The 70,845-nt window shown below is 38.4% G+C and overlaps 3 protein-coding genes across 4 annotated transcripts; 2 read left to right on the top strand and 1 right to left on the bottom strand.

The window, feature by feature from the left end:
* The first annotated feature begins 11,558 nt into the window (after positions 1–11,558).
* Positions 11,559–27,104, top strand: LOC135708008 (neuropeptide Y receptor type 2-like). 2 transcript variants are annotated; one of them, XM_065229944.1, is made up of 6 exons: positions 11,559–11,736; positions 25,489–25,584; positions 25,652–25,955; positions 26,020–26,519; positions 26,610–26,881; positions 26,947–27,104. In XM_065229944.1, the coding sequence occupies exons 2-6, from the start codon at positions 25,498–25,500 to the stop codon at positions 27,080–27,082; spliced, it is 1,299 nt and encodes a 432-aa protein (XP_065086016.1). In that variant the 5' UTR covers positions 11,559–11,736; positions 25,489–25,497; the 3' UTR covers positions 27,083–27,104. The 2 variants fall into 2 exon arrangements, with proteins under 2 accessions (XP_065086016.1, XP_065086015.1); XM_065229943.1 differs by having other exon boundaries at positions 26,944–27,104.
* Positions 27,105–27,494: 390 nt separating this feature from the next.
* Positions 27,495–47,169, top strand: LOC135708006 (neuropeptide FF receptor 2-like). The gene is made up of 5 exons (XM_065229942.1): positions 27,495–27,549; positions 45,624–45,729; positions 45,798–46,101; positions 46,164–46,828; positions 46,885–47,169. The coding sequence occupies exons 2-5, from the start codon at positions 45,652–45,654 to the stop codon at positions 47,167–47,169; spliced, it is 1,332 nt and encodes a 443-aa protein (XP_065086014.1). The 5' UTR covers positions 27,495–27,549; positions 45,624–45,651.
* On the bottom strand, positions 47,133–58,733 carry LOC135707975 (uncharacterized). Its single transcript, XM_065229885.1, has 6 exons — positions 58,647–58,733; positions 57,543–58,237; positions 57,234–57,482; positions 47,786–48,271; positions 47,524–47,724; positions 47,133–47,465 (listed from the first exon to the last, which is right to left on the bottom strand). Exons 2-6 carry the CDS (start codon positions 58,215–58,217, stop codon positions 47,208–47,210), a joined length of 1,869 nt encoding a protein of 622 aa, XP_065085957.1. The 5' UTR covers positions 58,218–58,237; positions 58,647–58,733; the 3' UTR covers positions 47,133–47,207.
* Between the last annotated feature and the right edge of the window lie 12,112 nt (positions 58,734–70,845).

Below are 70,845 nucleotides of genomic sequence, written 5' to 3'. Positions count from 1 at the left end.
AAGAGGCAGGCATTGCCAAAATAGATTCCAGAATTAACGAAATTAAGACTAAATTTGCACAAAAATGTAATTTATCAGAACATGCTTTGATAAGCAATTTGTATATAGTTGGTTAGGTGTACATAGTAGTTGTAGGTTAGTTGTAGTTGTAAATAGTAGTTATAAGTAGTCTTCTTTTTCAAATTTTCAAACAAACTAATCCCACCAAGGTGGTCATTCTCTAAAACAGGCCTGATAGGACTAGGAACTGTAATTAATAATAATTGAAATTTCACAGGAACTAAAGTTGAAAAGACGCATCTGTGTCACTTGATAAGTTATACATGTAAACCACACAAATTCAAGAAATATAGATCATTTAAGTCAAAAGGGGTCCGGTCGACGGTGTCCGCAGCAGCAGCATCAGTAGCAGCAGTGCTTTCGGCGTGTGGCGTTGAACATCGTTATCCAGTACACCACGAAAGCATCCTGAAAGCAGCGAGCATCCATAGAAGGAAGAAGAAGCCGCACCGCGTTCGAAATCAGTTTGCTCGTGAGAAGCTGTGGGTCATCAATGCCTAGCGCGTCAACCTTGCTCCAAACAATTAACAGATCGCCAGCCTCATCCGTGTTGAACACCCTAATAGCTCAGCATTACTCAACCATCACGACTAAACGGTCCTTTTCAGGACCACCACAAAATTGTTAAAGAGTATTATTTGGACATTTGTCAAGGTCATCAGTTCCCGCAACCAGCTAGCTATCAAGACTCAACCTGTCTATAGAAGGTGTGGAATTGTAGGCCTGATTGTATTGGTGAGATTAATCATATCGTCTGACCATTTTCCAGAGACGGAGCTGTTCCGCTGGTAGGAAATGATAAAAATCCACATATAGAATTTGAAAGAAGTGAGAATAATTCGCTTTAGGTGCATATGCAGGTAAAAAAGTGAACGACAAGTTAAATTTATTAGTCAGTGACAATCATTTGTTTTCCCGGAAAATACTGTTTAATAGAAATGATTTTTCTTCATACAGTTTTACCTGCTTTACTACCAATCCCCAGAAAGCCAAAAAATATTAAAATTTGTGAGAAAATTAGCTCTCACGAGCTCAGTTTCTCAATTGGGTTCTTTAAGGGTATTGAGGTAAATGCATATTCGTAATCTGCATTAAAAATGGAACCCAATCCCAAAATTTCATCAATTTTGGCACACTGGAACTATTTTAAATAAGTACGATTACATTTGCAAAAATCACCTAATTAGCGCCCCTCGGTGTCACTTTGTATGGGAACGAGCTGTCAGTTTGTCAGCTTAGTGTCAAACAGTGAAGTTATTATTTTGCTTTAAATCGAGATGAAAGTGCGTGGGGTTGAAAAAAATATCGCTGTGCTCAGAAAACGAAGCTCTTTCAGATGATATATAAAAACAGATATAGTTTTCAAAATTAAAGAACCCAATTGCCATGTTTTTTATGGCACCCAATTTGTGATTTCCTTTCATAGATTACAAAATAGAGTAGGGTAGAAAACTACTTCGGTCTAATCGCCGATTTTGGGCCTATCGAGTAGAAAACTTCAAATAAAATAATCCATGATTTCAGAGTTAACAAGTCAATTAGGCGTTTGGTACGATACTTTAGTTAATAAGCTACCGAATAAAGTCAATGAAAACGCGTGATATGAAGGTTTGCACCCAAAATTCCCACAAACAAAAGAAGTTCTCCGACCGAATCAATTTTTTCTTTATCAGATAGGTCGAAGTGAATTCATTGGCGTTTCAATGCGTAAGGCCGAGTTTAGAATCCGTAGGCCGTGTTTGGCGTCAGAAGCAGTGTTGGACTTATAACAATATCTATATCAAATTTTACGGTACGTACATAAAGGTAAATAAATTTGGAAGCCATCAGTAATAATAACAATCCGTTTGGTGCTAAACTGCGCTAGATTAAGAAATACTAAGTGCGGGTTGTGCTTAATAAGCCGGAAATGGGGTAGTGAACCCTATATGACAGTACAAAACATGTCTGGTACCGCATTTAGATTAACATTCTAAGTCCCTCTTTTTTTACATATTCTGCTCAAACGCTACTTTCTGCCCCGCCCCATTCATACAATTCGGAAGGAAATCCTGAGAGGGGTGAGCTATTTTGAGTGGAGAATGTGTAAAGAAGGAGGGACTTCAGTTGTTAATCTAAATGCATATATAGAGGTACCAGACATGTTTTGCACTGCACTGTCCTCTGTGAACAGTTATTGGAAAACAAATTAAGTGTAGTTTCCGATCGATGCCACCGCCAACAACAGCAGTGACATCTGATGGAACATGAAAGCAGAAGCTTGACAAAATGATTAATCCGTTTTTCCCTCAGCTTTCATTCCGCATTGCACGGTTCGTTTTTTACTCAATCAACCTTGTAGTGACGTCAAAATGTTTGTTTCAATCGGCGCTTACATAGGAAATTTAATATGGATTATATAATTTTTTGTAGGGGAATTGGCTCTAATGTTGGCCTAAGATTGGGCCCATCGCTAAAAATCTGCGATCAATTTTATCCAGATGAACGCGTCATTGGGACGGTACTAATGGATATTTTTGGTTGCTTTTGAAAATTTAGTTGATTGCTGAATTTATGTATGAGCCAAAATTAGGGGCATAATGTGGAGGTAATTAATTAATTATTGAATTAGCACTCTATATACCATGAGAAAAGCAGCCTGTTTGTGAGTTTTTGCCTGTTTTCAAGTAAGGAGTTATCATAAAAAAAAAACAATTCGCCAGCAATACAATCAAACAAAATCATCATGCAGAACTAGGATTTGTTTCACTTCATCGTTCACAAAATTGCTTTCGAGTGTTATGACATTGTCTCTCGCAAAGTTTACATTTTGACATAGGATTACGTCTCTCGGCAACATATTGGGGATGCAATTAAAAAAAACAAAATCGACCATGTTACCAAAAGTGGTCAGGTTTTGACCACTTATAACTCTGTCAATAGCGGATGGATTTTAATACTAAACAAGCCAATCGATTGGTAATTTTTCTTCAAAGCTGCTAAATTGAATACTTCATCAATTTTCAATAGGTCACTATTGAAAATTACACAAATGTCCAACTGTTGAAATGGTTATCAAAATTATCATCGATTGCCTGCAAAAAGTGGTTTCCCTAACATAGTCGCCAAATATTGATACCGAGCACGTAATCCTACGTCAGATCTACGGTCGAGTCTTGGATACAACCTCTTACTTTTTTTTTGAAAACATAGTATCTCAAAACATAGGACCTCACATCTCTCTGGCTTCTCGCGGAAAACGTGGTGAGTGAATGAATCCTGCATGTGTACTCTTTATCAATTAGCAATCGTAAAATTTGGAACTCTGTGAAAGAGATCTTAATCGATCCATCTGAAAGGGATCGCTCAGGAGCTGCTACAACACAGGCTGTTGTCGAGCTAACAAATGAACTGAGGGCAGCAGACGGAAATCATCTGGAGGCACATAGCATGGCGTGGTCGTTCTGGTCGAATTCGATCCGAAATTCTCCAGCTCATCAAAAAAATCAGTTAAAGACCATCCACCACAGCATATGGCTGATCTGTTTCGGGCGAAAGAAGGGCCTCATGACAATGCTATTCACAGAGAGCTTCCGGTGGCCCATACTCTTAATCATAGTTAGGGGCTCGGTTAGGGGCGATCAATTTATTATGTCACTTATATTGAGGAAAAATTAACCCCCCTCCCCCTTTCGTAACGTTTTCCCTATACCTATACCATTGCTTGCACGCTAGCTTCTGATTACTCACCAGGTGAGTCGATCGTACTCACTTTCGTCCGATGTATCGAGTTGTCAAAAATTGAGTAAACGAGAAATGTCAAACTGAGTAAAAGCCACTCAGTCAGCAAAATTCTGGACTCGGAAAAAATGCCAGTCATGTCGGAGGAAACCTCATAGGAAATGTTACTCAAACCCGACTGAAATGCCTTCAGGTAAGTACGAATTGCTTAGAAAACGGTGTTGAACCATTTTCTGCTCCGGTAGAATGAATCCGGAGCAGGCAATTTTCATTTCCTCGAATAAAAATCAAAACAAAAACCGTCCCCGCAACTGAAAATACCGCCGAGTGGATTTGACTCAGTCTACGTTAGAACGTCGTTTACTCAAAAGTGAGTCAACATAAAGTTACTTAATTTTTAGTAGCCATACTTGCCGCTGAGATTAGTACATTCGACTCAATTTTGAGTTGACCAGAATAAGCGTGTGTCACAAAATCATAACCCAGCCTCCCCCCCACCCCCTTAGAGCGTGATATAATATGTGCATCACCCCTTACCATGAAGATGTAGTTGTTCTAAGTCAAGTTTTTAACGTGTTTAAGTCGAGCATGGAGAGCTTGATTGCATCAATGAACACATTTAAGATTAGCCTTGAGGCCTTAGAGTTGAGGGACAAAGTAAGTGAATCGATGATCAGTGCTATGGAAACTTCGGTTTGGGTACAGAAAGATCAATTTGGGCAACAATTGAAAGAACAAGTAACAGACGTTGAGGATATGGACCACATGTAAATGGTGCTATTTTTAAGATTATTGTTAATGATTATTTTATTGATTTACAAGTCACATGTTATGTTCTATAAAGCGAATAAAATGACCAGATGATTGAATAACCTTCATTTTTGTTTTTGTTTGTTTTCATCGAATCCCAGATCTATTATGTCATCCGAAGAGGCAGCAGTGGGATCAATTTTTTCTCCACCAATAAATCCACATTTTCGAAACAATCGATCCATTTTGTAAGATTGAAAGGATATCATGATTTTGGCGACGAACTGCTTCACGTCACGAGTATTACTTTCGTTGTAGCTTTATTGTATCCTTTTCTTTACAATCCCAAAAACGATTTCGATTGGATTGTAGAACAGGGTATAAGCTGGAAAGAAAATGGGGTAGATTACAAGTGATCGAAGATAAGAAATTATGTTTGCATTGCAATGAATGCGGGTATGTTTCTACTTTACCACTTTGTAGGACATGCAAATACTGTCGAATATGTTGGAAGAAGTTAAGTCGAGTGAACGTTCTTTCTGTGTAGCAACATTCCACCAACCCAGTTTGGCCTATCATTCATAGACAAGAAACTCGTGGCTTGCGAAAAAATTCCCCGCGACAAATTAGTCTTTTACCCTTTTCTTCATATCTCCGGTTTAGTATACGCATTCCGTGGTTATCAAATGATACCTCATCCAAAAACAGAAGATTGGGGTAAACCCATGCTACTAAACTTAATCCCATGAAAAATCTTTAAATATCATCTTGTCTAACTTGCATTGCGCGTCTTTCTAAACACTTCCACGAAGGCCTTCGGTATGTAGTATATGACAGATAGACGATGCTGTTGTCATCCGGAAATGATCATTAAGCAGTTTCACAGCTTCCTCGAGGTATAGAAGTGAGTTTCGTTTATAAATTTTTATCAATTTTTTCAACGGGCCAACCCCTTGATTTGTGTCATTAGGTGAGAAAACGACTCTATGAAAATTTCAGGTTATTCGGATGTAACACGAGCTGGCGCTTTTGATTTAAAATTTATATGGAAATATTGGTTGGAGAAATACAATTCTTACACTATTTCGTACATAGAACTCGTTGAGCAAACTCGATTAACCTCAGAATTTCAGCACACGTAGCCACGCTATGTCTGAAGGCACTTTTTTTGCAACTTTCATGTACCTCAGTTTTTTCTTCACAGGAGGTTAGTATTGATTTTAACAATCAAATCTGTGATGGTTTTAAAATATTTCATCTTGGAATTTTTGAGAAAAAGTGTTTTGAAGTTTACTTAGCTTTACAAAGGCGTATACGGACTATTGATGATACAAAACTGTCAAGGATCGAAACAAATTCAGCTGAGAATGATTCAAGAGGGAATTGAAGTTGTCAAAATACTAAGTTTCAATGGTATAGTAAGATTCCCTCGTCAGTACCGTCATATATCGTAACTTTGTCATGATCTCATAATGTTTAAATTAATAAAATAATTAAGCAATGGTTTAGTCCTAAATTTACTAATATTAAGACATTCCATTGCAAAGTGGTTCTTAGTATTTGGTAAAAAATTGTAGTTTTGTTCGTTATCGCAAAATATTTTCTTTATTTGTCAGTAGGGTGACCATTTCAACGTTAGGGTAGTCCAAAAAACCGTTTATTTTTTTTTATTGTTTTCAAAATGATTTTTTTCGACAAATTATAACTTTTGAACCACTGGGCTCATTTCAAAGACCAAAATATCAAATAAAAGGTAATTAATTTAAAAAATGGATTTTGTATTGAAAAACATTGATTGCATTTAATAAATGATTTTCATAGTTTGTAGACAGAGGGCGCAATGTGTTTTTATATTATTCTTTAAAAATTTAGGCTTTTTTACACAACATATAAAAAAACAGCGATGCGTTGTTTTTCATTAGCTGATGATCAAAATTTCATCCTTCAAAAACTGCGTCACATTTTCGGCAGCCACCATATTGGGTTATTGAGATCATTCTTGGCCGCGTTGTCTTTCTTCATAGCTGAGTTGAGGCCGGGCTGTATGGTATGATAGTTTGACGGCCGGTATGTAATAAAAAGATAACTGTTACATACCGACCTTATTAGAACTCAGATTAAGATCTTTCTTTAAGCTGAGTAAATCTTCGTGAGAAATCTTAGATTATTTCCTGACTGTTTTGGGCTTCCTTCGACGTTTGAAAAACTAACCTAGGCTAGTTTTTGCCTGCTAACTCTCTAATGCTTTTGGCAACAAAGTGATGCTTACTTTCATCTGCCAATTTGAAGAGATTCTGAAGTTTCTTGTGTTCACTACATGCATGACGTTTCCCAGGAGGAACCTGCGTCAGACATAATTTGGAATTTTTTATGAATTTTTTTTCTGCTGTTTATATCTACACACCCGCACAACTTTGACTGTCGACTTTGGTTTAAACTTATTGTTAACATCTTTCTTGCGGATATTTTTAAACCTTAATTTTCATAAACTGCTCCCTTTTTACCCTTCTTACAAAGAAGGGTATAGATATCACTTGAAAAACCGACTATCGATCCGAGGCCGAGTGTCATATACCATTCGACTCAGCTCGACGAGATCGGAACATGTCTGTGTGTGTGTGTACGTGTGTATGTGTGTATGTGTGTGTGTATGTAACCAAATGAATGCGCTCACGTTTCTCAGCAACCACTCAACCGATTTGGACAAACTCGGCACCAAATGATAGGTCTTGGGGTCTCATTGAACGCTATTGAACGGTTTTGGAATCGGTGAACGGGTTCCGGAGATATGGCCGGAATAAGATCCGGTGAATATGGGCCTTCACGCTGGATTTAACGGAAAACGTATCAAAACCATCATGCGACACATCAAATTACTACATAATTAAAAAATGTTAAGTGTTCCAGACCACATTGGACACACTTGGACATGTTCCGGGTACCTCGGGGAAGTTGCTTGAATATGAATTGAATTAAAACCCATTAAATCACATTAAAATACGATGATAAGGTGATTGGTAGCCTCACCAAATAGACTCCGGGTACCCCCAGGCAGTGTCGTATCATCACTGGATGACACGGGGGTGGGGGGCTTGGTCACTGATAATGACAATAAAATAAATAAACTTGAATAAGTAAGAAGGGTCTGATCACACCATAGGTGGATAAATTCGGGTTTTTATATTGGTAAACGGCAATGTAACATGTGTTAGCCGTAGTCAAGATATATTTTTAGGTGGCAAATTCTCATTTTTACGCCCTTCCCTGCTCATACCCTCGATCACATTTAATAAAGGAAGCAGAAAAAAGAGAAAGAGATATCGCAACAAATTCTCACTATTAAACCTGTTTTCTAAGACATTGTTGCACCACCAACAACCCGATGAGACAGCTTATAGAAGTTACATTCAAATTCAAATCCCTGTTCATAAATTTTTCCTTGATTTCGTTGAACTTCGATGAAATTCTTCTAACTTTCCTAATGTTCTCTGAACATTTCTGAGTTTGGCATTTTTTTCCCGAAATTCTCAGTTATTTTTTAAAGTTCACAGTACTTTCCTAATGTTATTAAATTTTCACAGACCATCCTAAAGTTTGCAAAAATTTCCTCACGTTTAATGAACTTTTTGCAGAGCATCATTGAAATTCATATAATGTTGGTATAGTTCACAGAACTCTTTACGATTCTTTTGGAAATTTGTATGGACCGTAGACATTTGCCGTACTCTAACGGAACTATCAACTCTATGCTTTCATCTACTCCATCTATCGTATAAAAATTACCACTACAGTCTGTTATTTGAAATTAGCATCTTCAACTATGTAAATCGTTGACTTCACGTAGAAGTAATACTAAAACATATAGTCAAAGTACATAACTCTGGATGGGAGCACACCAAACTTTCGGTTCCTATTATCTCCTTTATTGAACTCCGGTAAAAATCTTTCAACAATCGTCGCTACTAAAGTGGCTTGATTTTTTTACAGAGTCGCTTTTTCAAAGCACAACAAGCGAACTCTCTATTTTCTTCATAAGGTTTTTTTTTTTAATTTTTCCAGATTTTCTACACGATACCTCCAATAAAAAAAAAAAACACTCGATACACGACAAAAATCAATGCCTACTATGATTACGTAGCTGTCTTGGACTGTCCTGCTCGTTTCTTTTTCTTATACTCTTATGAGGGAAGAGAAATTAAATAAGAAGTTGTTCTAGCAACAAATATTAATTGATTTTGCGCAAAGTCGACTTAATCAATACGGATCTTACTTGAGAGTCAGAGAGAACTCCTTCATGCCATTTGGATTAATTCAATCAACTTTTGAACCTTGTTTAACTGCATTTGTTCAATTCTTAATAGTTTTGTATCGTCAATAGTCCATGTACGCCTTCATAATCGGTTTTGTAAACTTCAAAACACTTTTTCTCAAAAAACCCAAGGTGAAATATTTTAAAACCATCACAGATTTGATTGTAAGGATCAATACTAACATCCGGTGAAGAAAAATCTGAGGTACATGAATGTTGCAAAAAAAGTTCCTTCAGACATAGCGTGCGTAGTTTAAACTATAAAGAACAACTTTGCTGAAGACAGCATCATGATTCATGAAAATATTAATTAATTATGTATTATGGAAATATTAATTAATTCAGTTCATTTTACTCGTATATTGCAACAAAATACAGGCAGATTATGCAACGTATCAACTATAAAAATAAAAGTTCATATTTTCCACAGGCTAACATCCAGGCTCGTGTCTTTTGGTGCGATAACCACTATCTGAATGTTTCAGCTCATTTTGACGTTAAGGTTGATGCATATATTATGTCACGCTATAAGGGGGGAGGGGGGCTCTAAGATTTTGTGACAAGCAATGCATTAGGTATAGGAAAAACGTCACGATAGGGGGGAAGGGGTAGTTTTTTGCTCGATTTAGCGTGGCATAATTAATGCATGGGCCCTTACACGGGCTGGCGCTTTATGTTTAATGTTCATATAGCAGATTTCTTTGAAATTATCAACTATACAAAATACTCATATACACACATAGATTTTTTGCCGAGATAGGCACCACCCAGACAACCAGAATGTACGTATATTTAAAGTTGTTTCTGTGAAATACAAACATATCTTCTTTTTTCTTTCTTTTATTTCACGTCGGTCTCTGTTCCGCAATCTAGTGCCAATCACCGACGGACATCGATTGCCATCCATTGACGGCAATCGAATGTGCAGGAAGGCAGCTTCCACACCTGCGTAGGATATCGCACCCATTCACAACACACATGGGCCGGGACCAACGCTTTACGAAGACGTGATCAGAGATTTTTATGCCTCAGAAAAATCCCACCGACCTCGGCTGTGATTGAACCCAGAACCATTGGAGTGTTAGAAAGCAGTCACGTTTACCACTACACCACCGAGGCGGCATACAAACATATATACAAACAAACAAATCGTATAGAATGCAAAAAAAAGGGCCTATACCTACAAAAGTGGAGGCCATATACGTGCAAATTTTAATTTCTTTCTAAACGAGTTGATTTTACATTATATACGATTCAATCTGTAATAAAAAAATCAATTTGAAAAACCTTGCGATGTAATCGGATTTAATTTGTGATACAGTACGATTGTACTGTACATTGTTATACGACTGTACATTGTTATACGACTTCTGGTTGTCTGGGCACCGAGCAGCTCGGTATTAAAAACTTACCGAGATTCAGCTAACAAACGGGAATGTTGCCGAGATCTTAGCTAACAAACAACAATTTTACTGAATCTCCGCAAGTTTTTCTCTGAGATTCAGCAAAATAAAATGCCGATCTGCTCGGTGGAGCCCATCTCGGCAAAAAAAAATCCAAGTGTGTACATTTAAAAGCGAATATCTCAATAAAACTGACTGGATTCATGATGCAATCTTCAACAAAGTTGTTACTCATTAATTGATCTACTAGTTTTGAAAATCTGAATCAAATCGAGAATAAGGAAACTTTCTATGATCGATAAAGTGTAAGTGTGTCATTTTTTTTCACCTAATGGCACAAATCTAGGGGTTGGCCCGCGGAAAATTAGAATTTTTATTTTTGTGGGTCAGTCTATTCGTTTATACAGGATTGCCAGCTAGCGGCGTTTCTCTGCTTCAAATTTTCTGCATTCTGCCTCCTGCCTCCTGCCAAAAGTTCCATCCCGTTCGTAGATAGTAATCCAGTTGCTTATAGTTGTCCTGTGTATGCCATACATAAGTGCAAGTTTGGCCCTCGAAAGACCCAGAAAATAAATCAAACACACTCACTTTTTTCCACCGAACTCGGTATATTTTTTGACGAGATTTCTCAGTACCGATGCACCGGCTTCCAAAAAGATAAACTAGAGACAATGAAAACGTGCCGTGCACTTAAATTTACGGCGCTGTGAAAACGGCGAAAACCAAATGATTGTAATTATGGATCAGCATGGTAGTTCTCTCCGTGCGATAAGTGCATACTGATGACCAGGCTTTGCCCTGTACAAACGAAGCTCGTATAAAACAAATGTTTACAAACATAACTTGTTTTCCAACGGTATTTACTACACACATTGTACCATATCAGATACTTTTAATTACGTTACGCATTTCCGCGGAACAGTATATTTAACCAGTGAAAAACGTGATGCTATCACTTTTTCGTTTTTCCGGGAAACTTTCAGACCGTAGAATAATCATGTACTATAGAAAAATCCATTGGCCAAAGTATAAAACGATGCTGATTCACTGTACAATTCCGCCTCGGTTAAACAGGAACTGGACAGAAACAATCCGGCGATAGAAAAGAAAAACAGACTACGATTGGAGTATTTTATTATTCAGTGAATGTTCTATAAATAAAAATGTCGGTATTTACGCGGTTGCAATTTATATACTCCAAAATCGGTTCAAGCGACGAGTGGTCAGATTTTTGCCAGTTCACTTTCAGATACTCGGTTGGCAGGGTCGCGTTATCCGTGGAGTAAAATCCCACACGTGGCCATCTTTTAGTGAATTGTTGTCCATCGATAATATCGTGTCTACTGGTGAGAAACGTGTGATAAGCAATAAATCCAAACCAAACAAGCTAGTAGGGCTGTGACCTGCGGTAAATATTAACTAAAAGCTTGCTTATCAGGCTACAAATTATAACAAATTGATTGCTAATCGTTCATCCGTAGTTGCAGTTAAGAGGTAATCGAAAACATATAATAAAATCATATGGTAAATTACTAGTGTGGATATAAAATAAATCATTGAAGCTCCCGAAGAATCGATAGAAACAGAATATGGGGTATATGATAGATTAGACTAAGATAAATCGCTTCTGATTAAATTTGTGTACTTATTTATTACCTCCAAACAAGGTCAAATCTAAGAGGTATACACACTTATGAAGATGCAATTTATCCTATCTGCTGAATTTCCATCATACCGCGATGCGATGGAAATAGGTTTTTGTTGTTGTTTCTGGCAGCTCAAACTAAGGCATAATGTTTTACGATCGCTTGTGGTTTCGATTAAGTATTCTGTGTTGAAGGATGGTTCTTGTAACAGAGTGCAATGATGTCATTTTTTATATTAAAAAGCACTCATCGTGTTTACGTGGGCATTAATGAACATTATTTTCCCATTTTTCTCAACCTTTCTCTGACCTTTTTTTTACCTAAGTATAGCCGCATATCTATTATGGAGAATAGTTTGAAATATTTAAATAAAAATTAAATGAACAATCTAGAAATTTTAACCTTCGTTTTTTGCCATCAATGGACCAAATGCTTCGCCACTAGCCTTTAGAGCGGCGCACAATACTTGATCCGTTGTGGTAAATCTGACAGCAATAAATCTAGCTGTCACTTTGCCGCTACGTATCAAATCCGTTTGTACAACCCGCGTTTTACATTTCTTTTTTGAATGGATGTGTACGTACCTAACAATGGAATGTTTCTACTAAAGATGACTTCTAATACATTTACCTTTAAATGTATACCATGTGGTTTGATAGAACGTCACCAATTGTTTACATTTGATTTAAAATATGATAGCGCTTTTGAAATAGACGATCGTTCCAAACGTCCCAACTAACATTTTCAGCTTTATAAGCCAACTTTTCCAGCATGGTGCTGTGAAGTAGCTGAAAAAAGCTGCAGATAAAGCTAAAAGCAGAAGTTAGCAAAATAGTTTTGGAGAGTGTTTACTCAACTTTTTCACAACCATTATTCAATTTGTCAGTCACACTGAATAACAGCAGCCAATAAACACTAATGTCACTTCTACACAACCAACCACTCTTGCTGAATAACATAAATATCAAAAGTGCTTTTTAAACAACTAAATAACATTTACTCAACTAATAAACTGTGTTGGCGCTACTTTGGGAGCTATTTAACAGTCAACTAGGTTTATTTTTAGACTTGTGCAGTTTTACAGCTTTTACTCTGGTTCTTTACAAAGCTGAAGTAACTAGTCGAGAAAAGTGATTCATGTGCACTATTATAAAGCCTCTACTCAACGATATTATTGTAGAAGGGCATGTATATTTGTTTACGTCAGTTCAAAGTGTTGGCGTAGCGGAGTTGGTAGTGTCAAGGTTTGCCAATACGGTAGTCTCGAGTTCGATTCCAGGTTCCGGTGCAGGTTAAATAATTTGGTGGTGTGCTTATAACTGATTTCGATTAATTTGATTCTCAAAGCAAAATAGACTAAATCAATTCCTCCAACAAAAAAATCGTAAACAATATTTAACCCGGCTTCAACAGAAAGCTGTGTAGTGATTATTGGATAACCGGAAAAAGGTTGAATTAAGGTTCAATTTACTTTGATGCTTTTTGGAAAATTTCAAAAGCAGTTTTTTTCGACGTCTTATTTTAGATTGCAAAAAGCTCGCGTCATTTTGTGTAAAATATCAAAAGGAATCGAATAGTGCGAGATTTTTGCAATCTGAAATAATGCGTCGGAAAAAAACTGCTTTTGAAATTTTCCAAAGAGCATCAAAGTAAATTGAACCTTAAGCGCCTTTCAAGTTCGCACACAACTAAACAGCAGGATAACAGCTGTTTAGAAGCGTAAATGGAAATGCAATAAGAGCTTGATCCAACCGTCCCAACAGCCATAAGTAGCTGACTAAGTTCGCCAAATTTGCTTGTAAAGAGGTTGAGTAAAGGTTTCCTCATATCGTATAACATATGAATACAGCTTGAGGCTGTATTAATGAAATGAGTAAAGCGTTTACATTGCGAAAATTGTTAGTTGGGGTATTATTGATTCGTTCATTCATTCGGTGAATTCATACATACTCTATATCGTAAGGTGGGGTAAACGTTCAAGTATTGGAAAAGTTCGTTTTGAGGTTTTTGGCACTTGTCTGGAAGGTCTTTTAGAGTCAGACATTCTCACACAAAAATCACAAAAAATAATGGTGTTTTCGAAGAATTATAGGCAAAAGTGTGTTTCGTTATGATATATATTAACATTTGTACCAATTTTGGGAGCATAAGAAGAATTCAATAGTGAAGGAGTGACATGATTGCATTTTTCTTGAACATTACGTTTTAAGGTACCGTAAAACGGGGTATCTTTGATAATGCGGGTAACTTTTTTGACGTAGGACTACGTCTGTGATTTCTATATGGAGGTACACTTTGTTAACCGAAAATGGAACATGTAACAAAATTATGAAAGATTTTGAACGTTAATAACTCAGCGACCCCTGGACCAATTTCAATAATTTTATCACCAATCGATCAGATATATTTCTACGCATCTGTTAAATTTAAGAATTTATAATTTCTCAAACATCACTATTGAAAATGGCACAAATGTAAGAAGTGACTGTAACCTTAAGTGAATTGATACAGTACTTTCCGAAGTTTTGTGAAGTTGTTCATTTCTTTCTGGAATTATTTAGTTTTTACGGAAGCGATTACAAACTTTCTGAAAAGATTAAGTATTTTCCAAAGGGATTCAGAAATTTTCTTAAGTCATTGAATACTATCCGAAGAATTTCAAAGCTTTTCTGATGTGATTCATTACTTTCAGAATTGATTTCAAACTGTTAAAAAGTGATTCAATTCTTTCTGAAGCGATTCAGTATTCCCAAAGTGATTTCGAACGTTACTGAAGTGATTCAGGGCATTCCTCACTGATTCAATTATTTTCGAAGTGATTCCGTTCGTCTGGAAATGATTTAAAACTTTCTGGTATGATTCAGTACATTCCAATATGAATCCGAAATTTTCTGAAGTAATTCCGAGCTTAAAGTGATTCTATACTTTCAGAAGTGATTCAGTGCTTTCTGAATAATTCAGGAAGGGATCATGAACTTTTCCAAAGTGATTCCAAACATACCTGAAGTGATTCAGTGCATTCCTAAGTGGAACAATTATTTTCATTTTTTTTTGCTATTCAAGTGCGGGAAATAACAATCTGTCTCTGGGTGAACAGCGGGTTAGCAAATTTGGAAGCGTGATAGCAATCGACTGAAAATCACTTGCAATGATGATATATGAATGAGTTTGAATCTGGGACCGAAATGCCCAGGGACAGCGAGGTAGTCCTCCGAAACATCCGTAAAAGTGTTCAATTCGTAAAAAATAATCTATATTAAAATGGATCTTCAAGATAAAGTTATGTAGAATATGTTGAACCCAAGAAGCATTGCAATTTCAAAGCGAAAACATAGTAATTATCAAACTAGAAGCAGGTTACAATTTTTGAATATCCAGAGAACTTTGAGATTAGGGCATAATTGATTTTGTAAACAAACACGACAATCGCCGATTTCTCGCCAATTAGAGATCAATCTAAAAAAATTAACGGCGCAAACAGGTAGAGAAATGATTTCTCTATCATCTGGTATGGTTTTTTCACGAGGTGGAGTTTCAATGTAGGAGAAATCGGTGATATATGTGTTTTTTCAAAAGCAATTACGCCCAAATCTCAAAGTTCTCCGGATATGAACACTGAAGTCTTTTTTATACGCGTTTTTTTTTTACACGGTTAGTGCCGCTGAGTCGCAATTTACGCGGTACGTTTTTAATGATTTCTCGACAACGATGCAACCTATCGACTTGATTCCAATCACATTATCCGTTTCAAGCTATAGGTAATCGAGTGACATACTTTAAAAAACAAATCACAATTTTTGGTGTAAATACAGAAATTTTTAAAATATGTCTATATGGACCATAGCATGCTATAATTACGAATGGCATCAAAATCCGAGTTATAAAATAATATTTAAGCATGTGTTAATTCAAAAGCTCGGTAGTTTTTTTTTACGCGGCACGTACACACAGAGTTTACATTACCGAAGTCGGTGAAATTTTACTGGGTTTTTAAGCAGCTGAGTTTTCAGTTATCAACCCAGTAGTTTTTGCTTTTACTGAAAACTCCTTTAATCGCAGAATCTCTGAACTGTCAAAAATTACCGTGTTAGTCAGTACTAGCCACAATCAATACGAAACTAACAATTTTACATTGGCTCACTACTTGACTAGTCTATTGGTCCCAAGCAAACGATTAACGTACCCTATTCTAGTTGAAATTCTATTACTACACTATGTTTGTTTTGATTCGCTATGAAAGTTTGACAGATAACATCAGGGGTGTGTGGATTCATGCAGAACATGCAGGGGTGAGTGAAATAGCTTGGGACTGCTTGGGACCGTTGTTCTGGTACTGAGTGAGCCAAAAATAATAATGATTTTCTTCGGGACCCAGTGGTCTTAGAGTTACCTCTATGTTATAACTCTGTAGTCTGAACGTACTATAAGTCTGGAGCTTTATAACAGGAAATTTTAGTGAAATTTCTTTCTTCAAACTAACTTGAACATCTGAAAGTCAATGCAGGAGTGCAGAAACTGATAAATTTCGTGGTAGTTTATGCACTCTTGTGTTGACTTCCAGATGTTTCACTGATTTTCCCAATGGTTTCCTGTTTTCACGAGAAGATTTCCGATGTCAAGTGCGTGAGGTTGAATGAAGGAGGATGACATAAGAAATTTGCTTTACTGTCAGTATCAGCAATGTTGGAATTTCGTTTGATGACTGCTCCATTAAAACATAACGAATACAAAAAACTAGAGTACTGAGTTTTAGTCATTATCCGTAAAGCTGTTATTTTACGATAAGTTCAGTTCTTACTCTTACCGTATTCATTAGTTTGTGGCAAGAGCTACTGATCGTCAGTTGTTTTATTGAGAATAGCTGTATGTTCGGTAATTTTTGTGATTTACAGTTCGAAAACTGTAAAAAAAAATTACCGAGCAGGGAAGCCGTGATTAAGTGTGTATCCCCCGCGTAAAAAGCGAATCCAGTGTATTTATGTTTGAAACATATTTTTGTTGATGTTTGACCAGCCCAGTGGCAGGCGCGTAGGCAACATGTTATACCGTGACAGCGGGCCCAGCACAGCAAAATAAACGATTTGAGCCCGGGACATGCTGCCTACTGTCAAACGCTGTTGATATAGGCCTTGTCACTGGCCTGTGTTCGACACTATAGATACTACACGAAACGAAAATCAATTATTTTATTCATGTGTTTCACTTATACATTTTTGCCAAAGCATCAGCCTTATACATTCCATAAGACAAACCACATAGGTCCTATTAGAATGCATAAAAGGTATGTGTGGCCGCTTATACATTTCATTTGACACATGATCTTTATTAACTTTTTGCAAGGCGTCTGCTTATTAGTTGACTTATACATTTTATGAATAATCAGCAATGGAAATTTGCCAAAAGGTATAAGGAGATTTCTATCCGTGTATAGATTCCATAGATAAGCGGAGGCACAAAAAGTTGTTTTGGCAACCATGAAAAATAAATGATTTTACTGGCATCCGTGAAAAAAGTTCATGCCATCATAGAGCTCTTCGTTGGGCAGTTTTGCTTTGTTTCGTGCGTAAAAGTTCAAAATGAAGTGCTCGTTTGGCTACACTAACTGACAGTTCGTTTGACTACATTATACTTTGCCTCCGCTTATCTATGGAATCTATAGTATCTATATTTGACACTTCCTCGGGACCAACATGCTTCTACTGCTGTCGGATAATCGAAGTAGGCTGCGCTGCGAAAATGAGGACGCGAAAATTTGTCAGTTGTCATATTTTTCGTCTATGTTTTTTCGATTTTTGGTTGAAGGCGCTTGATATGATTTTTCTAGAAAGTGCGTGAGTATAAAAATTGAAGGCTATTTCCATAAGTATTTTTAACGGAACTCTGGTCGTGTGAGCTGTGATTCGGGTTTTCCGTTATTTACGGTTCCGTCGTGAGATTTGTAATTTATAGTGCGCGATTCAAGAGTAAAATTCACGGGTTGCGAAGCGTAGTGGTGCTTTTACGATTTTAATTACCTCTGATATATTGGAGCTGCTGAATGCTGAAGATTCGGAAACCAGCAGTAGTTCCGGTGTATTTATGTTTCCGAGCTTTAAAAAAAAGGAAGAAGAAGACGGCTAGCGGCACATCTATCGCTAGAAGCGTTGCTGCTCTTCTGTTTCTGCTGCTTACAAAACAAAAACTCTGCGATTGGGAACCATGTCATTTTTGAGAGATCGGTGAGATCATTCCATATTTTATATTATTTTGCGAACGATTGCAATTTATGTATGGCAACAAGTTGTGTGTTGCTGGCGTTAATGAAAATCGATCGATAATGCAGACTTGATTTTTTCCTTATTTCCACTATTGAACTCTGGTCAGCTAGCGTGAAGATACTAACTCACACACACAGATATCCAGTTAAGGGAAAGTTCACGGCTCCGAAAAAATAATTACGTTTTGATTTTTGTAAAGGTATTGGAGAGAGATAACAGAAATCGAAAGACATCACATTTTTTTTTCTGATTTTTTAATGAGGATTCATGTGCAAAAACATTTTCTAGTCATCATGGCATAAAGCTTGACTCAAAAAAAAAAAAAACATCCGAAACAGCGACCTTTCGGATTTGCTGAGTGTCTAATTTTATAAATGATGAGACGGAAAACATGTTTTTGCATGTGAATTTTCTCAGGAATCTGAGGAGGGAACTGATTTTCTTGGATTTTTAATATTTTTCCCCGGTATTTTTGGGAAAATAAAAACGCACCGAAAAAGAAATTTAATTTTAGGTTCGGTGAACTTCTTCTTAAAGATGCCCACAAAACTAGCTTCTTTCCACTTTTTTTTTATTTCCTTCATCTCTTTTCAGAAAGCGAGTAATGGCGCTATACCCATAGGCCATATAGGGCTAGGACAAGAGTTAGTGCTCATGTCCGGACCACTTAAGGAAGATGGAGCATCCCTTAACATATTTTGACTAGATGCTCCCAACGACCAATCATTTATCAATTACAATACAACGGAACGTACGGTACGAGATGTCCACGTTCATCCATTTATTGGATGCTGAAGCATTGACTTAAACAAGCCCGATGTTTCTGAATCATCTTTCCCCTTAAATGCTGCACAGTAGGCCTACCGGCTTTGATATATTCTGCGCATCTCTGCAACATATATCAAATAGACAAGAAAAATGATGGAGGTATATTTATCATATTCCAGGAAAAAATAATCTAGAGCTCCGCAAAGGTGGTTAATTCGTGCAAAAGATCCTAGAGCTCAGCGACAAGAAAAATGATGGAGGTATATTTATCATTTTCCAGGAAAAAAATTATCTAGAGTTTCGCAAAGGTGGTTAATTCGTGCAAAAGATCCTAAAGCTCAGCGATTGTTTCGAAATCACTTATTATGATACTACATTAATAAATTTGAATTTGGGACCAGTATGCGCACTCTGCTGGCAACGGACTAGTCTTCCTGGAAATACGGACCATCCGTAAAAGCTGTCAATTCGTAAAAAAATAGGAACCATCCATAAATGACGTAGCATATTTATCACCTATATTAGACCGCTTCCTCCTTTGATTGCATTCGAAAGCTTCTTCCAACACCCCTCAGAAGACTCATCAAACTTCATTTGGAAGTTTCTTTTGGCTTCCTCCTCTATGGTGTCTCCTTCGGTGTCTTCCGTCTTCACCGGATTTGTTTTTCCTATTTTCCTTCTGTATTGCCTGACTATTACTTTAAAAATCACTGTAATTTCACAGAAAACCATTGATTCGTCAATATTGAAAACATTTCACCATAATTTTTAAAATACATTATTCAAATTCATTGACACTTATGTTAAAGAAAAATGCCACTTTTAAGTTAATGACAACAATCGTTGCAACCCTATGACCGTTTGTTTGAATACTATTCAACGTCATAGCATTGAAATTTATGCAGAAAAATCTACTTTTATGTTATGAAAACTCGTCAAAGTAATCATTGCAGTCTCATGATTTTCTCCCGAATCAAGGAAACCACCATGACAAGCCTGTACAGATCTAGGATATTTATCAATTAATTACCACTTTTAAGGATGTTCAGGATTTTCCGGAGGACCACCCTTGGACGCTAGGGCACACATTTTGGTCTTCGATCCTAATTCATTCATGTAGCACAGACAAACAGACGTAACTCTTAGAAACAGTTTTTCTTGCAAACATAGTATGTCAAAACATAGGACCTCAGTAACGACATCTCTCGGGCTTCTCGCGGAAAACAAGCTTGCTCGCCAACTCGCAAACAATATTGCATAAAAGTTCTATAGAATGTATAGAAACGTCAAAGTGATCCGATGCCAGCGCTGCGGCGAGTAGTTCGCGGAACTTATAATATTCAAATCAACCGTTAAATGCGTGAACGAAGATACACAATGAGGTGTTACGTCTGTTTGTCTGTGCATGTAGTATCACAACAATGAATCGATCAGTATTACCAGATCCTTGATAGTCGATTCACGTTTCAAAGTTATGCCTGTCAGGGTGTAGTCATGGTGAAGACGATTGCGGCAAAAGGAAATTACAGAGCATGCGACAGCACTCAGCGAAGACTTCCAATTGTTGCTGAAAGAAAATGGCATCACTAGGTTCTTTTATCACAAAGTAGAGTTTTAAGTCGTCCGTATACGATAGTTTAAGGCATTTCAGGGTGGTATTGACGTCATTCATGTACAACATACACAGAAATTGCCCAAGATGGCTACTTGGGGAACGCCGGATGTCACGGGGAAGAATGGAGAAACATAGTCTCCAATCTTGACAGACATGTATCGACCAGACAGGTAGGAGTAGAACCAAGTAAGCAGATCATCGTGAACACCTATCCTGTCGTATTTAGCCAACGCAATGTCATGGTTCATTTTGTCAAATGCTGCGGAGAGGTCTGTGTATATGGCATCTACTTGATGGCCACGTTCTACTTCATGAATGATGAACGAAGTGAACGTAACTAAATTGGTCATCGTGGAACGCTTAGGCATGAAGTCATGCTGATCCGTCGAGATACAGTGTGGAAAACTTTGAACCAATTTTTCGAGTATAATCAACTCAAAAAGTTTGGAGGTAGTACTTCACGAAGCTATTCCCCGGTAGTTTGAAACAGTCCTTTTGCAGCCTTTCTTGTGGATTGAGAACACGAAAGAATCATTCCAGCAAGCTGGGAAAACCCCAGACATCAAGGAGAGATTGAAAATGTTGGCTAGAGGTGTCGCGAGAACAGTCAGGCAGCGTTTTAGGACTAACGACGGTACGCCATCTGGACCGGAACCCATTGAAGTTTTTAGTTGCTTCCCGGATGAAATAACCATTTCGCTAGTGATAGAAAATGGATGGCTGGAGAAGGTTGTGGGAGAGACGTTACTTGACGCAGCATTACAGTGATGGGCAACTGAACCAACCGGTGCGCACCGTGTGCTGGTTCGTGTTCAAAAAATACTCCTGTGTTTATGTAAGCGTGTACCCTGGTTCGGTTGAGTTTTAGTGTACCAGTGTGTTCTAAATCAAAACCGTGTGCCGGTTTTCGAGTTGATGTTCAGAACCGCAGCTTGAAAACCGAAAACCGGTGTGCTAGAATTTTGGTTTTGGTACACGAGATATAAACCGTGTGCAGGGTTCAATTATATGTTACCAAAACCGGGTATACCATTCTTGGTTCGGAACATTGGCAAGAATTAAATAGCAGTGCTCCCAAAAAGGTGAGTAAAATATTTGTACCAAGCGACAGTTATTAATTCAATTGCCAAATATTTTGATAGACAATATTGGTAGCGAAGGAACTAGAAATCATTTTGAAGTCTGACAATTACCCTTCGATATGGGTATTTTTGGAGTCCGCGTGACGCCAATAGCCTGGAAATCGATAACCGATACCTTCTTGAAATTCAGAAGGCGGCATCCTGTTGCAGATAAACTGAGAAATCCTGTCAAATACCCTTCGATATGGGTATTTCTGGAATCGGGGTGACGTATAAATACCGGAAATCAATGTTTGACGCCATTTTGAAATCCAAGATGGCGGCTTACGGTTGTAGGAAAACTGGAAAATACTAACAAATACGCTTCAATATGGGTAATTTCCGGATTGGGGATGACCAATTTAGACCGGATATCAATGTCAGACACCATCTTGAAATCCAATATGGCAACTTCCGGTTATAGGAAAACTGAGAAATAGTAGCAAATACCCTTCAATATGGGTATTTTTGGAATCAGGATGAGGTTTATAGACCGGATATCAATGTCAGACACCATCTTGAAATACAAGATGGCGGCTTCCGGTTATAGAAAAACTGGGAAATAATGTCAAATATCTTTCAATATGGGTATTTTTGGAATCGGGGTGATGTCTAGAGAGTGGAAATCAATGTCAGACGCGATTTTGAAATCCAATATGGTGGCTTCCGGTTTTAGAAAAACTGGGGAGTAATGCCAAATATCCTTCACTATGGGTATTTTTGGAATCAGGATGACGTATACATACCCGAAATCAATGTCTGATGGCATTTTGTAATCCAAGATGGCGGCTTCCGGTTATAGAAAAACTGGAAAATAATGTCAAATATCCTTCAATATGGGTATTTTTGGAATCAGGATGACGTATAAAGACCGAAAATCAATGTCTGGCGCCATCTTGAAATCCAATATGGCGGCTTCCGGTTGTATAAAAACTGGGCAATAATGTCAAATATCCTTCAATATGAGTATTTTTGTTATCGAGATGACGTATAAAGACCGAAAATCAATGTCTGACGCCATATTGAAATACAATATGGCGGCTTCTGGTTATATAAAAACTGGGAAATAATGTCAAATATCCTTCATCCATCAATATCCTTCAATATTTCCCAGTTTTAATATAACCAGAAGCCGCCATCTTGGATTTCAAAATGGCGTCAGACATTGATTTCCGGTCTCAAGACGTCATCCTGATTCCAAAAATACCCATATTGAAGGATATTTGGCATTATATCCCAGTTTTTCTATAAAGGGAAGCCGCCATCTTGGATTTTAAAATGGCGTCAGAACTTGATTTCCGGTATTTATACGTCATCCAGATTCCAAAAATACCCATATTGAAGGATATTTGGCATTATTTCCCAGTTTTTATCTAACCAGAAGCCGCCATCTTGGATTTCAAAATGGCGGCAGACATTGATTTCCGGTCTCAAGACGTCACCCTGATTCCGGAAATACCCATTTTGAAAGGTATTTGACAGGTGTTTAAAGGTGTTTAAATTTTTTCTATAACCGGAAGCCGCTATCTTGGATTTCAAGGTGGCGTTGGTTGACGATTTACGATCTCCACGTCACACCGATTCTGGAAATACCCACATTGCGTAATACATCATTTGAATTCACAGTTTTTCTGTATTCAAAAACCGCTATTTCGACTTGACACTGCATAATATTATTCATCAAATACAATTTCTGTTTAGTTATCTGCCATCACTGGCAATTCTGAATAATGCGCACCACGCACATAAACACACAACAGTACCGGATCGGTTCTTGAATTCAAAACATCATCCTTGTGAACACAGAACACCGGTGCTGGAAAATCAGAACCGCACCGTGTGCAGCGAACTGGTGAACACGGTGCGGTGTTACTTGCAACTACCAAACCGAACCGACAGCAGCACCATACACTCGGTACAACAGATAAGCACATTGGTTATGCTTTAGAAAACCGTACCGGTGCTGTACCGGTGTTTTGCCCATCACTGCGCAGCAATTACATCCTGAGTGCTGAGTCGTTCGTCGTTGAAAACACTGCTGAATTGTGTGCGAAACAACTCGGCAATACCCACGATAGAGTCCACTTCCACTACGCCGTTCGTCATACTTGAGGGTCCCAGCATATTGGTATCTTCCGGCATACTGGTCCCAGATTCAAATTGAATCATGAAGCATCACAACAACCACTTATATGGATATTCCGGATCATCCGAAGGACCGTTACATGGCCTGCAGAGTGCACAAGCTTGTTTCAAATCCAAATTTAATAGCTTCACAGCAAGTGATGTAAAACAATCGCGGAGGTCTACAATATTTTTTACGAATTGACAACTTTATCGAATGTCCCAGATCTTCCATAGGACTGTTCCGTAGCCAGATTCAATTTCATTAATGTAGCATCAATATAAGTTATTTAAACAAATCACTGAGCTACAGGAACTTTTTACGAATTGACCACCTTTACGGATGTGTTGGATCTTCAATCTTCAATCTTCATGATTAGGAATATCAATGCCATCGAAAAAAAAAAATAATCACGAAGCTCTGCGATCAGTTTCAGCTCGAAACTCGTTGACAGGTTTAGCAACTATCGGTGCGAAAGTCAAAAACTTAAATAACCGGTGAGAAATCTGGTTGCTGACTAAAATAGCAACTACTAAAGTTGTCTAACTAGCACCCTGGATAGCAATGCACCGGTGCGGGTGGTCTAAGAAGGAGTGTTGCATACTGAGAAACTTTTCTGAAGATACTCAACTGCTATATTACACTCAGAATAATTTTCACGTAAATGCTACGTGAAAACATACGTAGATTTTTTCCATCGTACTTTTCACATAAGATCTACGTGATTCTCATCTAGGGGCACTCATTTCATGAAGGTTAAACGTCACAGGATTATCAGAACGAAGTTGCGTGATATGGTCAGTGACATTCATTGGAGGATTCTTGTATCAATATTGGGACACTGTTTATACAAATATTTCCTTTATATGTAGATACAATCTTTACAATCTAAATACACCACATCAGATTTGTTTTACATATTCGATACGCAGCATAAATAATCTGTAGGATCATGGTGATGAGCAGAGCTACTTTTTTTTCCTTAGAGGAAGAAACTTATGGACAGCTTGACATCATTCTGGGGAGTAAGATGAAACAGACAGTTTATTTTTGTTAAAGAAAATAAAATAATCCATAATGTTATACTTACATCATGCCACAACCAAATACCGAACAAAAGTACATCATGATGCCACCTTGATTTGCAGCGCTCTGAGTGTACGTCCACTCTTTTTTTAGATGTGGAAATCACATAAGCTTTACGTGAAACGCTTATAGACTCAGTGTTATGGGAAAATCACGTACATTTCATTGATTATGTAGGTGTGTTAAAAAGGAACTCCATGTGAAATTCAATAGACATCACACACATTCTACGTGAGTCAAGTAAAACTGAGAGGAGAGGAAAAATTGAGAGCTTACGTGATTTTACACGTAGCTTCAAAGTGTAGATTATTTTAAGTGTAAACCATTTCAGATTTATTAAAAAAAAACTCATGTTTTGATATATTTGGCACCAATCGATATTTTTAACCATCTTAATAATTGTAGAATCGTATTGCACTTGTAGTAGTGACTATTGCAAGAGTTGCCGTAACACACAATTTTCCCTTGTTTTATTTATTTTTTTGTTATGAAGATAAAGTAGTAGGTAGGTACGATGAAAATGATACAATACGTTATGCCCAGTGATACATGCATGAACATAAACAGCTTTTAGCTTACCATGCGTCTCCACTAATTCAGCAAACAATTATCGTTTGTATGATTTCAGATAACGATAATGAAAACCGGATTTAGTTTACAACCAGACGATACATCCCTGAAGATGGTTCCAGTTCGTAGATTCTTTTGGGCCATGCCTGTTGCGGTGCGTTACAAATAATCAGGTTGCCTTTTATTTATTTATCTCAATTTCGCTGCATTTTCAACCACAGATCAACACGTCAGAGTATAACTATCCTTTTGAGGTGTGGGACCAGATCCCTGACAAAGATATCATCATAAAACTAACCATCTTGATACCGATCGTATTGTTTGGAATCCTCGGAAACGTATCACTGCTGGAGATCATATTCTCAAACAGAGCTCTGCGTACACCAACCCATCTGCTGATAGCGAATCTGGCTCTAATCGATTTGGTGACCCTAGTGCTGTGCCCGACGTTCTTCATACTGCACGATATTCATCAGAGTTACGTCCTGGGACCGATTGGATGTAAGTTGGAGGGTTTCGTTGAAGGTAATCTACACACATTTTCTTGATATCTTTAGATACCTATTATTTGTTTGGACATCTTTTCCAGGTGGCCTTCTAATCACTTCCGTTTTGGCTCTTTGCGTCGTAAGCTACGATCGTTTAGCGGCTATTGTGCTATCCAGGAAGGCAAGGTTTAAACTCATGAGCGTTATAATCGCCTCAATTCTTTGCTGGATTCTCGGATTTGCAGCTGCTCTTCCGTTGGCCATCTACCGGAACTACAAAGAACGGGACTGGAGTAATTTTCATGAAACATATTGCTCCGAAGATAAGCAGGTGATGCCACTGTATTGGGACTATGTGATAGTTCTGTTGGTCTGGCTTCCGTTGGGTGTCATGATGGTCACCTACAGTACGATTCTTTGCAAATTGGACCAGTATGAAAGGAAAGCAATGAATAGGGAGCACCCGATGGTGGTTCGATACAAAAGTCGGGTGGCGAAGACTTTGTTCATCGTGCTGATTACATTCGTAGTGGTGAGGATACCGTTCACCGTGATGATACTGATCTTCTACAAAAATGTGGATAGTACAAATAGATTTGCGGTAAGTGGATAACATAATTCACGATTAGGAAGCCACGCCATTTTCTCAATTTAATCTTTTAACAATTTCATGCAATGTTTTGTTCAACAGATAAGTGAAAACTTTGTTCTTATATGGTGGTTCAGCAAAGTGGCTTTCATCTTTTTGTATTCAGCTTTGAATCCGGTCATTTACGGGTTAACCAATCGAACATTTAGAAGGGCATTCCGGAGCTCGATAATTCTTGGAGTAATTTTACGTCTCAGTGAAGATAAAGATGATGATGATGATCAAGTTGCTAAAAAGCTTCAAATGCCACGGATAATGACATTTTCACGCAAACCAGGTGAAAAAGGAATACCTCCATATAGAACCAAAAATAGGTATAATTTCTGAACATTTGCATGTTTTTTTTTATATTTATGTAGAATAAAATCTATTTCAGAAGATCGGTTGCTAATTGGTTGAACTCTACAATAAGAAGGAAAGACAGAAATCTTAGTGTGAATCAACCTGAAACTAAGAGCCCGGAAGCAAATGGAACGAAATCGTCAGAAACGGCACAGAACGGATCGCATGAGTAGAACAAATAAACTGCCTATAGCAACCGTAATAGCGCCTGTTACCAGCGCAATAAATTGACAGTGTTTGCTGTTTTTATCAATCGTAATTAATATCCTTTATGCCTATATCCAAGTTGAATAGATTTCCAACCGGTCTCTAAACGCTGGGGGTTCAAATCAGTGAAAGAGGGGTCATGTCGACATCGCCGCTTATCAGACTATTAACAAGCACATGGGATCATCATTGTTTTCCTTATATATCAAGTTGGCTAAAAGCTTATAGACGCTTGAACGCGCGCTTTATAATCTCTGTAGCGTCATTCCAGTGTCGATTGCCATCATAGACAGACCATCGAAAGTATTTGATCGTTGAGATTTAGAGTAAAAGGAGAACGAAGCTAGCGTTTAAAATAGCTACAGTGTTGTGAACCTACGTAGTTGAAGGCATGTCCACTCGGTGACATACGGGATTTGAACTGATAAATAAGGTAGGATAAAATGGTTATCTATAACTCACTTAATAGATATTGATTAGTTGGTGATAGTTTCTACAGATTGGTGAGAGTGATGGCAGTCTTTGTCGGGTGGTTGAGTCTAATAGATCGTTTTTGGATTGTTTTTTGTGTGTTCACTCTTTGTACGTGTGGTTTATTGAAGATTGTTATACATTTTGTAAATTTACAACGTTCTAGATTTATGTCCCAAAATAATCCCTCAGATTTTTCCCGCATAGGTCAGCACAAATCTTGGATACAGTCGACTTTGCATATGAATTTGCTATTACATGTTTCAGCAAATGTGAGATAGCAATTACTTCATTTTAGGTTTTGTGGAAGCTGATATAATTGCTCTTGAAGATTCAAAGTGAAAATGAGATTCTTTAGTCAAAATGTTTCGAAAAAGTTTCACGTTTAAACTAGAAATCCTCAAAGGAAGAGATGGGTGGAGAAATCAAAATACAATTCGGCAGCAGAGTTTTGTAGGGGAAATGTCGGCTTCCGCAATACCTTATTCTATTATCGTCAAAGTACAAAGTTCAAGAGCACTCAAATTTGGCCAATAGATGCTCTGAAACACAATGTATTCACATGTTGGGTTCTCAAGGACGTTGTTTACTGGCGAAGAAATCAATTAAAATAATGTGATTCGCTGTAATAGAATTTTCTTAGAAGCTTGTGCCATCAGCCACTAGATGGGCTAGTATTTTTGTTTTGATTTGAACATAGTTGATTTTGTGTGCAATATGATCATTGACAGTGTGCAAAGAGTGCATCATTTTGTCATTTTTTTTTATGCATTTCGGTTTAGAGTAGAGTGAAAGAGATCGAACCAAAACATTCTAGTACATTTAGTGTTGCCATGTGGCACAATCCAGTAGTAGTGGTGTTGCCATGTGGTACACTGAAAAATTGCATTAGCAGGTGCGTCACCAAAGTTTTCGAGCCACTCCGTCTGTCACTTCGTTTGTGATAATAGGTTAAGGTATTTCCGAAGCCGACAGTCCCTCTATGTCAAATATATTGCAACCGTTGCCAGAGATTACGTTTCACATAACTTTTTATTTTCGTGCAAAATAATAATTTAATATATGTTTATGAATATGTTGCACATTCCTTGGGGCCGATTTGCCCATATTGTTATTTTTTTTTCTTAATTTAGAGCTAAGTGATTTCAATTTCATACTAATGATACATTTTAAGCGCGAGTGGAGACAATTAATTTCAGCTGAATCTAAAGCAAGCTGTGAATAAATATAAAATTTTCCAGAAAATTCGGGAATCCTGGGAATCGGAAATTCCGAGATCTCATTTCTCGGGAAATCGTTCCCAGGAATGCAAACAGTAGGATCGAGTATTGTTTACTCGAAGATCAAATTGATGCCGTCTGACGAATTGATTTGATTTTTTCCTCTCCGAGTTCCATGAAACTTCGCAAAATTGTTCACTAATTGTTGCCTAATTTTCAAAATGACAAATTTGAAAATGAAATGAATATTCAACAAAAAAAAAATTTCTATAACTTCTATAAGAAGATTATCGCGATTTTTTAAATTATGTTAAATTATTAAAAAAACTACTTTTCTGATATGGGATACAATGACCCATTTAAATTGACCAAAATAGTGAAACATAATTTTTATTGCAAAGATTTGCTTTTTTTATTGTTTTTTTTTGCAATATACTTTTTTTTTTTGTTCAGAAAATCATTTCCTATGCACAAATTACATAAATGATGATTACAAACAACGTTGGTCCCATTGAAAAGTTTGAAAGATATTATCGAAGTGGAATGACACAGTGTCGCAGTGTTTTGAAGTTAACGGGGTTAAAGTGATTCCTTGTAGAGTCCACAAATGGCTACCACGTAGGCTATACATGCAATTCCACTTCGAATTTTCAACTACACACATCTCGTAAATTAATGTCCGATTTCACCTGAAATTGCTACTTCATGTATGCTGCCCCGAAAAAAAATAACAACAAAAATACAATAAAAAACAATGTAACAATAAGACGAAAATTATTGTCTTAACAATGATTTATATTGTTACGTCTACAATAAATTTACCTTGATTTATGTTGTACAAAACAGTAAATTTCATGGTAAATGGAAAATTTACAATAAAAAAGGGGGGTTGTTAAGTATCTTAACAATGAAATTTTCGTGATTTCCCCATACAATTTTTTTTCAAAAACATTATATATTATTGTTATTTTACTGTTGGTTGGCGAATTTATTGATTAAAAAAATAACAGTGTACTTTAGAGTGTATGTGTTGGCTTGACAGATCTACTTTATCGACTTTAAAAATAAATCGAAAAAATAAAACATCGCCCCGGGAAGTGAAGGGGGGTGGTATGTATGTTACGGGTGATTCCTTTTTTTACTGGTTATGGATTGAGATTCGATCCGGAACTTGTGAGAAATGGAAGCCAACTCCCCTGCACTCGATCTCTCTAGGTCACGTCTCCTTGGTGGTTGAGGGTCGTTGATAAGTTAATGCATTCAACTGGAGAGAATCGCCCATGAAATATGCTTCCACCTGAGAGTTATTTCATGACATCTTCAAGTGGTGGATTTTTCTATTATTATTGTATGATTATTGACTGCACGGAAAAGGTCTGCATTTAGCGGGATTTAGATGATACAGGAGAGTTGAGTTCAACTCAAACCGATCTGGTCGTAGGCGTTCAATTGACTTGGCAACGAATAGAGCCAAACGAACTGTCAAAGCAAGAGCCATATGAGCAGCGCCTATCTTGATTACATTGGCAGTGTTGCTGACCCTCTCATAGTCTGCATGCTTCAATCAGATTTATTTTTATTGTTCGTGAAGTAACCCACAATGAAAACACACCAATATTTAATGTAACAACAATTTTTATTGTAATAGAGTTGTTCATTATTGTTCGTGATCGAATCATGTTAACAATAAAATAAATGAAAAATAAAATAAAAATCATTGTAACAACATTTTATTATGTACATTCATTGTACAGATAGGTAGCAGTTTTGCCGTTTTCGGAAGGGTACAACATTATAACAATCATTTTTATTGTCGACAATAAATATTAATGTCAGAGCATTGTTTCCACTGAAAATTTCACTGTAATTTTTTTTTCGGGGCAGTACAGCAAACGTAGAGTAACAGTTTCATTGTGGTACGTATCGTAGAAGCTGATATTTGTGCACTTGAAGTTTCGAAGTGGTTACGAGAATGAGGATCTCACAGCGAAACACCTTAATGTTGTCCAATATTCCGTTTAGTTTACTTTTCAAATCTGCCAATTCCTTCTCGATGATCGTTGTATCTTGCGAACCATTATCCTCATTCTGCTCACTCAGTGGGAATTTTTGAAATTGCACTAAAATGTTGTCACAAAGCCTTATAAAATGTTGCGGTAGAACCACAAACGAAGTGACATACGACTAACTGGCGAAGAAATCAATTAAAATAATGTGGTTCGCTGTAATAGAATTTTCTTAGAAGCTTGTGCCATCATCCACCAGATCGGATAGTATTTTTGTTTTGGTTTTGCACAAAGCTTATTTTGTGTACAATGATTCTTTGACAGTGTACATTTACAAACACTCTAGTACATTTGGTGAAAATGCTAGTTCAATCCAGTAGTAGTGTTGCCATGTGGTACAATCCAGTAGTAGTGGTGTTGCCATGTGGTACACTGAACAATTGCATTAGCAGGTTAGTCACCAAAGTTTTCGAGCCGCTCCGTCTGTCACTTCGTTTGTGGTAGAACTTTCAACGTATCCTCTTCAAGCCCAACGTATTTCACATGGAATCTTCTTGCACAGCTTCTATGGCACTACACACAGCACTACTACACATTTCGGTCACTTTATGTTACAGATACACCAACATTTGTTCAAACCATACGTATTTGGCAGATAGCATACTGTTACTTTTAATCCTTTTAATTGATTCCTGCGGTGAACTGTGGGCACACTACACGCTAACTTGAAAGTACTCATTAATGAGTAAAAAAAGACCCATTTTGAAGAAAAGTGGCTTAACTCATTAATGATTAAACAATTTTACCCATTAATGAGTATCTGTTACCCATTAATGATTAACAATTACTCATTAATGGGTAACAGATACTCATTAATGGGTAAAAAATTTACTCATTTAATGAGTTAAGCCACTTTTCTTCAAAATGGGTCTTTTTCAACCATTAATGGGTACTTTCAAGTTAGCGTGTAGAGCCATCTGAGTGACAATAGAAGAAATCTAGATAGAGCTAGAATTAGGACGTAACAGCTTTTTGTAAACAATGACTTCTTTCGATGATTTCTAGAAAGTTAATGCTCGCCAACAAAAATCAACAACACCATTTGGTAGGGGAAAACTTCGCCTACCCGACGGTTATGTTGGTTTGCGTGGCTTGAATTCCTAGAAATCATCGATAGAAGTCATTGTTCACAAAGGTTGTTACGCCCTAATTCCAGCTCTTTCTAGAAATATGCTTGTTCACTTTGCGCGGGAAATCTTTCCTATGCATATGATGTGGCGGCTATCTTCAGCTGTGCGTTATGGTGGCCACCATACTCTAATTTAAATGTGTTGTTACTTCGTACTTGAAGTTCATGATTTTCATAGTTGGGAGGAAATGCTATACTTGTACATAGAGCTGGAATTAGGGCGAAACAGCTTTTGTAAACAATGACTTTTCTCGATGATTTATAGGAATTCAAGGCACACCCACGCAAACCAACGTAACCTTCGCGTAGAGGAAGTCTTCCTTTACCCGATGGTGATGTTGATTTGCGTTGACTAGCATTGACTGTCTAGAAATCATCGAAAGAAGTAATTGTTTACAAAAGCTGTTACGCCCTAATTCCAGCTCTATCAAGTCTTATATCAACATGAAGTTTTAGCTCTATGGTTTTAGTGCGATAATTTATTAGCTAGAGAAAGCTCTGAAGAGGATTGATAGATTGATAGTTCCGCTAGAGTACGGCAGTGTGAAGATTAAACAGAAGATGAAATTTAACGAAGGGGCATTAATCCGACAATACAAATCAAACGCACGCTCCTTTACCTATAGCTAGGGTTACCATTTAAAAAAATTGAAAAGGAGGACATTTCATTTCAATTTTAGAGGAAAAGGAGGACAATGTATGTAGATATTCTTTATCATCAATAGAGGAGGCCCGACTAACACATTTCCGTCACAATAAGTTGCAGCATCTTGTTTATGACTGATATTAGTTGTATAGAAGTTGCCACAACCGATTTGTGACAAGCGTCCAAGCGTGCTACAAGGGGGACAACGAGTTTTTATCAAACGTTTTGAAAACATATGCACTAACTCAAAATTTATTATTTTCAGTGTAGTGTAGTGTAGTCGTCATCAATTCGGTAAAAATCATCATTCTTTTAAGGGAAAAGGGACGTCATTAATTTTTGGAAATTCAAAAGCAGTTTTTTTTTAATAAAACCGAAATTCTGTCAATGATTAAGTATTCACTGTGTTCCAGTAGCCAAGTAGAATCCAATGAACAAATTTTCGTTTACGTTATTTTGGTTTTGAACGAAAAAACTGATTTTGAATATTTGAAAATTAATGACTTTCCCTTTTAGTAATTGGCAGTTTGTCTATTGGGTTACGTGATATTAAAAAGCAATAATCCTTTCTAAAGGATGCAACTACCTAGCCTTCAAAATTAATTATACAGTACCGGTAAAATAAGGGTACTAATGCTGGATTTATTGTCCTTCTAAACAAGTTATATAGACTGCAACTTTTTAATATGAGTATTGAAAATTCTGAAATTCTTACTGCAGGTTGGCTAAATAATAAAAAAATAACGGAATTATTGTAAGCTTAAACAGATGAATCAGCTTAAACTTCCAATGATTTTAGTAAAACGAATCTTATTTGGCTACCATTTTTCAAATTGTTCGCTCGTCAAGCAGAATAAACTACTACTATTTTTTTCTAGTCGAAACATTATTTTATTAGAAAACATCAGAATTTATGGTCAACGAATAGTATCATTTCTGAATCCGTGATGGTGACTTTCATGTTTTAAAATTGCTTAAAATACACTACGCTATGAGTATTTTGAGATCAGAGAAGAAGAGACTATAAAAAAAAAAGTATGATTGATTTGATTGATTGTGCTTCAAGAAATTACAATTTTAAAAACGGTTTTCAAACAAAAAGCGTTTTACCACTTTACCGAAATAATTCATCCTTCATGCAGAGTCAACTTATCATCGCCCTAAAAATACCGGTAAATTTTGAATATTTAATCAACCAGCAGCCCAAATTTCAGCAATTTAATGTAATACTCTAAGGAAGCCTTAGTGTGAAACTTTAAAGGCACAAATGTCAGCTTCCACAAAACATACAAAATTGAAATTGCTACTCTCTGTTTGTAGTAGCACAGCAAACAAGGAGTAGCAATTTCAAATTTGTATGTTTTGTGGAAGCTGACATTTGTGCTTTTAAAGTTTCACGCTAAGGCTTCCTTAGAGTATAACATTTAGCATGCATTTACATACTAAAAAATTACAGCTCTTTGATATTTTTTTGGAGCGCCAAACACTTCACAATTATATGACTTATATGACTTAAGAGAGGAGTAAATTCAAAACAAACTGCCTTGACAACCTCTACCTGGTATGCAATCCAGATCTAAGAGGAAGAGGAGACAACTGGCTTCTTACTTTTTTATCTCTATCTCTTTCTCTCTCTTACGGACTTCAAATCGGCCAATCACGAGCTGGTTCGCGTTTGACAGAAAAGGCTCTGGCATTGACAGTTCCTTTTGGCTCAAAACCAGCCAGTCCGCTCCTCTCTTATACTAGACCCTTTATAATATGACCGGTTCTGTACATACTTGAAAATGAACCAGTGAACTGTTTTGCACGAAAACGTCAGTTTAATAACTTCAAAGCCTTGGATGAGGTTGAGTCAAAATAAAATGGAAAATTTATTTATTAATATTTTGCTTGAAAATATTCATGGATTAAAAAGGAGGATATTTTGAGACAAAAGGAGGACATGAAAAAACATTCGAAAAAGGAGGACATGTCCTCCTTTAGGATACCATATGGTAACCCTACCTATAGCTCATCCCGAGTAGCACATATCCGTTAAGAAAAGTTGCAGCAACTTGTTCATGACTGAAATAAGTCGTAAAGAAGTTTCTACAACCGATATGTGACAAGCGTGCTACTAGGGATACATTAATGGATGAGGGGATTTGAGGTATGATCTCAAATCCACAGGCAAAAGAGTGCACGTTTGACTTGCATGTATACTGTTTGCGGCTGTGTTCTAGCGACGTTTATCACTACCCAAAGCCCCACGTTGCCGAAAGCATTTCCAGTCGATGGTGTGTTATAATGCAATTCGACAGTGAGAATGCATAAGGGCGTAAACGATGATTTTCTCTTTTGTTAATAAGTCGCTAGATTTAACGTTTCTCGGTGCGTTTACAAGCATGGGAAAATTATTCATTGACTCGCGCGAGTGCCACAGAATCAAAATAGCCATCCTCACCTACAAACAGATTGCCGAACGAGTGTAAATTCTTCCAACACTCAAAAAATTTCACACGTTTGATCGAAGTGTTTAAACACTTGATTTTTTAAATGCAGAATCACATTTACTTTAAATGTATATCACCTTGGTTCGATGTGTTAGAGTGTTAATTTAGAGTGTTTCAAACTTTGAAATGTTGGAAATTTTCACTTTCTATTCAAGTGTATTGAATCACGCTACTGTTCAAAACAGATGTATTTAAAGTGTTTTGCATTTCAATACGATGTGAATTGCTTGCTCAGAAAGGTAAACATCGAAAACAAGAGTTGTGACTTTATCCCATTAACCCGCCTCATATATGAGAACAACCCTGGCACCAGTGAGATAGAACCGAGGGGGGCGACACATCTAAATCTCTATTTTAGATGTTCAAAAAATCTCACACTAGCGAATCAATCTTCGAAAAATCTTCTTGCATTTCTCGCATCTGCTTGCATCGAGCATCATCTTTTTGCAAGAAATCTTCAGAATCGTCATCAATCTTCTTTCTATCTACTCAGCGTGCGAGCAGCTAGCCACAGCACAACACAATCTTTCCTGCAGCGTAGATAGAGTCGTCCCCCTCGGATAGAACGAAGACTCCGGCAGCAGCTTACCCCAACAGTCCATGATCGAATCCCAAATCAGACCCATTAAAAAGATATGTGAAAGCTCTGGCCTCTGGCAGTTTTGTCATATTAGTCGTTTCAATTTTTAGAGTCGGTAAAGTAGAAGTCGATAAAGTAGAATATTGTAGAATATTGAACTATGGTGTGCAAAGCTATTGATATCACCATATGAGACACATAGAATCCAAGTGTGTCACAATTCAAATCCATAGTGTTCAGGCATGGTTCATAGCATAAGATTCACACATGAAATGGATGTGTTTCACAATAAGCGCAAAATTAAGTGTGAGACACATGATGATGGCATGTGGAATTTGTTGAGTGAACCAAGTGACTCAGCAGGTCGATTCAGAACTGACAGCAGTAGAAGGAAAGAAAGATAAACTGAAAGGCAAGAAATTTTCTCTACCGACGGAGAACCAGATTGAATGCGCAAGATTTAAATAGCCGAGTCAGATCGTTTTTGGCTCACTGATTTAAATCAGTTGAATTGACCACAGCAGTTTTACGGTATTTTCTTGATGCTTATGTTTATGTGTTATAGTATAACCGTTTTCTCCATATTAACAGCAACTCAAATATGTCAATGTATGTTTAAAGCTAGAAAATAAAAAGTGATTCTTTCTGCAAAATTCTCATTCAGCTCACTCAGCAGAATGCAATCGTAAAAGGCTCAGCATGGCAAAAATAATAAAAGAGAAATCATCCACACTATTACACTCAGAATCATTCATGTTACGTTCAGCTGTCTGTTTTGCTCAATTCAAGCTGAACATTGGATTAGGTCCTAAGTAACATTGACAGATTCTCTTCGTCGACTTTCTCTTTGCATCCCCACGGTCATGTAAAAACATTACCAGGTATTCTCAGCACACAGATCGATAAAAGAAGCTTTTATCTAGCATCTAATACGACAAACACATCAAGAAACGGTTATGTGCTCAAGTTATTAACGAAAGAGAAAGTCGACGAAGAGAATCGATCAATGTTACTTAGGCCCTAATGCAAATGTTCAGCTTGAATTCTGCGTTCATCGAAGAAAATAGAAGCAATGCGAATACGAACGTGTGCGGCTCGCACAAGCTGCTGTTCGTTTCTGATGTTATATATGTGTGAGTGAGTTGTAAATGCAAAATTAATCGATTTTTCCTATGCTTGTGCGTTTTCTGTTGCTTTTGATAGCCAATACAACCTGTTACAACTCTGCATTGAACAAAATTTGCTTAATGCCCAACAAACAATTTTAGCTGCAGACTAGCTTATACAGGCAAAAATTAGCTGTATAAGCCAATTTTTGGCTGTATAAGCTAATCTGCAGCTAAAATTGTTAGTTGGGTGCTGCGTTTAGCTGTAGCAATTCAAAGAGAAAATCGATGAAAATAATCGATACGCCCTTATGCATGCTCACTGTCGAATTCATCTTTACCCAACTATTGTGTTGCTCCTCTCGTTATGACCTTTATGACCAACTTATTCATCTCAGAGAGAACCAGTAGGTTAGTTTTACGTGCTGTACCTACACAGATAAAAATTCTGAATTTTAGTTGTGATGTAAACATTCATTCACGTAAACTTGTATTTCATTTTACGCAACCGAGCAACTTGTAAACAATGTTGTTTTCAAAGATGGGATTTTGTATACAATATTTGTTACATTGCTTGAAATGTGTCAGAACTTTACATGATATATAATGTAAACGTATATGATATGTGACGCTCCATTTATGTGCATCATATTGAACAGAAATTTACACTACTATTTCGAACTGTGTACATCACCCAAGCAACACGGCTTGTCATAAAGAAGTTGAAAATACTTTGTAATGACTAACGCAAAGAATCACTAATACTTTAATATACATCATTTAATACATTTATACAACCTAAAAAGCGCAAGACGCGGAGCTTATACAACTAAATACTGGTCCTATAACATGTATTTTGGAAACATCATAAAAAGCAGCGACAAAAAAAAAACAATAAAAAAAATCTTGAGCATGGGATTCGATCACTGGTCCTTGGCGTGGTAGACTTGTTTCTACCTAACTAGACCAACACCGCTTGATGAAAGGTTTGTTATAAGTATCTATCATGTTCTTGCCAATGGCATGAAAATTATTTTCTCGTTCAACACGCCTTCGATCCGTCATGAAGACGTTTTGTTAGTAGCAAAGCGTACATCTAATTGCCAGAATGTTATTTAAACGTATTTTCAACTCCTTATAAGACAACCTGCACATTTTCAGTTGTATTAATTTATGAGATGTCATAAAAAAGTATTTTCAACTTTCTTTATAACAAACCTCCGAATACCTCATAAGAAACTGTCAATCACGGCATGAAGAGACAGTCCGGCTCAATGGCACCGTCAATGTTTACGTCAATCTGTATTGATTTTGTATACGACAAGTTTTATAGTAGTATTAAAACAGTAAGATGCACGTTCAAATAACATTTTAAGATAAAAGCAAAAGAAAACTATTTTGGAAAATGTTGAATCGAAGAAGTATGAAGAAAACATCTTTAAACCTCATATATAACGTAGGATGTTTTCTGCATCTCTTATAATACATTTATACAACAATCCGTTCTAATTCTTTTTCAAAAGATGTTTTATGTGTTACTTGGGCAGCACAGGTACACAGCAAAAATAAATTCTAATATTACATCCAAGAGGATGGGCTTCAATCATGTCAAAAATCTCATGTATTTTTTATGGCAACAAAATTAAACAAATTCAGTAAAAGCAGCGTAATGTCATTCATGCACTGTATTAATGATAATTTTGTCCTTTTTGGCAAGTAATATTGCACCATATTTTTGACGCGATTGATGTGCATCCCCTTCGATGTGATATCAAAATTAATTTTTTGCTGTGTAATCCCGCCTTGAGTTATTACATTCAATCAAAGTGTGTTGTTACTTTGTACGTGAAGTTTACGATTTTCCAGAGTTGAGGCTTTAAGTTGATAGTATAGCATTTCCTCCCAACTCTGAAATCGTAAATTTTACGTACAAAGTAACAACGCACTTTGATTGAATGAACTGATCTATAATAAATTGGAAACAACATCAAGCAACATTGCATAACTGATAACTTTCAAGTGAACTTATTTAAATCTATAACGGTCACCACCAAGGAATCGCGTACAAACTTTTGCTAAAAAATTGACACCTAGTAAATTCCACCCAGAGACTCAAATAAAAAACAGGCTAGATTCTACATAAATTAATAACATTGGTACTAACATTTGTCGCAACTTATAACGAAATCGGTTAAAACTTTAAAATCACGTTTTCTAAGGGTAATAGTAATTAGGCCCATCACAATTTGTAATAGACTCTTTTCATGCACCATCAATGTAGATTGCGCTAGCCGATTTTGAGAGGAAATGTCATCTAATCCATTTGTTTACATCATAATGACGATTTTCAAAACTTAAAATAATGTACATTTTATTGCACAACTTGCAAATTTCCATCGGGAGTGGTCTTATTTTTCGATTATCTACAGATCTGAACTGATGTACAGCTGAAATAACCACACATTAAAAATCCGGAAGATCATAACCGCTGGGACAATTTTATAAATCTTAATTTTTCTCGTCAAAAATATATGGAAGCACCAGCCGGATCACTGCAAACCCGATACAGAAAACAAAATATTCCACGTGGATGATGATTTCAAGCACCTGCGGTGGATACATTAATCAGGAAAGGTGAAAGTATTTTCCTGTTCCTATGCTTCACGGTGAAAATTTTCAACCTCATCACTCTTTTGAGGGTTCCCCTATTCACCGCCAGAGGCTGAAACAATCGCTTAGCATCTATTGGTTTCGCCTATATTTACTTGTGTATTACTAATATACTTGGCTTAATTTCCAGCGAATATTTTAACAACGTCTAACGAAAAAATTCTCAACTTTTCACCAATTTCAACATAAATGGACACAGCCTTTGTGAACAACGGCTACAATTTTCAGATAAAACTATCATCACAAACGAAGTGACAGATGGAGCGGCTCAAAAACTTTGGTGACGAACCTGCTATTGCAATTTTTCAGTGTACCACATGGCAACACCACTACTACTGGATTGTACCACATGGCAACACTACTACTGGATTGTACTAGCATTTTCACCAAGTGTACTATAATGTTTTGATTCTATCTCTTTCACTCTACTCAAAACTGAAATGCATAAATATAAATGACAAAATGATACATTCTTTGCACACTGTCAAAGATCAACTTTGTTCAAATAAAAACAAAAATACTATCCCATCTGGTGGCTGATGACACAACCTTCTAAGAATTTATTGATTTCTTTGCCAGTTAACTTTCCAGTCGTCTGTCACTTCATTTGTGCTATCATGTTTTAGGTTAAGAAATTGACCAATGATACATTTATTTGGAAATTGCGTTAATGCGATTAGTTAAAATTTTATCAAAATAGCTCTCAGTTACATAGAACAATTTATTGGAAACAAAATTAATCAATGGAAAAAATAGAATTGGCTACAATTTAGAATGAAATTAACCACAATATTTGATGAAACTTACCACATCTGCTAGAGGATCAATGGCGGATAACTTACCTTACCAAGCAGGCTAAGGCCTAGATGTACTCTGATGTCCGAAGAAGTCGTCTCTACTCTACTCGATCCACCTTGCCCACTGCGCGCCTCTTCTTCTTGTTCCAGTTGGGTCGCTTTCGAGAACCATTTTCACTGGGTCGTCGTCCGGCATTCTTACGACTTGCCCAGCCCACCGTAGTCGCCCAATTTTTGCAATGTGGACGATAGATGGTTCTCCCAGCAGCTGGTGCAATTCATGGTTCATTCGCCTCCTACACGTTCCGTCATCCATCTGCACTCCACCGTAGATGGTACGCAAAACCTTCCGTTCGAAAACACCAAGGCGCGTTGGTCCTCTACGAGCATAATCCAGGTCTCGTGGCCGTAGAGGACCACCGTATTGTAGATAGTCAACTTCGTTTTATTTATTTTCGTTTTATTTATTTATTTCATCAACCGATGTAGACTTGTACAAATACATATACAAATTTGTTTTTATTAAGAATATTAAAAAAAGTTGTCTGCTATTCTATTTTTACTTCTTACGAGTTATAACGGAATGAAGTTAAAATATTGTTATAGTTTATGCCGAGACAATGAAAAGTCAATGGTTTCGCAGTATTGATTGTAAGACGCCAACGGTTATGGCAAATAAATTTCTATTTCTGATTTGTCGAGTAGGTACATAAAAAAATAATTTTAATAAAACTTCTGCTGGCTGAGTTAATGCGCTGCGAAACGATATCGTTTACAAACGAAACCATTGCATATTCACGTCGCTCTTTTAATGTTTGTATGTTTATAAGCATGCAGCGTGCTTCATATGATGGAAGAGGAAATTATGTCCAACCTAATTTACGAAGGGCATATAATAGAAATTGCTTTTGTACTGATTCTAATCTTTCTTCGTGCGTGATTGAAAATGGAGACCATACAATGCTGCAATACTCTTTCACGTTACGTACTTAATGGATGCCCCAAAGGCATTTCAAATACATTTTTTGCACTTTTGGGTCTAGTTTAATTTGCCATCACCAATAATAAAGGGTGTCCACGATGAAATTGCCACACTATGAAATTGCTCTAACTTTTTAACCGTTGGGTAGAATTTAATGAAAATTTGGGTGGATTTAGTTCATAGTGCATTATTTACATCCTGCAAGTTTTAAAGTCCTGTGATCAAAACTCGCGGAAATGGAGTCGAAAGAACAGCTCGTGCGTGATAAAATCTTGCGCATTCATCACGAGAACAAGGATCTCTCGCATCGTTCCATCGCTTAAACGTTGGGAATCGCGAATTCCACGGTGTCGCGAGTGATTAAGCGGTTCGAGGAACGGTTGACCACCGATGGGAAGCCCAGAAGTGAAGGAAAAAGTATTCCGTACAACACCAAAAATCACAACCGCGTAGTTGGGGCCTTCAACCGAAATCCGAACGCCTCCGTTAGGGATGTGGCTAAGAAGCTGCACCTAAGCCGAAGTTTTGTCCAGAAGGCCAAAACTAAGGCTGGGCTTCGAACGTTCAAGGTACAAAAGGCCCCTAAACGCGACGAGAAGCAGAACAAGTCCGCCAAAACCCGTGCCAGGAAGTTGTACCTCAACATGCTGACGAAAGTTGAATGCTGCATCATGGACGACGAAACATATGTGAAGGCCGACTTCAAACAGATCCCCGGCAACCTGTTTTTCACGGCCAAGGATAAGTTCAGCGTTCCGGAGCATGTCCGCACTCAGAAGATGTCCAAATTTGCGAAGAAATTCCTGGTTTGGCAAGCCATCTGCACGTGCGGGAAGCGGAGTGCACCTTTCGTGACCCAGGACACGATGAACGGACAGGTGTACATAAAAGAGTGCCTCCAGAAGCGGCTGCTTCCTCTCCTGAAGGCCCACAACGTCCCAACAATCTTCTGGCCGGATTTGGCCTCATGCCACTACTCCAAGGACGTGCTGAAGTGGTATGCGGACAATAAGGTCAATTTCGTGCCGAAAATGTTCAACCCTCCCAACACTCCGGAGCTCCGCCCCATCGAGAAGTACTGGGCGATTATGAAGCAGCACCTTCTTAAACGACCTAAGGTAGTGAAGACAGACGAGGAACTCAAGAAAGTAAGGGTTTACATGCAAAAAACGGTTGATTCACAGGTTGTGCAGAATCTTATGGCCGGGGTTAAGGCCAAGGTGCGGGCATTTGCGTATGGACTGTAAATAAAATACGAGTAAAATGGTAAAATGAAGTTTAATAGTTATTTCTCAATCCCTGAAAATTTGATGGCAATCGGATGAAAACTCGAATTTTGCGAATCAATTTTGTGTGTGGCAATTTCATCGTGGACACCCTTTAGCTCAAAACAATACTTACATATCCTGAGCACCTTCAGCGGTCCATAAGGCCATCGAAAAGGTGGGAATCATGAAAGTTTGGTCAACTGAAAAACTGGCGATTGTTTCTGTTTTTGATTATCCAATTGTAATAAATCACACAATTTTTAAGCACTTAAATTTCTAGATGAATTGAACAGAAGTTAGGTATATGGAATAAAACCTTACAGAAACTTCAAAAGAAAGCCCGGGAAACTATTTAACCGGGCAAAAATAGCAATGGGATCAATATAGAGAAGCCCTTACAGCTTATAATAGGGAAATTAGAAGATCAAAAAGAAAGGATTGGAGGCATACATGTGAAAACATTGAAAATACTCCAATTGCTGCTAGATTTCAGAAAGTTCTTTCAAAAGATCATTCAAATGGCCTAGGAACTCTTAAAAAACAGGATGGCACGTTTAATGGATCAGTGGAGGAAACGTTAGAGATAATGATGAAAACACACTTTCTATGTTCAACTTCTAACATAAATGAAGACCAGAATATATATGCAGCAAAAACTGTCTCTGGAAAAACCAGGACGTATGTTCAGGAAACAATGAACGAGTCGACTGGATCAGAAAGAGACAGAAAAGATGCTCAAAATCTGGCCAACACATTTTTACAGAGAAACGAGTTGAATGGGCGATTGATTCTCTTGAAACTTTCAAATCAGGGAAAGAAACATTGACACCTATTCTTACAGACATGTTTAGAGCAAGCTTAACATTAAACTATATTCCAATAACCTGGCGTCAAGTTAAGGTTATATTTATTCAAAAGGTTAGTAAAAAGGATAAAACGTCTACTAAATCCTTCAGGCCGATTAGCCTATCTTCCATTATGCTGAAGATAATGAAGAAAATAATAGATGAGTACATAAAGTCAAAGTTGGTTACAATTCCTTTAAATAAATATCAGTTTGCATATCAAACTGTAACAACTCTTCATACGCTGGTTATAAAACTAGAGAAATCTTTTGAATCAAAATAAATTTCCCTAGCAGCGATCATTGATATTGAAGGAGCATTTGATAATGCATTTTATCACTCAATCAAAAACGCTATGATGAAACATGAGTTCGATAAAAGCATAGTTAATTGGATTAACGAAATGCTTAGCAAAAGAGAAACCTCAGCAAACCTTGAAGGTCGTCCATAACAGTGAGAGCTGTAAAAGGGTGTCCTCAATGAGGTGTTGTTTCACCTCTACTGTGGTCTTTAATAGTTGATGTCCATCTCAAAAACTTAGAAGTACAGGGCTTCGAGATTATTGGCTTCGCAGATGATATAGTCATATTAGTGCGTGGAAAAAATGACTTTGTCATTTCAAGTAGAATGCAAATTGTTTTAAATTATGTTTCATCGTGGTACACTAGCGAAGGATTGAATGTTAATCCATCTAAAACAACTGTTGTACCATTCACACGAAGAAAAAAATAAGTCCTTAAATAATATTAAACTGAAAGGAATAATTTTAGAACTTTCAAATTCAGTCAAGTATCTGCGAGTTACTCTTGACAGCAAACTAAACTGGAATTCGCATCAAGAGCAAGTCATCAGTAAAGCAACAAATGCTCTTTGGATAAGTAAAAAAAAAACTTTTGGTAGGACATGGGGATTAAAACCTAAAATGATCCACTGGATTTATTTGACGATTGTTAGACCCAGAATAACCTATGCATCATTGATTTGGTGGCCTAAAACTAATAAATCAGCTCAGAAGAAGCTGAGAAGGCTGCAAAGACTAGCCACTCTCTCAATACTGGTGCAATGAGCAGCACACCAAGCATGGCACTAGATGCTCTACTTTGCCAGCATCCTTTGCATCAATTTATTCAATTAGAAGCCGAAAGGAGTGCATGAAGGATCCGACGGTCACAGCACTTTCTTGAAGGTGATCTTAGAGGACATATGAGCATCCTAAAAGTGTTCAACATTGATTCTCTTGTGATACAAAATGAAGATTTGATGAAGAAAAAATATCACTTCGATCGTCTTTACAATGTAGCAGATGCGGATCGCGATTTGTGGGACAACGGGGGACCAAACATTCGTCCTGGATCAATTGTCTTTTATCTTTTATACAGACGGATAATCGTGTAGAAGCAGGGGTAACAGGTCCAGGAATAAATATCTCAATAGCTATGGGCTACTGGCCTACCGTGTTCCAAGCAGAAGTCCATGCAATTCTTCAATGTTCTAAAATTTGCTTACGTAGAAATTACAGACATTCGAATATCTGCATTATGTCTGATAGCTAAGCAGCACTAAATGCTTTGAAATCAGCGACCTGTAATTCTAAACTTGTATATGCAATGTCACTCCAAGTGAACCTATTTTGGGTTCCTGGTCACTGCAGAATTCAATGGAATGAGAGAGTCGACACACTAGCTAGGACCAGAACCATGCTATGAAGTTTCTGCTTGCTCTCTTAGAATGGGGTTCAAGAAATGGAAAAAAAAATGAAAATGGAGACCAATTGGAACAACACTTTCATTGCTAGGCAGTCGAAACGGTTTATTAATCCGAGCATTTCAATGACTAGTAAAATTCTTGAACTATCAAAGAAAGATCTCAGTATGTACACTGGTTTAATAACAGGACACTGTCCATGTAAATATCACTTGAAGCTAATAGGAAAACTTCAAGAGGACATGTGTCGATTATGTGGCATAAAAAAAGAAGACTCTGAACACAGAAGACAGTCTATGTCGGTCGCTTCATAAAATAGTGATACGACATGCTGATAAAGCAATATTAAAACGAGGAATATACCACAATAGATCTAAGTACTGGTCGCAGTGATCAAAATACCCTACACGAAAAAAAAAATGGATTAATATGTCAGTTGTCACTAATCATGAATCACACTTTCAAACAAAACTGATTTATCAAGTTATTGTATTTCCAACTATATGTTTTTTTTTCATTCTATATCAGGTTGATAGTGTAATCTTTCGAAAATAATATGCTTGTTAAACCAATGGGTGCAACGGACAATTCTGGAAAATTTGTTCACTATGTCACGGATGAAGATCTTGCTATGGTAATTACAATTAAAATAATATTAAATAATGTTATGGCATATTGTCATCCTATTCCAATATTTTTCAGATGAACGTCAGCATCTACGACTACCCTCGTGATACATGGGTGACGATCCCAATGTGGGAAATTCTAGTCAAAACAACCACATTTCTCCCGTTGATCACGTTCGGCATCTTTAGTAACATAGCGCTGCTGTGCATAATTTTCACAATCCGGGCATTACGAACTCCTACCAATATGCTGATAGCAAATCTGGCGGTTGCGGATTTGGCTACGCTCATTATTTGCCCGGTGATGTTTATGCTTCATGATTTTTACCAAAACTACGTGATGGGAGCAGTTGGCTGCAAGCTGGAGGGTTTCCTGGAAGGTAATTTTACAATTGATGGCAACCAATTACTCAACTTTTAAACAAATGATTTTCTCGTCCAGGATTGCTTCTCATCACATCCGTTCTCTGCCTGTGTGGTATTAGCTACGATCGACTAACGGCAATTGTATTTCCCAAGAAATCCAGACTATCTATGAAAGGCGTTTCAATTTTAATTGCATGCTGTTGGATCGTGGGATTCCTGTTGGCTCTTCCGTTGACAGTCTACCGAAACTATAAGGAGAGGCAATGGAAAAACTATCTAGAGACGTTCTGTGCAGAGAACACGAACTTTCTACCACGCTACTGGCATGTGTTAATAGGAGCTCTGGTGTGGTTCCCCTTGTCTGTTATGATATGCTGTTACAGTTTGATTTTCCTCAAGCTAGATCGTTACGAACGGAAAGTTCTTATCCGGGAACATCCTCTCTCGGTAACCTACAAAAGGAGAGTGGCAAGGTGTTTATTTGTAGTGCTGGTAGTATTCATTTTGTTACGAATACCATTCACAACTCTAGTATTTATACGATATAATCGGTATGTGACTGCAAACAGTAATCAAATTGGAAAAGACTTCCTGATTCTTTGGTATGTCTCTCATTATTTGATGTTTCTGAATGCTGCCATCAATCCGCTTATCTACGGAATGACGAATGACAACTTCCGAAAGGCCTATAATAAGACAAAGATTTGGAGATGCTTCTGGAAATCTGGTCCAGTTAAGAAGGTAACATTTTTTTTTTCGTAGACTACGTTCTTAATAAATTTACATACACTTCATAGATTGAACCAAAGAGGAAGGAACCTGCTGTAATGATCATCGGTCATCTGCAACCCCGTGGTCCATGTGGAAGTGACAAGTTTGTAGATTTTTCGGACTGGATCATCCAACCGAAGCAAGAAAAACCAGTTACAACTTCACGCGAAACAAAATCGTCCCAGCTGAAAGCCACAACGGAAGAAATACAAATCAATAGTGTCAAATATTCACTGTACAACCGTAATTTGATACTGGCCGATCAGTGTCAGGATAAGCAAAACAAGCTGCAAGCAGCAGGGTTTATTTAAAATCTCAAAAATAAAGTGAATCGGTAGACATTCTTGAATCAATCTACTTGTAACTTTCGAAATGATCCTTCAACGCCAAACAAACTTTCGGCATTCTTTGGTCGTCCAGGTCGCTTCTTCTCTTCTGTTCCGTACTGGTCTTCCTCCAAGAAATAATCGCGATACGAGACAAGCTTCTTCTCCCAGCTGTTGATAATATCTTGAAGTGGTCCAGCATCTCCACCGTATTCAGCTGGAAGAAGCCTCTTTGGTACATGTCGATAAAGTGATTCCAGATCATGTCCGTGAACATAAAGCTATGAAGAGGAAATCCTTATAATATCTTATAATACTGTAGAATACAAAACAACTTACCCTAGATTTGTTTTTCTCACTCATGAAATTTTTGAACATGTTGAATACCATTTCAAACCCGTTGGGAGTATTGATGTAGTGGAACCCTTTCTGTCGCAGAGGTGAAGCTTCCTGGCTCATCATGGTCATTTTTTTAACAAATGACGGAGAAAATTGTAGGAAGTGAGCCATAGTCACGTTAGAGAGATCCAAGATTCCAATCTGCATCAATATAACTATAAGATAATATTTTAGAACCAAAGCCATGCTAGTGCCGACTTACCTGACCAGCAATTACAAAGTTGTCATCTTCGATCATCATCACGTCGTTGGCCATGGTGCTCACTCGAATGACTTCTTCTATGGTGATCCTGGCTGGATCATAAGCTGCCGGCCGTATAAGTATGATCCTGGGAGAATCCGGAGTTTCCGTGTACGGTAGTGCCAATCCAACGCCGAGGCGAATGATTTCTCGTATCTTTGGATTCTCCGGATCTCGCGATCTTATCAATTCTGGTGACATGGTCCGGACCGTGTAGAACATATCCAGCTTTTCCTTGGTCCGTTCCAAACTGTACTTACAACCGCGGAGAAATGCAATCAAAAACTGATCGTCTACTCGCGATCGGATGTGCGGACTCTTGGCAATCCATTGCCGGAGAACATTCAGGTCTTCCTGGACTCGTTCGGATTTCTCATTCAACTCGACCTGGGCCTTTTTGCTGAGAATTTCCGATACCGGTCGAATGTTGACCATGGTGCTGCAGGACTAACAAAGCTTCCCGAACAATCTGTGAGCAAACATAATATAGCAGACAATTGATACCATTCGATAATTCTTTGTTGTGGGTTGAACGCAAGTGCTATAGATCGAGCTATAATCACAATGTTGATAAGCCCAGGTGAGCGGTTATCAGCTGGAATAGATAAGTGTCACACGTTTTTTTTGCAGCATGATTTGGCAATTTTTCTTTTGGGATTTCTACAATGAATTTCGAAGAGTGACTTGAAATATGCCTCTGAAAAGGATATTTGTGATAGTTTTGTATCCGTAAATGTCAAATAATTGAAACTAACATGTCACCAACGTGTCAACACTAATAGAGCTAATGGAAACTTGATATTATTTTTTAAATTATTTTCGGGTTGTATTAAGAGTTTATCGTTATGGTCATAGATCAATATTTATTTAAAGCACTTATTATGAACTCAATTCACATTCACAATACAGTAGTTATCCGAAACCGTTTTAGATGAAACTGAAAGTCACTTCTACTTACCGCTGAATAATGTCGCAATGCTTTCGCTGACGGTTGTAGTTAGAATGAATACAAACGATCTGGTGCCTCATATCGCTTGCTGGTGATATGAAGTAAAGTAACGTGATGTCCTTTTGATAAGAATAATTGTATCTACATTGCAGTATAAACTACCTTTCTCACATAACCAAAATAAACAATATTCTTCGTAAATTATATAAACGTACTAGTTTTTGTAGTGCATTTATAATAAATTTGTTGCCCTGCCAAAGAACGGAAGATTAGTTTTATTTTATTTGTTTATTTGGTGAGGCTCATTGTTAAAAAAAAAACTTTGCGGAGCCGAAAGTTTTTTTTTATCAATTTGTCATTTAATTCAAACACTATTATATTTGTTGTAGGAAACATATGCAGAGGATGTTATAAATCCAACCTTACATCGGATGTAAGACAAAGTTGTTTTGAGTGTAGTTTATTTTAACGCCACCATTAGGTAATAATCGATTGAAATCAAACTGTGTATTATTCAACCTATTTTTAATGTCTGAACAGAAAAATGTTTCCGCAGAACAATTTAGATTTTGGTGCTTACGTCTTATTGCTGTCAATCGGCAGGATACAGCTGCTCCAGTTATTCGCATTTTATCTTCTTGGAGTGGCTCGCTTAGCCAAGAAAAGATAAGTCACTTCTACTTTCATAGTCCAACTTTTTGACAGGTCCCAGCATCCATTGAGTACGTCACGCTCTAAAGAGGGGAGGGCGGGGTTTGCAAATATGTGCACAGGTAAAAATTGTGGATTTCAACCGTCACGTCTCCTCTCATTTAATTGTTAAACGTTACCTGCAACATACTTTAGAATACTGACTCAACCGAACTATGTACAAGGAATGCACTCAAGTAAAAGCCTCGCTCGTTTAAGCGTATATGTGTGTGTGAAAGCGTATATGTGTGTGTACTACATATTACTCTCTGACTTGATTTTACTCAAGTTTAGAGCAGATTGAGTAGATCAAATTAAGTTACAAGTTTTTATTATTTATTGAAATATATGTTGTTTAGGGAGTGTGGGATTGCCTACTCCTTGTCGTTAACATTTCGTGGATAGAGGGTGGTCTCTTCTCCCCATTCACAGGGGCATCATTCAGAACGATGACTCGTTCCACTTCAGATTGTATGATCTTGGTTTCTGGAGGGAGATTCTTCTATCCCCTGTGGGTTTCGCGTAAGCGTCTCTGCTTACGGGTCCACTCATCCGTTTTGGCCCTTCATACAGTAATAAGTTGAGCATAATTGTGGGACTTGATCAAGTCGTCCTGCAAGGACAGCCTATTGCTACACGCAAACCAAAAATCTATTACAACGAATGTTAGTTCCGTTTTCTATCATCCTCTGTTCATGAACATCGCAACGAATGTTAGAAATTGACCATGCAGGCGATGTAATGGTTTTTTTTTCTTTTTTATTTCGTGTTCTATCTACGCTTTCGACAATACCAGTAAGCTTGTAGAACGACGCACATTGTAGAACATTGTAGAACGACGCACACACTTGTCTCGAATCTCTCCAGCAGAAAAAGCATACGAAGTCGAGTATGCGAGAGAATGAGCGCTTCATGTTTGCTTTAAGGCTATCCATATTCAGAAGTATGGAGAGAGCAGTGGAGAAAGCACAGGTCTGATAATCGCAACGTTCGTGGTTCGAGTCCAGTCGGCAGTCTGTTTCCTATTTTTTCGACATAACTAATTTACCTCACTAATACACTCTACATTTTTCGGTCTCCAATTTTCTTGCATTGGACTGCAGCAAGGTATATCGCATCCCCGGTTCATGCGGTCTCCACTAACATCCTCTGATGATGAATACCACATAATTGTAAGCGAATCTTACATCCCCCGGTTGGGTGTATGTGCAGGCGCCTTGCTACGTGAGAGATAGTCTCAATCATCATCATCATCATCATCATCATCATCATCATCATCATATTGAAATATATGTTGATATCATTATAATTGAAATGCTCTTGTTGTGCAGTAATGACCACACTATGTCAGCCCCTACGCGCATCCAAATCTTTCTCATTCATCTTCAAGATGGATGTTTAAGGTATGCTCAGAGTTGCGACCTATCACAATCACGATCGTCAAACAGCTGATGGTAGTAACGCTTTGTACATTCCTATCAATGTACTCTCCATGACCATCCATCATGTTGACGAAAGAAGTTTTTTTTCCAAATTAAAAAAAAAAATACATTTCATTTTAATCTAGGTGCTCCAGTTACTATAGTAAATTACCAGACTTAATTGTTATGATATATATCTAAGTGTTTTTACATTGTTCCTGCCTTGGCAATTGAGTATTTTAAACAGGTTTTTTAAACCTGCATTAACGAAAGTAAAAATCAGCTGGTGAATGTCATCTTCGGTTGTGATCCATCACCGATCTGGTCATTCCCGACAATAACGACACTCATCTGTGCTCGTTTTGAAGCAGTTGCTGCTTTGCTTGCTTATGCGAGTGTGTTGGTGAGTGAGCCCAACAGCTTCCGATTAATGTTGCCTGCTTTTTTTGGAACTCACACAGTCACGCCTAGCGAGACGAACTTGGAATGCGTAGGCATTATTTTCATTTTCTTCTGTCGTTTCGCTTTTTCTCATGATCGTACTGCAGAAGTCTTCACTGTTTTCGTTGTGCTTTTCATCATCAGCAGCGAGTGTAGCATTTTGCTTGTGAGCAGCGACCATTACTGGTGATTGTTGTTTGCCATCGCTCTACCTCTCATTGCGTGACAAAACGTTCTGTCAGCGAGAGTCGGTTGATGCGTAGACGAGTGTCCATTTTGCTTCTCCAGTGCCTGTTATTCGGCTCTTCCATTTCTATAACACACTTTGTGAAAACCAAAAATGGAACATGGTACGAAATTATGAAAGATTATGAACGTTAATAACTCGGCTGTCCCTGGACCAATTTCAATAATTTTATCACCAATCGATCAGAAATATTTTCACGCATCGATGACAATGCTTGACTCTTGATTTTTAACAAGATACTATTGAAAAGTGGTACATCTCAAGCATTGTCCAAATGCGTCGAAATAACTAATAAATCCACCAATTACTTACATGCTTCCCCAACACAGTCATCAGATAATCGTTTCTAGACGGAACATGTCGATATAGCATTGCTGCTTCCCCAACACTGCCATCAGAGAGTCGTTAGTAGACGAAACAAGTCGAAGTGGCATTCGCCTTCGATCCTCGGGCGTGTGCGAATAGGGAGGATGCAATTCCGTAACATTTTGCACCCAACGACCACACAAAATGCTCTCCAGAGTTGTAATCTTGTAAACAAACTTTTCAAGCAGGAGTGCAAGTGATTTTGATCGATTCTCTTCATTGACTTTCTGTTGCGTTAATAACTCGAACGGCAAACACATTCATATTGATACGTTTGTTGTTCTGGATGATAGAAGAGCATAGCAGAAATAGTGCAAAATAGGTTAGTGGTCATCAAAAGAGGAAATCGATGAAGATAATTGACTTTCACCCTTCTGCTTTTAAGCCCCTTAATTCAGTCGTCGTCATAGCAATGAAAACTAGCTTTGCACCCTATTTGGTTCTTGGGTTACACTTGCTGGTTGCAGTTCTGCTGTTGGACATTTTCGAAAGACCACCAAAAAAATTGAAATTACGCTATTTTCTAGGCATGCCTACAAGTCCAATTATTCGAATCACGATTAATCGTTAGGATTTATACAGCTATTCGATTAAATGTTTCTCGAATTTTCAATTATGCGAGCGCGTAACCGACATCCCTTCTTATTTCTACTCGTTTGATTTAGCGCAGTAGAGAAAATACATAAATGTACTAATTTATCTTAACAGGCAAAGAGAAGAAACATGACGTGAAACAGGATCATAAATTCGCCGAAAAAAAGCGTTAAGCGTCTTTTTGCTAAAGGCTTAGATTTACCAACTTGTTGAGAGAAGGAGTTTAACGAGAAAAACTTAAAAAGAGAGAACCTTTAGCTGGGTGGACACTGATGTTCTGCTGCTTTCCAACCTGTCGCAGACAGCAGTTGAACCCCTGTCCAGCAGCAGACGGGCCGAGACTCTTGCGAGTACCCAATCATTGAGCCGAAGAATATGGGATTGTCCGGTCCGATTTGATGATCCAATTGGCTACACGTCATCATAATCTTCCAAAGACTTTAAGCCTGTACTCCCATCGGCCTTTTTCAGGGCCACCACGTTTTTCCAAAAGAGTTAAATTTCTGTCCCAACTAAAATTCATATCATAAGGGCAGTCATGGTCAATCAGAGAGAATCCCACTCAAATTCCTATTCCTACACGAAACACAAGCTCCTGCTACAGTTAACAAATAATATTTATTATATAAAACCAGGTAGTCCTACCAACAATCAATACGAAACTAACGATTTTAAATTGGCTCACCACTTTAGTAGCCTATTGGTCCCAAGCAAACGATTAACGTACCCTATTCTAGTTGAAATTCTATTACTACACTATGTTTGTTTTGATTCGCTATGAAAGTTTGACAGATAACATCAGGGGTGTGTGGATTCATGCAGAACATGCAGGGGTGAGTGAAATAGCTTGGGACTGCTTGGGACCGTTGTTCTGGTACTGAGTGAGCCAAAAATAATAATGATTTTCTTCGGGACTCAGTGGTCTTAGAGTTACCTCTATGGTCCTACTTCATCATTGCGTTGAACCGCATAGGGCTGTCCCTTGTAGTTTTTTGTTGTTGTATATAGTCACTTTAACAAAGATGAGATTTCAACTCGACCTCCGACTTCTGCGTCCAGTCCAGGGGTTGAAACTGATGACGTTTTTTACGACACTCGCTTCGTTTTCATTCGCGACAGTCTGTTTTTATTCGTACTCTCATGCTCTACCGTCGCCTCTCTTACACAACACAAACGGTAGAACAACATTAGAGCAAATAGAAAATTTCCAAATAACTATCATATGACATGTGTGGTTTCGTTCTTATTCCTCAATTTAGTGTAAACTAAGCCATTTCTGATCAGCCCCTCCATTTTACACAAAAACACATTTGTCCCCTTTACGGAATATATTCCCCTTCCAATTGAGGATATGCAGGCAACTTAAGGAAATTTCATCTGGATTAATGGAATAACTTTACTTTATTTACAAAGCACTAACGCTAGATTTATATTCGGGACCGCTTTTAGAAGATACATTTCTCAGCTGCCTTTCTATCAGCCTTATGGAAAATTGATTGCTCACGGTTATGCAGCATCAATTCTTCTGACTTGCACTTGCTACAGGGAATGAACAAAACGCACACCGTGAATAGCTGCTATCGAACATACAGACTAAATATACCAAATGAGTGCTCTGCTGTCAGTGACTTTTTTACTTCCCAAATCATTCAGACACTCACGATGTTCACGAGGGCTCTTGAGGGCAGCCTTGATAGCTCGGTGCTTGAGGGGAGTCTTTCGTTGTGTACTGGAGAACGCCACGCACCGCAAGCACTGCTACCATAGAGGTAACTCTAAGACAAGAAGGTCCCGAAATAACGTGCTCAACTTTTTGGCTCAGCTCTGGTACCATAGAGGTAACTCTAAGACTAGAAGGTCCCGAAATAACGTGCTCAACTTTTTGGCTCAGCTCTGGTACTCTCTTCGGTCCCAAGCTAATCGATTCACCCCTCGAAACATAGGAAAATCCACTTACCCCTCATTTTATATGTCAAAATTTCATAGCGAATCAAAACAAACATTGTGTAGTAGTAGAATTTCGACTAGAATGGGGTACGTTAATCGTTTGCTTGGGACCAATAGGCTAGTCAAGTAGTGAGCCAATTTAAAATCGTTAGTTTCGTATTGATTGTTGCTGGTACTCTCTTCGGTCCCAAGCTAATCGATTCACCCCTCAAAACATAGAAAAAACCAATAACCCCTCATTTTATCTGTCAAACTTTCATAGCGAATCAAAACAAACATTGCGTAGTACTAGAATTTCGACTAGAATAGGGTACGTTAATCGTTTGCTTGGGACCACTAGGCTACTAAAGTGGTGAGCCAATTTAAAATCGTTAGTTTCGTATTGATTGTTGCTGCTACTGTTGATGCTGATGATGACCGGACACCACCACTCGCCACACGCGGTGATTGAATGACCGGATAGAGTTCGATTATAAAATCTGTGTTAGGGAAAGTGCTTTTTGCAGGCAATTGGTGATAATTTTAGCTATAATAGCAATAATTGCACATTCGTGCAATTTCCAATAGTGACCTTTTTCAAAATTGATAAAGTCTGAATTTAATAGATTCGCAGAAAAAGTTCCGATCGATTGGCGTATTAAGAATTAAAATCCATCATCTCTGGATCAAAATCAGACCACTTTTGTGCCACGACCGACTTTAGTTTTTGAAATTGCACCCCAATGTTGCCATGGTGTGTCTGATTTAAACTTATGGGAACTGACATTCGATTGATGACCTTGAAAAATGTCCAGAAAATACTCAAACAAATTTATGGTGGTCCTGAAAAGGAACGTTTTGTCGTGATGGTTGTGTAATGCTGAACAATTAGGGTGTTCAACACAGAGTAGGCTGGCGAGCTGTATGCTGATTGGAACAAGGGTGACGTGCTTGGCATAGATATTCCGCAGTGACTTACGAAGAGCTACTGAATCCAATCAGTAGCAGTGCGGCTTCTTCCTCCTTCTTCGGTGAATGGACGCTCATGTGGACTGCAGGTCGTTGCTTGCGGGCAGCCTTTCGTTGTGTACTGGAGAACAATGTTCAACGCCACACGCCGAGAGGACTACTGCTGTTGCTGCTGTTGATGACGACCGGACACCACCACTCTCATCACGAGATGATTGAATAAACACCGCTCGGCGAGACTGGATGCAATTAGATTTTGGAATCTGTACGCTTTTTGCAGGCAATCGGTGATAATTTTTATCACCATTGCAACAGTTGGAAATTTGTGTAGTTTTAAATAGTGATCTATTGAAAATTGATAAAGTGCTCATTTAAGCAGATTTGTAGGAAAATTTCCAATCAATTGGCTTGTTTTGAATAAAAATTCATCCGCTATTGACAGAGTTATAAGTGGTCAAAACCTGATCACTTTTTGTAATGCGCTCGATTTTGTTTTTTTTTAATTGCACCCCCAATATGTTGCTGAAAGACGTACTCCTACGTCAAAAGTAGTTTGGAGTAGTCTACAAAGGTTTGAGCCTCGCGTGCGTATTACGGATATAAAGGACTAAATTAAATACATAAAAAAAATGGAACATGGATGCTTATTTGGATATTTATCGGGGGTTCGTGAGCATTCCTGACGTTGCTAAAATTACGATTGTGGGGTTGCTTGTATATTAGAATGCTTTGTTTATTATTCATGAACTCTTGATCTCTGGGAATGCTTGTGAATATTTGAGATGGTCAAAAATGTGAACAAAGAGGTGAACGCCTAAGCTTTTTCACATTTATCACTGTGAAGCAACTGACAAGTATTGAGGGATTTTATATCTGTAATTGTAACCAGTTCGTTTTTGTGTGTTAATCTGGTTAAGATGTTAAACTTTTTTCCTTTATTTAACATCGGTCTCTGTTCCGCAACCTCGTGCCAATCACCGACGGACATCGATTGCCATCCAATTAAATGTGCAAGGAAGGCAGTTCCTACACCTGCGTAGGATATCGCACCCATTCAACACATATGGGCCGGGACCAACGGCTTACTTGCCTTCCGAAGGAAACCAGAGATTTTAATACCTCAGAAAAATCCTACCGACCGCAGCTAGGATTGAACCCAGACCCATTGGGGTGTGATAGCAGTCACGCTTACCATTACACCACCGGCGTCGGCTAAGATGTTATACCTACTTAAGTTTCTTAAAGAAAAATCGTCCGGCTCAAACCTTTGTAGGGTGGGACCATCATCATCATCATCATCATCACTTACGTTTCAGCAATTTGGTAAAAGCCTTGTAGGATATAATCAAATAGCTTCCATTATATTTTCCAGTCAAATAATCTGTGTAAAGTCAATTTTCAATCAAACGAGTTCAAATTGAATGAAAATTATTAGCGCCTGATTTAGAAAGGTTTGAAAACCAAGGAGCGTGCTTACTACCGTAATGCAACGAACTTTAGACACTTATTTCATAAATCTAGACACTTTTAAAAGTTGATTGTCAATGCCTACCATGCTCAAAATAGCACATACATTTTAACATGGCTTTATATCATCGTTCAGAACCATCACACATGTTTGCACATGTTGCAAAGTAGACGTATTAATTAATTAAAAATGAAATATCCACATTAATGGACTGTCCGGTATTCAGAGCATTACGATACTAGATGACAAAAAAACTTCTTGAAAACCATCCACCCTTTATGTTTATTATCCTTCAATCATCACGCTCTGCAAACAGTTCACTGTTACAATTAATCAACTTCCAGCTTCCGAAACGAACCCTCAATACCGAAAAGTGATTCGGCGTTCTTTGGTCTGCCCGGTCGCTTTTTCTCATCGGTACCGTACTGATCTTCTTCCTTGAAGAAATCCTTGTGGCTTTCGATTTTAGTCACCCATGTGTCAATGATATCCTGGATCGGTCCAGCCTCACCGCCATACTCCGTAGGAAGCAGGCGTTTAGGGATGTGTTTGTACAATGATTCCATGTTACTTCCGTGGACAATGAGCTACAATCGTAATCAAGTTTAGTGGAATATTCAAAATACATCAAAACAGTCACAACTTACCCGAGATCGATTCTTTTCATTCAGGAAAGATTTGAATAAATTGTACACGGTTTCAAATCCAGGAGGAGTATTGATGTAATGGAATCCTTTTAGACGCAATGGTGATGCTTCTTGAGACCACATAGTAGCCTTTTTGACAAAAGTTGGATTGAATTGCAGGAAATGGGCCATCGTTGTGTTGGACAAATCTAGAATACCCATCTGACCAGCGACACCCATATTGTCGTCTTCCTTCATCATAATATCACTCATCATCGTGTTGAATTTGAACACATCTTGAATGGAGAACTTGGCAGGATCATAAACGCCTGGTCGGATTAGCATAATACGAGGACTTGAGGGAGTATCAGTGTGCGGCAGTGGAATGGCTGATCCCATTCTTATTAGAGCAGCCATTCTCTCATCGTAAGGATCTCGATTTCTGATCAACTCAGGAAGAGCAGTTCGAATGGTGTAGTACAGGTCAAGCTTTTGTTTGGCTCGCTCCAGACTGTGCTTAGCACCACGTAGGAACATGAGTAGGAATTGGTCATCGGTACGAGCTTTGATGTGTGGACATTTGGCCAGCCATGAACGAAGGGTCGCTATATCCTCCTCTATCCTTTCTGGAACTTCATTCAGCTCTTCTCTAGCCTTTTGAGCTAGCTCTGGAGACAGCAGACGAATGTCTAGCATTGTGATAGGCGAGGATTGGGCTAAAAAACTGAAGCAAAAATTGTAGGTATAGTAAAGCTAATCTTTCGCTATCGATTTTGTACGATGGTGTTTATTGACTGAGATAAGAATGTACCTTTGTTCGGTTATTGCTGCTTTTTTGTGATTATAAAGTTATTGATGGACATCGTAGAAATAAGAGACTTACATTTGGAACAATATGCATTTTAGTTTTAATATATTGTACTACGTTTTACGACGATAATTTTTCAATAAATATAGTATATCTTCTATATACACAGTCTTATCTATAAACAATGATTTAAAACAAACAATTATCCAAAATTCCTAAGTTTCCCTATTAATCAAACGTTAAAACTTCAATGAATACCAGTAAATTCTAGACATTCTTAGGAGGAAGTATGTTTCGAACGAATATTTGGTACTCACATGTGGCGCACGGCTGGCCTTCTGTAGATTATGTCAGCTTTGCACAACACTAACTTCCAAACTGAACTGATGCAAGCTGAACTGATTCTTTGGTTCCATATCTATCGCAACTCGCGATTTGGTTAGATTTGAAAAATAAAAGCAAAAAATCAATATAAGATGATTAGATAACAGTGCAAGAAGCAAAATGCGATTACACACAGTGTCTCAAAAAATTGCCCGTACAGCTGTCCATAAATCAAAGAAAAACAGCTATCCGGGCACATTGTGCAGATTTATCGTTTTCTGAAATCGTGGCTGCTGGCGGTAGTTGAGATTTATCGGTATAGTTTTGGGCTTGATTGGCTGAGTTTGTATGAAAATTTACCAACATTTGTAAAACGCTTTTCGCTGCGTTGAAAATATTTTTTCTCTTACGCTCCATTTCGTGAAAATGGATAAACAATTTATTTGTAATTGTATGAAACCTTTGTATTGCATGTCGTCATGAAAAAAAAACATTGCACGTAATTTGTACAATACCGTGGCTACTACACTCTGGACAAATGGAGTTACATCTCAACCGGGGCGTACCGTAGAAAGCATTTTAAATTTCAACATCTTCCAGCCAGCGTTCATCATAGTCGAAGATCTGAACTTGCGTTCAAGTTTAACGAACGCTCGTGCAGTTCATATGAAAGAACTCAAGGAGGTTTTGCTTTGGAACACCCAGCGGCATGATGCCACTCGTTTGATGATTTCTATTGGAGACATTTTGCGTTCATATGCTCCGTACTGTCATATTGGCAAATTCGAGCCCTAACATGTCTGGCAAGAACTGATATTACAGCATCATACTTCATTTCGAACGGATATCCCAATGTCCATCCGCATTCCCTTTCTAAAAAATCAACATGGCTTTATAGATCTTCTGAGCGTCAATCATGAACAGACAAACGACATACGTATGATGGCAATTGTAACGGTGTAAGTGAGAGGTGTTAGATGATAAGACGAACAATGCATTAGATACAGGCAATGCGTAACGGTTTGGGCCACGATTGGATTCATAAATTGCAGTTCCATAAAGTTAGACATGAGTTCCCGCCATGCCTTAAAAGAATTTCACACCTGAAGCCTGCAAATCGCTTGAAACGAAATACTACTTCGGCCTAATCACCTATGTTTGGCCTATCGAGCAGAAAACATCAAATAAGTCCATTATTTTAGAGTTAAGTCAATTATGCGTTTGGTACGATATTTTAGTTTGAATGGCGTTTCAATGCATTACGATCGGCGAATCCAAACACATAAAGCAACCAACGATACAGACGAAACGGTTGCTACGCCTACCATGACAAACTTGTTCTGTAATAGCAATAGCTCGATCGGAGTGGAAGAAGGATAATGATATATTGCTTGCCTGCTTTGTTGCAATATCCATGGACGAGGACATAGCTTGGTCTGAATCGAGAAAAGACATAACAAAAAAATTACCATTAACACACGTGGATCATCTTCGGTTTTACTTCGTGAAACAGCTTGCCAACAATTTGCTCGTTTCCTTCTATCGCTCCGAGTGAGCTGTGTCGCCCGGGCTGCTTGTCATGAAAAAAAGAAGAAGATTATATCATTATTGCTTTCCACTTCTGACATAGCGTTATCATTCGGTTCGTTGATCGCTTGTCATTTTGTCATTTGGAGATATTTTCGATTCCTTGATTAGGATTAATTTTGAATCCGTTGATCGAGTTTGGAGTCAAGAAGCAGTGTTAGATTTTTAACAATATCTCAACAATTTGTTTCTTTTTAGCAAATCTTTAGCAGAACCAGAAATTGCACAATGAATCAACCGAGTGGGGTTGAGAGTGACCTTCCATTCTCATTTTACAAGTTTCAGTTACTTCAGGTGGCCACGTCTTTGCAATCAGGTGGAAGTAGGGAAGGAATATTAGAGTAAACTTTGCTGTTTTGGGGACCGTGTTTACTTCTGCGTCTCCACAAAGGTTACAGGAGGGAGATTTTGTTAGTAGGTTGGGTTTGTTGGGTCAGAATTCACATTGATAAGTGATGCGATTGTAGTTTTGATATAATGTATTCATTTACGAAATTGATGCGAATAAGACTTGCGATCTTTGGAATGGCTGGAAGACCCTATCAATTCAGTAATATAAAGGGGCTAAAACCGACGGTCTTCTACTCACATCATCGACTGGTCGTCGAGTATTAGTACAAGACACTGAAGAGTATTAGTACAAGACACTGAAGAAGTCTGCACATTGTAGACGAAATACGCGTATCTGTCAAGGATAAGCAAATAAGGTAGTGGAATTAAATAGAAATTACTAATCCTTCTCTCTGTCTCTATACCGTGCCAGCACCATATTTGACGAGTCCCTAATGATGACGCACTCGCCTAATCTTTATCGCATCTCGATTTTGACAAGATATTTTTTTAAACGTTGTTACATCAACATCCCTAGAGCACAGGAACTAATACTTGGAGAAGTAACATTTCAAAAATAATTATTGAAAATAGTCAAACATTCATATTTATCGATTTAGGAACCGCGTCGAATATGGTGCCTCCACGGTACGAGAAAACCATTTTTTCGCCATTTCTACCATGTTCTATCTCATTAACGATTGTCTACGTATCGGCGACGGCGGTAACACAATGATTTTTTTTCCTTTGATTTGTTTTCTGTTGATCTTGTTTTCCGTGCTGAGCACCAATGCTACCGACGCCAGGGAGGCAGCTCCCACACCTGGACCCTACCTATCGATCCATCAACTCATGAACCGGGGACCAACAGCTTTACTTTCCTGATCAAAGATGTTATGCCTCAGAACATCCCGGCGGAGATTGAACCCAGGCCTGCCGGGGTGAGAGGTTATCACGCTTACCACTACACCACCGGCGCCAACAAAATGAATGACATTAAGAAAACCACAATAACGAAGGTACTAATAAAAAATCGTATGGATCAAACATTAGGCGGCGGCCAGAGTAGACGCGACACACGACGCGACGCGATGTTACTCACTCAAGAAATGATAATAAATAATAAGATTCGTTTCAATTGGAAATATTGCACATCTTTTAAGCGATCTCGAACGAACGTTTTAAAAAGTTTTTTTTTTCACCATCGCGTTTCGCTGGGCGGCAGTGCACCACTCTTCCACATCACAACCACCAATACGACCTTACTTGAGACCCTACCGAACTATATTGAATTGTAAAACTAGTAGTAGTAAAATTACGTTTATTTGTGTTAATTATGATTTTAAAACAATGTAACATTTTAATTAAAAAGCCTATCAGCCTATCTTCATCTTTCTTTAATTTTTTATTCTTATTTACGTATTCAAGTTTTTCTACTAGTCTACAGAATACCTCTTGGGAGGTGTGTGCGTGTGTGTGTCTGTGTGTGAGAAAAAGTGATAATCTTCCTAACTACGAGTATAACGTAACATGCTAGATCACGTATGATATGATGAGTTGATCTAAGACAGGTGTCTCTGAACCTTTCTAGTCTAGTCTAGTCTACACATACACAGCCAGTACTTGAAAGAATCCTGGAAAATGATACATCTATCATTTTTCTTGTCATTATTAATGCCTGCTGCACATCAAGCGTAGCGTTTAGTTAATTTTTGTGGAAGTGAATGTTTACCATGTCTACTTAATAAGTATAGACAGTGGTTAACATTTAATCCACAGGTAATCAAAGAACGGGGACATACCGTACCAACCGCTCCGTATGCAGGATTTTAAAATAGGCTATATAAATCGTTGGGAGTGACAGAGCTAAGAAAGTTAATGTACACTCCTTGGTTGTCCGATCTCCTGGGATGGAACACAGGTATTTACCCCTTGTGTTCGAGCGTACAGTCCTCCCTCCGAACAAGCGTGGACGGCACCGCCAACCCACTGCCATCCCTCAATCGATCCAGCCGACCTCAGTCGAAGGACAACAGAGAGCGGACGTAACCTATACGGAGGGAATGCTGTATTCGCCTAGGTTATAGCGCCCTTGCTCGCTACCATTTTCTTCTAGCGGTTGGGACCTGAGCACTAACTCTTGTCCTAGCCCTATATGGCATATGGTTATAGCGCCATTACTCGCTTTCTGAAAAGAGAAGAAGGGAAGGGAAGGAGAGGAAAAGGACTTGGGAAAAGGAAATGCGGAATTTCTTTCCTCATTAGTATTTGTATCGTCAACTTTTATGAAAATTATCTAAATCATTTTTCCTTGGTCAGAGGTATTATTACGACATTTTAATAAGATTGTCTTATCATTTGTTATTCAAAATTTAATGTTATAATGATCAACATAGCTTTGGATTATCCAATATATTTCATAATTAAAAAAAAAAAAACATTTTTTTAGCTGAAATGAGTATTTGCAACCTTGTCATACAGATCTGAAAATTAAATCAGTAGCTTGCTTCTCTGCATCAGACATGCTTAGACGGCTTAGACTGACTCCACAAATCAATGGTTGCTACTCCGTGATTGGCCAGAATCAGTGAAATTGCACAGTTAATGGGGTTAGGAGTGACCGAAAATTCTCATTGTAGGGGAAATGGCTCTAATGTTGGCCTATGGGTTTAAGATTAGGCCCATAGCTAAAAATCTGCTTTTTATCAGTTTTATCTAGATGAACGCGTCATTGGGACGGTACTAATGGATATTTTTGATCGCTATTGAAAATTTAATCGATTGCTGAATTTATGTATGGGCCCAAATTAGGGTCATTTTTGCCGACATTGCATCCATTTCCCCTAAAAGTTTCAGTGACTCCTTATATTAAAGATCAATGATGACGCCGGCCACGTCTTTGCAACCAGGTGGGAGATGGGAAAGAAAGTTAAAGTGACCTTTGTTGTTATGGGGGCCGTGTTTACCTCTGCGTCCTCACAAAGGTCACAGGAGAGAGGTTTTGTTAGTAAGGTGGGGTTCTTTGGACCAGGATTCACCTTGATAAGTGATGTGATGATTGCTTTGATACAATCGCAGTTTGATAAATACACGAATGCGGAGCTATGAGAAAACGAACCAATATTATCAACTCTTTATTGTAAAGATGTCTGGGATTGAACCCATGATTTTCTGCTCAGTAAGCAGAGTAAAATCACTATGAACGACGATCGTTTTTGAATAAACGGATATTGAAATAACGGTTGATTATTTGAAATATACGTATGGTTCAACCAACACTATCAGCGGCGCCGGTGGTGTAGTGGTAAGCGTGATTACCTCTCACCCCAGAAGGCCTGAGTTCAATCCCAGTCGGCGCCGCCGGGATGTTCTGAGGCATAACATCTCTGATCACGCCTTCCTTCGGAAGGGAAGTAAAGCCGTTGGTCCCCGGTTCATGAGTTGATGGATCGATAGGTAGGATCCAGGCGTGGTAGCTGCCTCCCTGGCGTCGGTAGCATTGGTGCTCAGCACGGAAAACAAGATCGACGCAATCAAGGAAAAAAAAACCTACACTATCACGAAGACGACGGCGATGACGACAACAGTGATTTTGGATCTCACTTTTTGTCTAGGATATAACACCTTTGCCTGTACTGCCGCTTGGAAAGCGAGAAAATAATACTCTTTGCCATTACGAATAACCAATATTCCAACACCATTCGAACTTTTACTGGACGATACCCATTTTGCTTCGCGATCGCGAAACACGAAACTAAAAATTCTGTAAATTTGCAAACATTAAAACATTTAGAGATAGGTCTTTGCTCGTCGATTACCTTGCCCGTACTCGAAGGAAATCCAATGTAAGTAATGTTTATAAATACATAGGCGAGACCAAAACGGCCCCACGTGGCTCCTCGCCGCACTCTCACTCCGGGATTCCACGTGGCAGAATTCACCCCAGGGCGCGTCCTAGACCATCCTACCCTACCTAAGTATATGGCAAAAAAAAAATATTAAACTGGAACGAACTCACCAATTTAGTTGACTGTCCGTAAACTGGGTTCTTCTGCCGCTCTCGAGATGGCATCCATGTTTCCGTTGGTCGGCTGCTTCCCGATGTGAAAGGGTTCTCAGGCCGAAATTGTTCGCAACGTCACAAATTGTCGGGATGGAAGAGGTCTCGGAAAAGTACCGGCCTTACCTGAGCCATAACCGTTGGTTCCGTTACCACTTCTCGAAAACTAAACTGGGGATTGTTCTTCATTAAATGCACTTCAGAACGGGGAATCACGAGAAACAGGTGTCTCTGAACCTTTCCAGGATAAAAACTCTCCGTTCGTCTAATGTATGAATTCCAGCCAGGAGGAGGATCTCAGAATTTATAGTTCGCGGGGGACTGTTTAGGGTCATCCTAAGGATCTTGGTCTGGATCCTTTTGAGTTTGAGGTGATGACATTTGGCGCAACTCTCCCAGATTGGCATACCGTACTCGATTACGGGAAGGATGATTTGTTTGTAGACAGCATCTACATCTGCGAACAGAGACAACGATCCACCATCAGGGAGAGCTGGCATATCGGAGGTGAACAGGTTGAAATGATGCTTCCTTTTCGAACCCCGGTACCGATTTTGAAAGCATCCGATGTGATGCCATTCAGAGTGACTCGGAACGTCCTATCCGATAGATAGTTGTTAATTATCTTCACTAGGAAGATTGGAAGACCGTACTGCTGCACCAGGCCATCATGCCAGACATTGTCGAACGCTTTTTCAACGTCCAACAACGCCATGCCAGATGTTTTCGAAACAGATTTGTTCCGTCTGAGATTGTTTGTTATTCGAGTCAGCTAGGGGACGGTCGAACGACCTTTTCGAAAACCAAACTGTTCCTCGAGTAACAAGTTGTTTTCTTCGGCACTGTTAGGAGCCGGTGGTAGACTGCTCTTTCGAACAGTTTTGATAACCCTGAGAGAAGGCTGATTGGTCGATAACTTGAAGAGGAGGGCGGATCCTTCCCAGGTTTCCGGATAAGTATGACTTTAACTGACTTCCGGCACGAGGGGAAGTAGCCAAGTCGGAGGCACATATTAAAAATCAGTGCCAGGTGGTTGTAGAATCTGGAAATCAAGTGTTTGAGTTCTAGATTCAGGAGTCGAAACTTGGGGCCTTCGTGTTTTTAGATGATTTGATATAGGCCAACAGTTCGTCAGCCGTAATCTCGGATTCCTTGGGAAAATATTAGGAATCTGATGGAGATTGGTTGCGTTTTCAGCAACCTCAGCTTCGTGAGGGCTGACGATGTTTTGTCCGAGATTATGGGAGCTGAAGAAGTGTTGACCTACCGCGGTAGCCTTCTCTTCTAGAGTTATCAGATGAACCACTGGGTCGCCGGGAATGCGTTGTAAAACGTTCGTTTTCTCCTTTATAATTTGCCGGACAACCACAACCACGCGCCAAGCCTCCACATCAAAACCAAACCAGCAATTCAAGAACAAAGCATTTGCAAATATCAGATAGGAATGATTAAACAATCGCCACGGGGTTTGTAGTAAATAAAATTCGAGAAAAAATGTATGCGAAAAACAAATTAAATTAAATTATCACGAACCAAGCCCGGAGCTATCACAAAACAAGACCGATTGATACCCACAGTATTTCATACCGATGATGTGAAGTGTTCATGATTAAGTTAAGTATTCAAATTAGTTTGCTTCAAGTCATGTTTTGAATTTGCTTCTTGTAAATCAGTGCTTGGTTATCAATAGTTGATTCTTATCCCTAAATAATCTGATTTATATACAATTCATCAACCTTTTTTTTATCCAGTTCGTTTATTTGGAAGGCTCAATCGCGTTAGCTTTACGGAGCCGATAATTCATTGTTCATAGTTTGTAACAAAATTCACTTCATTCTATGTCTAGTAAGAGTTGGGCCGAATACTCCCGGCATACCCGAGGTTAGAGGGGTACATTTGTCAAGGATAGGATCAGGGGAGAAGTTTGGGGTGGGGTTTTGTTGTCTCATCGAAGCATTTGTCACTAGTATGAACGGTAGTGCGATTCTAGAATTATCTGGAGTTCGATCGGCTATGGTGACCAGTGAGCGACGATGAGACTCATAGCGACGGGGGACAAGTCAAATAAAATCTAATAAAGAGAGACAAAAGACGAAGGAATTAAATGCTTATACTAGACGTTTGCAGAAACACATAAATAGCAGAGATCGCGGGTTCGTCACATAGGGTTGTCTTCCTTGGGTCTCGAGGGTATTCAAAAGTCGCTCTCTGGCGGTGTCATTATCCGTACATTGCCAAACTGCGTGATCGATGTCATCGTAACTGTTTCCACACCGACAGATGTTGCTGTCCACGAGGTTTATTCTATGGAGATGCGCATCTAGCGAGTAGTGGGTGGACATAAGTCTACTCATTACGCGAATGAAGTCACGACTAAACCCAAGCATTTAAACCACGCTCTCGAAGAAGCATTAGGAATAATTGAATGTAACCACCGTCTAAGATTTCCAGAGTCCCAATCGGCTTGCCAACTCGAAAGGATACTCTGCCGAACTAAATACATCGTGTGAAATTTTCCATCCTGCGCGCCCACCTTTGCGAGAGAGTCCACCTTCTGATTACCTGGGATTGCGCAATGTGAAGGGACCCATACAAAGGTAATCATATATGATATTTCGATCAGCACACTCATCTGCTCCGTTACCTTTGAAAGGAAATAAGATGAGTGCCTACCTTGTTTCATCGACCGAATGGCCTCAATCGAACTGAGACTATCCGAGAAGATGAAGTAATGGTCTGCGGGCATGTTGGAAATCATTCCCAATGCGAAGTTGATTGCTGCCCGCTAGAGTTTTCATTGTAGAGACCGAAGCCAGTGGATCCGGTGAGACGGGATCTGTCAGTAAAATATATTTTCATGCAATTGACGTGTTGGTACTTTTCATTAAAAAATACACGGGATAATAATAGGCCGAGTTGATCGGGAATCCCCTGAATTGCTTGTTTCATGGTCAGATCATATTCATTTGAGGAACTGCGATTGGTGAAGTGAGCATGGCCTGGAGTATAACACGGAAGACACATATCCGACGATATGTAGTGGTAGTAGATTCTTATAAATCGAGATTGTGTATTCAGCCCAAGTTTCTTTAAAATTTGCAATTATAAGTGTGTTCGTCACTCCGTATTTGATTAGTATTCTGAGAGAGAGAGCTCCCAGAAACGGTTCTGGAGATGTGTTACTCTGCCAGAACCTCGAGAATCATGTAATGCGTTGAGTTAATACAGCCGAGACCAATACACAGACAACGACATTGAATTCGTTCCAATTTTATTAGGTGACTTTTTTTTGCCAAGTGCACTTTGAATCAAACCAGGCCCCATGGTACTTGAAAGACAATGATTGAGTAATGTTTCTGCCCAAAAGATTGCGCTGCATTTGGGATGGGTACAGCTTTCGATCCCCTGTGAACCTCTTACGGAAACCACGCCGTAATCTGCAAGTTGTCTTAGCGTGCACTGTTTTGCAAAACAGTTGTCCATATCTTTGACACAAAAGTTATAAAGAAGAGGGCTGAGACATGAGCCTTGAGGCAGGCCCATGTATCTAATTTTTTATAGTAGTCAGTTGTCCAAGAAAGAGTTCATTTGCTTTGATGACATCAAATTGTACAAGAAATTATTTAATATTCCAGAAAGTTCACATCTGTGCAGATTGTCTGAAAGACTTTCAATGGAAACTGAATCCAAAGCTGAGTTTCAATGAATACTGAAGCCAATTGCTCCTTGTGCGCTAGACAATCGTTTGTTCCTTTGCTCTTGCGGAACCAAAACTGTGTATTTGATAGCAAGTTATTTGATTCTACTCACTGATCGAGGCTCCGAAGGATCATATTCTCCAATAATTTCCTAGCAATTGGACGGTATGAGTTATGGTCAGACGCTGGTTTGCCAGGTTTTTAAATGGCTATTACTTTGACCTGTCTCCATTCAAGCGGTAGATTGTTGTTTTCTAGTAAGGAATTGAATGAGCCTAGCAAGCATATTTTAGCGATATTTGTGAGATTTTTCAGAGAATTCCAGCATTGTGAACGGTCTATCCAGAGAGCTGCCGCTCGGAGACGCTTCTCGATGAATATGTTGTGCTGGAACTGAGCCTGGAAAGACTTTTTCAGCGAAATCAAATACCCATCGGTTCGTGTATTCTTCACTCATTAGAAGATGAGCGGTTACGTGAGCCACCCTCTACAAGCTGTTCATTGGGGTTTCTCGTGAGAGTCCCTCAACGAAATTGCGCCAATAGCCGCGCTACCATAGTTGCGGTACGTTAGAAGCGTTAGATTCCTATAGTTGTGTATTGAGTCTCCATGCACAACTATAGGAACCTAGGTAACGCTTCTAACGTACCGCAACTATAGGAGCGTTTCCCCTAATTGTTTCAGCTTTGTCTCAAGATTTAAATATTCCTCGAAGTAAGTGGAGGTTTTGTGTCTACGAAAAGCTTTGAAAGCATAAGATTTTTCTAAATACAATTTTGTGCATTCTTCGTCCCATGTAGGTGTGGTTGGTCTACTTTTGAAGAGTGCACTTTGAACTTTTCTTTTTTGTGCTTCCAGTGAGCTTTTGTAAATCAAATCGGTAAGGAATCGATATTTATCTAACGGTGGAAGTGTATCTATCGATTCGACACCGATTGTCACCGCTGTTGCATATTTCTACCAGTCGATAGATCAAATGGAACTCGAGATAGTTCTGCAGAGTGAGGGCCACACTTAATTAAAATAAAGATTGGCAAATGATCACTACCATGGGAATCATTGATAACCTTCCACAGACAGTCCAATGATAACGATCTTGAACACAAAGCTAGGTCCAGTCAGATTTCTCGAGCCGGAGGTTTTGCTATACGTATCGTTTCACCAGTTTTCAAAATAGTCAAATTGAAATCGTCACATAAATCGTAAAAAATTGCCACTCTTTTCATCGTATATATTGTGTGTGTGTGTGTGTGTGTGTACAATCTAACCCCCACTGTCCGGCAGTGTTATTATGGAAGAAAACTGCTTTTTATTACCCTTCAATTAAAGCAGGTTTAGTCCGGGAGTTAGAAGGTGTTAGCTCTATTGCAGCTCCAGTGACCCATTTCAGAATGCCTGGTAATTCACGACCACTCCGAGGTCACTTTTACTTACAATAAGCCCCGCATGTTCACTCTACCTTTATCAAATGGATAATGGTATCATAAACACACTTCCAGATTCAAAAAATATTATTTCCAAATCTGGCACGTATATAGTTTTGAAATTTGTTTAACTGTAATAAAACGATTTGAATGGACATTTCTTACCAATTTTGTTTCGAATACTGCTTCATCTGCTGACAGCACTTACTGGACCTTACCGGCGACCAACTCGTCTGCCCGGAAAATCAACAACGCCTAAATCTCAAGGCTCTCTGGACGTCCCCTCGAAAATGCAATCGAGATATGTATAAGAACATGCCCGTCGTCTTCAAACGGCAAAAAAAGGGAACTCGGTGAGCAATTTTGTGATACGGAATTTTCACTGAACATGAACCGCGAATTTACGAATTTCACCACTCCCAACTGCGAAACACGTCCAGAAGCACTTTTGGAACACTTTCGATCAATTTCTTTCGAACACACAAAAAAAAGTTTCAAGCAGCGAGCCAACATCAACACCGATTGTGCCGAACTCTTTCACGCACCTTGCAGCGCGTAAATAAACTGAAATTAAAAATTTTCACTCGCGATGCCACTAATTTCTGGTCCGGGAGAAAATCAAATAACGCAGATTGCGACATTTCTTCTGATGCTTGCAAACATGTTGAATCACGTTTTCTTTCTCTATTCTAAAACTTCCCGGAAAGCGAGAAAACTACCAATCACACACGTATAAACGTCCGGGAGGCAGAGCGCCAGCGCTAATCCGGCAAATGCAGCCGTAAACTATGAACGCGAACGCACCACAAAACAGAGAACAAACAACCGTATCCAACAGCGTTCCAATTTAGCAGAAACTAACATTTCAGACTAAAATCCACTTCACGAAAACTAAACTGGGGATTGTTCTTCATTAGAAGCACTTCAGAACGGGGAATCACGAGAAAAAATCTTGACAGCAAAAATAAAGACGACCGTTCGCCGGCATAGCCTACTTCGTTCATAAAGTGGAGTAAAAATTTAATTGATACAAAAATCAATACTTTATGTTTAAATCCGAAAAGCCGAAAACCTATTTTGAGACCGAAAAGGC

This window comes from Ochlerotatus camptorhynchus, unplaced genomic scaffold (genome assembly GCF_037179485.1).
Source record: "Ochlerotatus camptorhynchus isolate MF236.1 unplaced genomic scaffold, CSIRO-AGI_Acam_v1.1 ptg000324l, whole genome shotgun sequence".
Classification (NCBI taxonomy): Eukaryota; Metazoa; Arthropoda; class Insecta; order Diptera; family Culicidae; genus Ochlerotatus; species Ochlerotatus camptorhynchus.
Note: the sequence above shows the minus strand (reverse complement) of the source record. Positions and strands in the feature narration are given on the sequence as shown.

What these genes read in the sequence shown, in the direction of transcription:
- LOC135708008 (XM_065229943.1), top strand. Translation starts at nt 25,498, where the DNA reads ATGAAAACCGGATTTAGTTTACAACCAGACGATACATCCCTGAAGATG. An exon ending in GTTGGAGGGTTTCGTTGAAG is followed by an intron (nt 25,956 to 26,019) that starts GTAATCTACACA and finishes CATCTTTTCCAG; the next exon opens with GTGGCCTTCTAATCACTTCC. An exon ending in CCATATAGAACCAAAAATAG is followed by an intron (nt 26,882 to 26,943) that starts GTATAATTTCTG and finishes AATCTATTTCAG; the next exon opens with AAGATCGGTTGCTAATTGGT.
- LOC135708006 (XM_065229942.1), top strand. Translation starts at nt 45,652, where the DNA reads ATGCTTGTTAAACCAATGGGTGCAACGGACAATTCTGGAAAATTTGTT. An exon ending in CGGATGAAGATCTTGCTATG is followed by an intron (nt 45,730 to 45,797) that starts GTAATTACAATT and finishes AATATTTTTCAG; the next exon opens with ATGAACGTCAGCATCTACGA. An exon ending in GCTGGAGGGTTTCCTGGAAG is followed by an intron (nt 46,102 to 46,163) that starts GTAATTTTACAA and finishes TTTCTCGTCCAG; the next exon opens with GATTGCTTCTCATCACATCC.
- LOC135707975 (XM_065229885.1), bottom strand. Translation starts at nt 58,217, where the DNA reads ATGCTAGACATTCGTCTGCTGTCTCCAGAGCTAGCTCAAAAGGCTAGA. An exon ending in ACTTTGTAATTGCTGGTCAG is followed by an intron (nt 47,725 to 47,785) that starts GTAAGTCGGCAC and finishes ATATTGATGCAG; the next exon opens with ATTGGAATCTTGGATCTCTC. An exon ending in GTGAGAAAAACAAATCTAGG is followed by an intron (nt 47,466 to 47,523) that starts GTAAGTTGTTTT and finishes TCCTCTTCATAG; the next exon opens with CTTTATGTTCACGGACATGA.